At 37.8% G+C, this 64,254-nt stretch overlaps 1 protein-coding gene across 3 annotated transcripts; it reads right to left on the minus strand.

The window, feature by feature from the left end:
• Positions 1-1,260: 1,260 nt before the first annotated feature.
• On the minus strand, positions 1,261-40,809 carry HSF2 (heat shock transcription factor 2). Of its 3 annotated transcripts, XM_043439356.1 has the most exons (14): positions 40,552-40,809; positions 23,105-23,213; positions 22,812-22,939; positions 21,847-21,971; positions 19,554-19,629; positions 16,429-16,490; positions 15,416-15,503; positions 13,542-13,690; positions 12,877-13,116; positions 12,121-12,226; positions 7,975-8,028; positions 4,750-4,831; positions 4,040-4,213; positions 1,261-1,803 (listed from the first exon to the last, which is right to left on the minus strand). In XM_043439356.1, exons 1-14 carry the CDS (start codon positions 40,642-40,644, stop codon positions 1,799-1,801), a joined length of 1,491 nt encoding a protein of 496 aa, XP_043295291.1. In that variant the 5' UTR covers positions 40,645-40,809; the 3' UTR covers positions 1,261-1,798. The 3 variants fall into 3 exon arrangements, with proteins under 3 accessions (XP_043295291.1, XP_043295289.1, XP_043295290.1); XM_043439354.1 differs by lacking the exon at positions 1,261-1,803 and having other exon boundaries at positions 3,184-4,213; positions 40,552-40,808; XM_043439355.1 differs by lacking the exons at positions 1,261-1,803; positions 7,975-8,028 and having other exon boundaries at positions 3,184-4,213; positions 40,552-40,806.
• Positions 40,810-64,254: the final 23,445 nt, after the last annotated feature.

Consider the following 64,254-nt stretch of genomic DNA (forward strand, 5'->3'; position numbering starts at 1 on the left):
GCAATTTCATCTCTGGTTCCTCTAACTTTTCTAAATCTAGCTTGTACATATGGAAATGTGTGTGTATTTATAATACATATGCATTTATGTGGAATTGGCTCACCAATTACAGAGGCTGACAAATCCAAAATTGGGCTGCTTGGGGTGGTTTTGAGACTGTGTGGTAGATATTCCAGAAGTTTGGGGCTCAGTCTACTAAGTCAGAGTTAGTATCAATGAAAAATCAGGTTGATAGCATGCACCTATCCATATACTGAAAATGGCACTTAACATGATCTTCCCCAAACTCATAATCCCATCTAATTATGGGAAGAAACAAAAAGTGACCCCAAATTGAGGGACACTACAAAGTATCAAGCCAGTACTGCTTAAAACTGTCAAGGTCTAGCTTATGTGTATTGTAGTTTCTCTGAAACCCATTTCTTGAAATTTACTCTATGACCTAATCTTCAACGGATTCTCAAAGTAGTTTTACCTATGCTTGTTATTTCATGTAGGTGCTAATTCTCAAATGTAGCATTTTATGTATGTTTATCGTGAGTGTCATCTGGTCATCTTCCCAGCCTGTGGACCTTCTGTTCTCACACTTCAGCTTCTGAACTGAGTATACCGACCCTATGAAGCACACAGTGAAAGTCACTCAGTCGTGTTTGACTCTTTGTGACCCCATGGACTATACAGTCCATGGAATTCTCCAGGCCAGAATACTGGAGTGGCTAGCCGTTCCCTTCTCCAGGGGATCTTCCCAACCCAGGGATCGAACCCAGCACTGCAGGGGGATTCTTTACCAGCTGAGCTATCAGAGGAGCCGGAAGCACATAGTGAAACACCCTACAAGAACATTTATCTCTAAGTCACTAGCTCTCCTATGGGCTTACTTGTATCCCAACTGAGGCAAAGAAACTTGGAGGTGGTATGAAGATGAGGGGTACGTACCTCTAAATCATACTGTGCTGTTTTCCACAAAACACACAGAGACTTTTTGCAGTAAACACAAGTTTATGTTATTTTGAAAGGAAGCAGTTTCCAGGTCTTCAATTTCCACGTGTACATTTTCCTAAAGTGATGTGCTTGAAAAGATGTCTCAGGACAAGGTATCATCCCTTTTAACAATTACTCTTTTCACACTTGAAACAAATCAATTACTCCTCTTAATTCATCCTGAATCTTAATACCAAGGCACTTCAGATAAACTTGCTAAACACCCAAGCAGAGACAATTTTAAATACTGGTAAAAGAATGACACTTGTTTATAAAATCCTTTGCAATTCAGATGATTTACATTTCTTTCACTGAAATAAGGATGATCTAATTAAATTGCCAGCTAATAAAATTTTTTAAATACTTAAGTGAAATCTGAAGGACTTCATATTTGGTAACATGGCTAACAAAACTCCTATTTTCATCTCTTTTTTTGTATTAAAAGTTTCTTAGGACTTGATAAAAACAAATGGATGTTCTTAATATATTGATATTATAAACATATCCCCAGATAATAAAACATTTTGGGAAAAAAATCCCTGAGATCTGTTCACCCCACAAAAATGTATTTCTGATAAAATTTTAGTTTTTATGTTAACAGTTCAAAATTTAAACTATATTAGTGAACAGTGAAATCTCTTTAACAGATCAATCCCCCAAAATTCAGAGGCGGAACACAATAAAGGTGTGCTCCCCCCTCACCTGAAGTCTAAAGGAATATCCAGGATTGATGGGTGGCTCTCCTCTAAGCGCTGATCCAGGAAGCCAAGTTTCCTCCTCCTCGTGTGTATACTCAGAAGCCACATACTCCTCTGCATCAAGCTAGCAGATAAGTAAAACGTGAGGAGGGTTGCATGGGGGAAATTTTCACAGATCAGACCTGTAAGTTCTGAACACTGCTCTTCCTGATTTATTAGAATTCAGTTACATAGCTACCCTGTTTACAAAGATGGAGATAATGTAACTGCATGATAGGAGACGGTTCAGCAATCAGTTAATCCTCTCTGCCACATACCTTTATACTGTTTTGATCAACTGTGTATTTATAATTGGAGACAAACTTTAATGCTTGGAATTTTAAGGTTACAGAAAGTAATTTCAAATTTAGTTGCAGAGCAGTGCAACAGTTACTGTCAAATGTATGACTATCATGCATAATAAAAATAGTATAAACTTTTTTGGAGAAGTGGAATGGATAATGATGAACACCAAGTCTCTATGGTATTTAGATACTTTTAGATATACATTTAAAAGCACATAACTTTTTAAAAATGGCAACATTAACAGTATCCTAAATTCCTCCTGGCTACTTAAGATAAAAAAGTTTAAATGTCACCTTAAAAAGTACTAGGAGATACAAGGTTTTCAAAACTATTTTTAAAATACTTCTAGAGTTATCCTTAAAGAAGAAACTTAATCATATCCTCGTGATGAAGGGAAAAAGAAAAAGTCTGAAGTTATCTCTCCTCTCTAACTCGGCACTTTTATGCAGAACACTGTTTTGAGTTCTTGAATTTGTTCACCAAGATCCCACTGTCAGAGCCAAGTTATTTTAGGATCTGCTAAGGAAAGGTTTCTTACCCCTCTGTGCTAGGCTTTATTTGAATTTTTATATCATAGTAAGGGAAATTCCAAGATACTAAGAGTCTATAGCCAATAAGGAAAGCCATCTTTGTAATTTCTCATCAAACAGCCCTATTTAAAAAAACATTCAGATACTAGCTCACTGCTTCCAGTTCTCTGCTCGAAGGTAGAATTCTCCAGGTGATAGTTCTCTGGTCTTGCATTAAGTCTAATCCTTCTGAGCAAATGTTTCAAAGGGAAAAAAGTGATTTAACTATTTCTCTTATCTTCTCTCAAGGTGAAAATTAAAGGCACTTTGCATCCAGTGATAATGTTCGTACCTAATTTGGACAACTGGAAGCATACTTTTCTAAATTCTTTATTAGAAACATAGACAGTAAGCCAGTATAATTTTTAAACAAAGAACTTAAAACACATTAAATTTGGAGTTATTATATTTTCCTCCTTGTTGCAATACAACCGATCCTCTGAGATGAGGCACAAAGAGCTTGGTATGATTCATGTTTAGAATAATGGACAACAGACAAAGTTCACAGTTTACATCTACCTACTTCATATGAAAAGGAAAGACTGTCACATGTGGATGTCACTCCAAAGAAGACACGTAACAGACACTAGTACGCAACATTCATTATATTTATTTTACTAAATAGTATGCTTCAAAAAAACACAAAACAAACCAGAAAACTTTTACTTAAAACTAGGCCCATGAGCTGGATGGGTTGACAGCATCCCATCCCCTTCTTTCTATAATATATGCAGCTGAAACTGTTATCAGACAGCAAGCACTCAAGTATATGTTGCCTTCCTTTTGAACATGGATGAACTTCTCTGAACCAAGAGAGACAAATGAAGTTTTACAAGATACAGGCACTTTATGTTCCCAGTTTTATAAAGAAGCCATGTGAAAAATACTCAATAAAAGCAACTGGAACAGAGAAAGCTTTAGGAGTTCTACCATTAGTTATAGTGACTTACACTCAATGCAAACAAGACAGCATCAAACAAGTAAAACAAACAAACGAAAAGTTTAACTGGGGTTAATGAACATACATGTAAAAAAGAAATCCAATTTAGTATAACTGGAGAAAAATGGCCATTTGAATCCAACTTAAAGATATGCCAATAATGTGTTTTAACACATCAAATCTTTATGTACCTACGTAACTGAGTAACACCTGAAAGCTTTGCAAGAGTGTGTGGTTAGTGAGAAAAGCAAAAGGTGCTTTTGATTCCACAGTTATCAGATAAAATGAAACAAAGAAATTTACAAAAAAAAGTACCAAATGATACTTTAAAATAAATAGTTCATCATTTTGATGAATATATACACGCAGAGTCCACTTCTTGGGGATTTAGCTATCTAAAAGCGGCATGTCACTATCCAGAGGTGCAGGAGCAAGTTCACATAAATAAAACAGTGTGGCTTCACTAGCTTCAGCTTCAGTCAGTGGCTCCAGGCGAACAAGCTTACTTTGGGTTGGTTCTGGGTCCAAGCTGCTGTCCAGAAGCTCATCAACTTCTATGGGTTTATCTACAGAGGACATAACTTCTGACGATGCGGTACTCCCCTGTTCAACAGAAGAAGCAGGGTTCCCATCGAGGAATGCAAGAAGTGGAAAAGCAGTGTACTGGATAAGCTGCTTATCTATAACAAAGATAAGAAAAATGCTCTTTTACCACCAGCTTATACAGAGTTCAAGCTGAAGGTGGAAAAAAACAGAAGTAGATGTGCATATGTGCAATCATTACCCTGATATACAGTCAAACATGATACTTTGTGTCAGTAAATTTAAAAATATGTAAGTCAGAAAATGTAGTCTTGCATTCAATAATTAAGAAACGTGTAAATCTATGGCTGATTCATATCAATGTATGACAAAACCCACTGAAATGTTGTGAAGTAATTAGCCTCCAACTAATAAAAAAAAAAAAAAAAAGAAAGAAAGAAATGAGAGTTCTTTCAGTTCTTCTGAAGTTGAATAGGGGGGAAAATGACAAACTTTAAGAACTATCACCACACCAATTTCCTTTATATGCTGGAACCTTGATATGTTATGAATACAACCAAGACTAATACATATCCATGTTCAATAATTAAGCATGGCAAAACCTTCCCTTGCTCACATTAGTTTCTACACAGAAATCTTAATTTTAAAAAACAAATACTACATTTATACCTACCTGTTTTGGGTTTAAGTTTTCTTCCCTCTTCTGAAACTGGCTGAACTACATTGTTCTTGGTTTCTAATCCTTTATTCTCAGACTAAAAGAGAAAAAATAGTATAAAAATCCTTGTCTCCTATTTTTTATGTTCCTGAAAAATAGCAAAACATTTAAAATTGGTACAGTATATGAATACTGGTATGTTCTCTGAAATACATGGGAAAGGGGAGCATCAGGAGAGGTGAACTAGAGAGAGAGAGATTTGAATAGATGCAATCAAATTGGCTAAGTAAACTATTGCTGTCACCAAGTGGATGAAACAAAGAACCTGAACTAGGATGCCAGTAAGTACAAAAAAGGAAGGGCATTTCAACAGTAGAATAGACAGAATCTCTCAAGAGTAGAAGATGGTAATGAATCAAAGATGGCTAGTTTCAAATTGCTAATGAAGAGCTAATTCTTTAAACAATTTTAAACAGTTTTGACTTAAAATGTATTACACATTTCTTTTCGCTCACAAACAGAATATTTGGCATAAGTAAACATATTTACAGTAGTCCAGGATGACACGATGACATCCTTAAAACTATTTATCTCTATACTTGGAAGCCTCAAATGTGAGGTGCTATTTCTTCATTTCCTTTCTGTGGCTCTTTCAGTTCTTTTCTGTCATTTAAATTACTTCTTTTGACACTATCTTCTCTCCTTACACCTGACTGTAAGGGAATTAAATCTTTAACATTAAGTTCTTCAGTGCTCTTTTAAATGATGTTCAAACTGAGGTGCTGAGGTTCACAATTTTTCCTGAATATCTGTTAAGTCCCAGATATCTGCATGCTTGTAAATTATATATTGTATAGCAAATATACTAATTCCTATAATTTCCCTGATATCAACATAAAATTAAGCAGTACAAATTTCCAGAATTCACAGATAATAATGACTTCATGACATAATAAAAACTACTTAAACTTCTCCCCAAATTCTTCTCATTTAGCATTCACAATAAAGAAAGCACTAATGCAGTAATATTTTATGTTTCTACTTCCTATGCTAAGTCGCTTCAGTTGTGTCTGACTCTTTGCAACCCTGTGGGACTGTAGCTCGCCAGGTTCCTCTGTCAATGGGATTCTCCAGGCGAGAATACTGGAATTGGTTGCCATTTCTTCCTCCAGGGAATCTTCCTGACCCAGGGATCAAACCCAGGTTTCTTATGTCTCCTGCACTGGCAGGTGGGTTCTTGACCACTAGCACCACCTGGGAAGCCCTAAATAGGCATTTTTCAAGGATGCCACTATCGTTATTCTAATATGATAACCAGGAAAGCAAATGTGTTCCATCTCCCAGGCAAATTTTTGCTTACTCCTAGTGGCCACATAGACTGCTATACTGAGATTGCAATACTGCATACTGATTCATTAGGAAAGAGTGTTTTAATACATATCGTACAATACTTGTCACCGGCAAGGGAATGAGAGCTGATGTGTCAATTATTTAAAATTAATTGAAATTCTAAAACATGATAAAAAGTCACTCTGAATTTTAATTTTTCGACAGTATTGTAGAATACTATAGAATTTGGACTTCCCAAGTGGGTCAGTGGTAAAGAATCCACCTGCCAATGCAGAAGATACGGTTCGATCCCTGGGTCAGGAAGATTCCCTGGAGAAGGAAATGGCAACCCTCTCCAGTATTCTTGCCTGGAAAATCGCACTGACACAAGAGTGTGGTGGGCTACAGTCCATAGGGTTGCAAAGAGTCATACATGACTTAGCAACTGAACAAACAGTATTGTAGAGAGTATGCAAGGCTGCCATTTAACTGTTATTTCTGAAAGCTTTTGGGAACAAGATGATGATCCAAGAACAGAGAATGCTTTAATGTCTAACAATAAACAAACAGTATAGCACATTCACTAAATATATATGCATGATCCATGTTCACTCAACTTAAGGTGTAATGCTCAGTAATATTGTATTTATTAAAACACAATCGTTATCGTGGTCCATAGATTCTTATAATATAAACCTAGGCAAACTATAGTCCACATGCCAAATTCAGCATTCTACCTGTTTCTTAAAAAGTTTTACAGAAGCACAGCCACACTTATTCTTTTATGTATTGTCTATGGTTGATTTTGCAGAGCTGAGTAGTTGTGAAAGAGAATACCTGGCTTCCTGCAGAGCCAAAAATATTTAGTCTTCAGAGAAAAAGTATGCCAACCCCTGATATAAACCAACCAAATACTGAATATATAACCAAATTCCTAGTTCAAAAATTCACAAGTACCTTCAACTTTCAAGTTACCCAAGCTATAACTTTGAAAATGTGGTGAGGCTATCCTCACACATGGCAACAGTTAGAAAAATTCCACCTCCTCACTCTAATACCTTTTATTTATTTGATATATGTTCATTTTTTATTAAAACAAAAATAAAAATTAAATTTTGATTCTACTAAAGAATTTGTACAAATTTCAGGGGAACTGATTTCCTTTTTATTCAATGAAAAACAGGAATTATGAAATGATTTGGTATAAATACAAGATAAATGAAGTATACACCTACTCAAGACAATAAGCCATACAAAGTAACAGACTGATTTCTAAATGTCTGCTCTAATAACTTGCTATTATCCTCATCACTCACTGAAAACCAGTTCTAAAGAATCTGTAAACTCATGCTAATCCCAACTATAGTTACTATTTTTAAGAAAATAAAAACTCCCTTAAAAAAAGGCCCCAAACCCGTACTTCCCTGACTCCACTCGCCTTCCCTACGAATAGTACAAATCCCGGTGCTTTCCCTATATGCGAGTAAAATGAAGGAGCTCATTTTCAGTATGAACACCCTTAAATTTCCAACAAAAATGCTGAGATGTTATTTATAGATGGGTAAGAATGTAAAATGAAGACATTAAAACATGGAAGAAATCATATTTTAATAATTTCTTTCAGTGATATACCTAAGTATGCCAAATTTAGTCAGTTTATCTTCCAGCATGTTGAATGCTACTTTCACATTCACATTTAACAGCACAAGGCACAGAAGAACTGGGCAATGATTCACCCCATAACCAAAAGCTAATTTTTCATTTAGAATTTTATTATCTTGATTACATGTATTAGGTAAGAATATAAAATGCTTTTTGTAACTGGGAGTGATACTGCTCTCTACTTACTAGGATTTTTTTTTTTCAAATTCTTACAGCTATGGGTCCTGAGCAACATGAATTAAAACTTACTTTTGTATTATTGATGTAATCTGTGGGATTCATCTGCACAGAACTAGTGAAAAGCTGAAAGACCAAACAAGAAAGATGATAAGTTTAAAAAATATTTTAAAAAATGTAACTGTGTGTTCAAAATTTTATACAGCTATGTAGGGTGAAGAGATGTAGTTCCTGCACTAGGAAGTTTCCACATAGTAAAACAAGTTTGGAAGAGAAAAGCAAGAAAGCAGAAAGAAAAACAAAAGCAGAGCAAGCTAGCCCATGCATTAGATGTTTTAAGAATTTCTACCCTATAATAGTAATAGGGTAAATCACTTGAGACAAATGGTGGTTTTCCCACCTTCTCTCTCCTTCATTTATTTTCCTCCCTAAATGCCTTCAGCCTTAAATGGTAAGCAGAGCTGATTTCCTTGCCCTTACGATGATCCTTCACTGACTGACTACCTGCTAATTATGTGATAATTGTACAGAATCTGCTCTATGAGAATGGTTCCTAAATCACACCTCAGGTTCTGGTCAAATGGCATAACTCCATGTTGATTCTCTCACATAGCAAGGGAAGCCATAGATGCTAAGACCACTGCTCACTGCACTCCTGAGACCAGCCACTCTACAAACATAATTTTTTTTTTATGTCATAAGCTTCAAGTCATCCATTCCACAGAGATTTACTGAGCATCTAAGAAATAATTGACATCATTAAGAATACAAGATGAGACTATACCTGCTCTCCAGGAGCTTACAATCTAAAAGACAAGATAAGAACAACAACAAATAGCAACATGTGATCAGATACAATCCAGTATTATAATAATTAATGGATGGTGGGGCTCAAAAGTACTAAGGAGCTAAGAGAAAGAGAAAAGAAAACAGAGACACACAGGATGAAACAAAAATATTGATAAAACTATGTGACATGTATCAGTTCCTGGAAAATGGTTAGGACCTAGAAAGGAGAGGATGTCATAGCACTAGCAACAACAGAGAAGAAATGGTTGTGAAGTAAGTTCTACAAATGAAATGACTAGTCCAAATGACACAGAAGTTCTGACCTGAATAGTTAAGTTGTATACGTAAGGTTTTAAAAAATAAGGCAAGGCCAATGAATGGACAGGACATTCTGTCCACAGTAAGAGTCTTGGGAATGGCCTGAGTAATGAAATATACTGACTAAAGCATTTTAAGAGAATGAGCACACCAAATGGTTTGCAGGATAGAATGAAATGCAGAGGCTCCTTCACCCTCTATAGACACTCATTCCTCTCCTTTAAAGTTCCACATTCACTGTGGCCCTAAAAATATCCTCAGCTCTTCCTTTCCTTTCATTCACTTTTCCTACTTCTATACCACCTACTGATCCAGGAAGAGGCAGCAGCTCGGTTTCTTAACTATAGGTAGGTGACTATACACATCACTGCCAACCTCTACCAGTTCAGCCTGCACACGCCCTGGAGGCCTGACCAGTTCTGTGCCCACTAAGAACACATCTGAGGAGGCCCCGCAGCATAAACAGCTCTCTCCTCCTTTGCCCCAACCCCCGACACACCGACTCGGGACACCTTCATGTACTCCTAGCAGACGCGTGGTCTCAAGTAGAAAAAGGAGATCATGTACGAGGAACTGACACGGTTCAATTCCAAGGTCAAGTCTCTCCTACTGATTCCACAGTGTCACTTAGTACTGAGCTCTAGCAAGAACCATGAACTTCTCAGCATACTTATTCACACATATACTTATCTTTTCCATTTCAGAGAACAATGCAACTTATGAGTAATTTTTTTTTTTATAACAACACTACATAATTCAAGAATGAAACAATGAAGGTCTTAGATGAGAAAGGCAACAGTGGAAACAGAAAGTGGGCACGGTTTGTGAATGCTATTCTGGAAAATACACAGGACTTGGTATATGGGGAGATAAAGAAGCCAAGATAACTATGATTACTATCCTGTGTCAGTAAAGAGAAGTCTGATACCACTACAGAAAATAAAGGTAAAAGGTAGCTACTTTAGAGAATAAACAAAAGTTTGGTGTTAAACACAAAGAATTTAAGGCAAGATGTAACTGATGATCCCAAAGGCATGGAATTAGAATTCAAGTGAAGTTTACTTTAAAAAATATTAAGAGCTGGAGATACACTTTTGAGAGCAATCCTACAAGCCAAAATCCCTTGAGAGGCAAGACATAAAAAGGAAAAGGCAGAAAAAAACAGGATAAAAGACTGGGGACTTTGGGGAATATCCATAGGTGTAAGACAGCAAGAAAAAGAAAAGCTCTTAGAAGAAACAGAATGGTCAGGGACACAGGAAGAGAACAAAGAGGTCCAGTGCCTTTGAAATCAACATAGAAAGTTCTATGGAAGAAAATCACTAGTGTTAAACAATAATAGTGTCAGTTACGTATAATCTTTACAAAAGATTCCTTTATGTCGGGCATTATCCATATTTAATAGATGGGGAAACTGAGCAAGGGAGGTTAATTTTTCTAAGATTAATAACATAGCTAATAATTAACATGAGCCAAAAATGGAACCCAAATCTGTCTGATTCAAAACAAACCTTCTTCCACTAGCCCAGTGGCCTAATTTAGGGTGAAAAAAAGTTGCAGCCTATTTACAACAGGTAAACCAAGGCAGCACAGTACTTGAGTAAATACAGATATTTACAGTCAGATTTACTTGACAGATACATATCTGTCAAGATAATCCAGAACTTCAAAAGAAAATATGGAATAAAAAAAATAACAAACACAGCCACTCATTTCTACAGTTTTGGAGTATAAGGATTAGAGAAGTAGAATGGTATATGAGCAGAGCAACACATCAAAATGTTTTATAAGATGGAGATTACCTGTACCTACTGAAGGCAGTTGGGAAAGATCAAGGCTAGAGATAGAAAAATAGAGTGGCAGAGGGCAGGTCTACAAACTGGCTTTAAAGAGGAAACAGGTACTTACTTTCTAAAAACAAAGTATATGAGATTGTACAACTGATGAGAGGACTAGGGCATGGTGAATTATGGTGAATTATGCTCTGTGAATAGGAAAGAATTGACTAGATAAGATCGTGAGGACAAAAGAATTTGTTAACTGTTCCAAAGTTAAATGACCTAGTTGAAGACAGAGGATCTGTGGAGAGTTAAGAATTACAGGATTTTATTTCCTTCTATGTGATGTAAGGGACAGATACTCTAAAAGGTCTCTAAATTCAGACTGGGAACAAAGACTGTAGAATCAAGAAGGGCTGTCAAGTCACTGTTAACAACTCGAAGCAGGTCATTAGTATGGATGTTAAGTTTACTAGAGAGTAACATGGAAAAGGAATCTTCTAAGAAGGTGAAATCCATCCTGTGAGGCACTAATGATTTAGGAAGAATAACAGTCATCTGACACTGACAAGGCTTTCCAGGTGGCTCAGAGGTGCAGAATCTTCTGATGTGAGAGAAGCTGCATTTTAAGGGAAAAACATACCAAAAAAAAAACAGAAGTTTTCCAGAAAAAAACACAACACAAAATGGAAATAGAGGAGAGAACAAGATTTTTCTGAATAAGACCAGGCCACACAGGAAGCTTTAGCTAGGGGAGACAGGAGTGGTAGGAACAAGACAAAATAAAGCAAGGAAGGTGGTTAGTGCCAAAAATGATAGACAAGGCTTCAAAGTCCAGACAACACTGGAATCAAGTTTATACAGGTGCTGGTGAGGACTGGAATAGGGGAATCTTGGAACTCAAAATATAAAAAATGTTTAAATACAGCAAATATGACAACATATAGTACATCTGACTGAAAAATTAACTCCCAAATATTGAGAAGTGTCTCCATGATCTTTTCTACAAACTTCTACTAATTTCTATTCAATGACAATTTATTCTAGAGCAAAATGTAACACAGCAACAAGTCCAGACAAGACCTGGATTTAACAGTACTTTGAAAAGAGTTGATATGTTGTTACAGAGGGATTAACTGAACTTCTACTCAGAGACAAATAGTGACCACCCTCCTTCACTGTCCTGAAACCATCTGTCCATTCTAACAAAACCATTTAAAATAAATGAAATGCAAAAACAGTGTAGAATTCAAGAAAATGATGCACTGATTTATAAATAATATTCACATATACACAAACTGATAGTACAACAAAGAATATTTAAAGTACCTACATCAACCAGGAGATCTGGGTCTATGCTAAACTGTCTTCCTGACAGCATGGCTTGGAAGTCCTCTAAACTGCAATCAATACTGTCAAGATAATCCAACAGTTCAACCCTAAGGAAAAAAGATATTAAAAAAAAAAATTAGATATAGGTTTCCTGGCTTTTATGTTTATAATCACACTGCAAACTTGCTAGGCAAAATATTCCTAGCAACTACTGAATCCTTACCAATTCTTAACCTTAAAAGATCCTATTCAGAACTTAGGATTCAAAAATTCAGTTATTTGAGAACATACAGCCTTTATATAAAACATTAGTTTTTAAAGGAAAAAATTCTGCAATAACATAGTCTGATTTATCTTTTTCCTCTGTATTATAAATTATAAAATGTTTCACCTCTTATTACCGGTCTTTGCTACTAACTTATTTTCTTATATTATAAGTAAGCTCTTTAATGGAGATTGTGTTATTCCATAGTCCTGACAAAAACACAAATACACAAAAACACACACACTTTTAAGACATTAAAAAACAAGTATTTCATTAAATAAATCTAATGAAATGACAAGAAAATCCCAACACTGATCTTGGAATAATCAAAGCTTTCTCAAACTAACATTTGCAGAGGTCAGTCCTGACCAAAATAGAAAGGTTGACTACCTGGGTTCATAATCTGAAAGTAAAATCATTCAAAGAGAAAAAGAACATGTGAAGTAAAAAAGAATGCAAATAAATTTAAATGGCATCCAGATGAGCACTCACTTTCCTAGGAGATTGATGTTATCATTTAGAATGGAATCCATCATGGTCACGGGGTCTTCTGTGGTCAGGCTAGATGGGCCGTTGAGCTGGACAGCACTAGACATGAGGGGGCTGGAGCCATCACTGCCTGAACTCAGGGAGTCTCCAGCCGGTTCACTCTGATCTCCACTTTGGATGACAGGTGCATATTCATCTTCATTGTCATCTTCAACAATGACAATATCAGGGTACTGGCTACAGCTAGATTAGCAATGTGAGAAATAAGCGATTACATTTTCAGACTAATTCAATAAATTCACCCTATCCAGTCACTCTCCAGGGAAACTACCCCCCGCCCCCCGCAAAGCACCTGACAAAAGGTCTAATTTTCTTGTGTGTGTAGTTTAAGGACAAAAATTGATACTTCATACAATTTAAGAGTACAAAGAATAATCAATTAAAGGTCTTAAACACCAAACCTTAAAAATCAGAGTTAATTCTCATTACTTTTTGCTGAGAGTCTTTTCACTGGAAGGAGGGAGGTACTTGGTTGAATAATTTGGCTTAATTTTTCAGTTCAACAATTAAAATATGGGTGAGATATTAGTTTATCAAAGAATAAAGTAGTTTTAAATTTAGATCTGTTAAGAAAAGTATTATTTACATAAATGTCACAATCTCCTTACTTGGAGGGATCAGATATAACATCCTCATTAGTTTCTGGAATAACTGGGATATTTTCTTCATCTGCATTATCATCAGTAACGTCATAAATAATGATATCATCTGAAATCCGCTCCCTTGACTTTAAACCTTCAGTCCTACTGTGTGGAACCTAAAAAAATCAGGTAGAAAATATATCAGAAAACAAATTGTTTTGACTACCAAAGAACATATCATTTTAAAAATGGTAATTGGGCTTTGAGATACAACGGTAAGCAAAACATATCTTCTCTGCCCTTATGGGACTTAGACACTGAATTGGTATTAGAAGTACCAATTCACAAAGGTATAAGGTATTATTATCTGCATGCTACTTAACTATTTCTTTCATTGTAAGGGACTGTAAGATGACATACCTCATAATGTTTCTAAGAAAAGACCTTCAAATTTTAAAGTATTTCTTATACCCAAAGAGTTAAAAAGCTTAGGACTTCAGAAATCTCAAGCATAACCAGATGGCCACTGGGCTGGTGGGGATTATTTCATCTTCAGCTACTCTTGTTATACACGTTTTATTCTGACTCATGAGATGGTTTCTTTAACAGGGAAAAAAAAAAAACCACTTCAACTATCCTATAGCTAGATGTCAGTTTGGCTTTTTGGCAATGATTTTTTTTTTTTTTAATTCAGCTACAGATATATTCAGACCATAGGTACATTAATAAAAAAGCATTCAATTCTTCAGAGCAAACTTAAGTAATTATTATAATGCAAATTTCTATCAATTTCAACACTAGATAACATAGAGGCATAAGATATAAATCAAATTAAATTATGAAATCTTCATCCATTTACATGAATCTTCAATCCTAAAAACAGGTATCATTGATTATTTAGAAATGCTGGGAAGAGGAACCAGATGTTTGGGTGACTCTAACTTGCCTGAGAACAAAAATCTCAACACCCTAATAATAAATCTAAAACAGTATTCAGAATTCTAAGACTTTAAAGTTACAATGATAATCAGATATTAGTAAGCCTGGATTCAACTAATCTTCCACTGGGTATAAGTTTGACAATTTATCCAGAGAGCTTGTAATAAAAATGGAAGTAAACAAAAATATTTTTTGCAGTTGCTATACTCAAGCAGTCTAGTCTGTGTACATTTATAGTAAAAGCTAGAAAAAACTTAAAATAACCAATGGACAAGTACATAATTGCCTTATCATAATATTCAATTAATCCCACAGAGTAGTTAAGATGAACTAAATCTCTATGTTTAATAAATCGCAAAAGACCAAGTAAAAAAAGCCACACTGCAAATGGATATGTACAAAATAATTTTAGACATATACAGGCTTTCCTTGGTGGCTCAGATGGTAAAGAATATACCTGCAACTACAATGCAGGAGACTCGGGTTTGGTCCCTGGGTCAGGAAGAACTCCTGGAGAAGGAAATGGCAATGTACTCCAGTATTCTTGTCTGGGACAGAAGATCCTGGAGAGCTACAGCCCATTGGGTCCCAAGAGTCGGACACAACTGAGCAGACTTTCACAACAGAGGTATACAAAGTAATACCAAATACTGTTCATGTATTCACACATCAAATAGTCATGGGAATAATAAATACTAATTCAAGATAGTGATTTATCGCTGGATGAGAGGCGAGAGTGAGAGGGAAAGAAAAACTAACTTGGAAATAGGCAACTGAGACAACTATGTGTAATAGTTTATTTCTTAAAATAATCTAAATTAAATAATAAAAACTGGCATGATTTTTAAAAGCTGGAGGATGAGCAGTTAATATTATTCAGTAAACTTTTTTAAATGCATGAAATACAGCTGTATAAAATTTAGTTTGAGATAATAAACAGAAAACAGAATTTGAAAAATTACTTTATGATGGTGATTATCAGCTGGTTCTTTTACTATGTGCTGAAACAAATTCTTCTTTTGGGCCCCATTAGTGTTCAGAAGTAGAGGCCTGAAAAATCAGAGGATATATATGAAGTTTGGTGAAGCAAATATACAAGGAGTTTAAGTTGCTTCTAATAATTTACCCATATATAAATACACTCACTTTAACAATGAATAAAAAATTTCAGTAAGGGTCAAAGAAACTCTTAAAAAAGATTACATCTTAGAAATAGAAACTGGGGGATAAGTGTGTCTAGGACTTTTATTTCTCCATTCTTCTGTATTATCTGTTATAATAAACATAATAAATTACTCTCCCCAAATACACTTCATTGTGACTGAACTATGTAACTCTTTACGGTACTTACATAGTTTTAAAAAAAAAAAAAAAAAAGGTAGTATCACAAAGAATTAGTAGAAGCAGAGTTATTTTCACAGCATAAGCTGTAAGGATAAACAAGGTCTGCTAAAATCCTCAGCCTTACAAGACCATCTTTTTAATCTTTTTCTCCTTCTCCTATTCCTTTGCCCACTGTTTTTTTAAAGTGTGACAAAGGTAGTTATTCACATTTATGGGTAATACAACCCACAGTCAATACACAGATTTTTAAAGACCCTTATGAATGGATTAAACATGAGATAAAAATTTAAACAAGTAAAAATTTTTTGTTTTCTTCAGCATATATCCTCTTTTAACAGTTTCTCATGAGGCCTTCTAATGCCACAATAATTTGCTACTGTAAATGAAAAACAAATTCTTTATCAACCATATGTATGTAAAATGACCATTCAGCCTATCCTATCTCTCAAAAACAGCAAGATGACAATGGTAGAAACAATACCACTCTTGAAATGTTGAAAGAGAATAAAGAAGGAGGGACCGTTCATCTGGGACAACAGGCATATTAAGCAAATGAAGGCCTCTCATGATTAAACTCTAACATGTTTGGTTGTCTATAGGTAGGTCAAAATGAATTATCATAAAAACTTACCTTTTACGTTTTAAACTCACAAGTTGGTTATTCTGAACCAATGTAACAATAAACTGGACAATCTAAAAGGAAAATACAGGAAATATTCCATCATAGATTCCTAATTCTTCCAAATACAAGTCTTATAAAATTAATTCAGGTACTATATGTCCTCTATTCTTAGTCACATAAGCTTTCACATTTAATAACACTTTAAATTTGGATGCATCTTATAATGATACTTAAAAAAACATACCAACTTCCAGGCAGAATAACCTGTGATAAAGTTGCTGCTACTTAAGACACAGAGGTACCTAGGACATCCATCTTCCCATATATCTATATCTAGCTTCCTCCCCTGCCATCCACCTATTTATCTATCCAATATTCAGTTCAATTATTTCTTATACTGGGTAACACAATTAGAAACAAAAGAGATTGCCAACTCTCTCAGATCATAATGTTTTCAAGTTATAAAAGTTATTGGCTAATTCTAGAAAATTACTGAGACACTGAACATCTGTCAAAGCTTCCAGATGACAATCAGGAAGCTGATTTTCAGTATCATTAAATTTAGAAAAAACTATTAAACAGATCCAGACATGCAATCAATTCTTTATATTTTACGATGGTTTTTCTTAAAATATGGTCCATGGACCAGCAGCATTGCCCTAGGTGCCTTTTAGACATTCAAATTCTCTACCCCACTCCAGAAATGCTCTAAAATTCTGCGAATAGGGTCCAGTGATGTGTACTGCTCACTAGCAAGAGCTCCAGGTGATACTGATGCAAATGTGCCAATCACTGGTTCAGGGTACGCCTTGAAACTGCACTGCCTAAAGGAGTTAAAGAAGTCAACTATGAAAACCAGTATATCACTGAGATGCTATGAATAAAGGCCAAGTGACTGACAACTATCTAGAATCTTTGCAGAAGAGTTCCTTGTACAAGCTTATAAAATATAACTACATGATTAAAGAGAACTGACAACTGAAAATACATAATGTATAGCTTTAATATTGAACACTCTCCCCCAAATGAGGCTACTAAATGGCTTGCCTTACAATCAATATTAACTTTTCCACAGAGAAAATACAAATGTTTTAATTGAAGAGTTAGACGGCATTAGTCTATGATGCTTTCGAACTGTGGTGTCTACAGATAGGTCAAAATGAATGTTTATTGGAAGGACTGATGCTGAAGCAAAAGCTCCAATACTCTGGCCACCTGATGTGAAGAGCAGACTCAGTGGAAAGGCTCTGAAGCTGGGAAAGATTGAAGGCAGGAGGAGAAGGGGGCGACAGGATGAGATGGTTGGATGGCATCACCGACTCAATGGACACGAACCTGGGCAAATTCTGGGAGACGGTGAGGCACAGGGGGACCTGGCATGATGTCCCCCTGGCGTGGGGGTCACCAAGAATGGGACATGACTTAGTGACTAAATGACAACAGAGTCTACGCAAAGGAGGTTAGCCACTAAATTTACTTGTTTAAAAGGAAATGCTGACAGCTGATGAAAAGACAACAATTAACCTTAACGATACGTATGAAACAGTTTAATTATTTTTGTTAATTTATAAAAAACTGTTAGGGAAAATTCTAAAAACATTAGTTAGCGGAATTTATAAGAACATGAAACGCTGGCTAAATTTCTCGTGAAATTTGTTGTAAACTTCAGCTCTCTTTTGACACTTTGGCACTATGTTGTACAGAGTCTGTTTCCAGAAGAAGATGAGGCATTTAACATTTATATCACTGGACTTCTGTACCTGACAAGTTGTCTAACAGATACCTCCAATATATTATTCCAGTTAATCCAAGGCCAAAGAGTAAATGGCAGAGTTAGAAACAAACTCCAGGAATAGGGAAAAAATTATCAGCAATCTATCATGCATTAGGGAAACTTCCTAACCCCACTAAAACACATAGGTTCAAACTCAAATTTGAGGAGATAGAATGCTCACTTTCATAAAAAACTGAAATATTAAGTATTTTACCAACTAGCCTTGCTTTGAAGGAAAAAAACAACAAAAAATTATGAAGTATTAAGAGTTAACATTTAACCAAAACATTGTTTTGTATTGTGTATCTGAAAAAGATACAGATTTTTTTAAAATAAAGCACAGGTTAAGATACAGCTATCATTTAAAACTAGGTATTCCTAAATAGGGCTTCAAGTTGGAATCAACTATGGAAATTTTAAAAATACAAGTACTTGGACTAAACAATAAAAACTGAATCTTACATTCAACCTTCCCTTGTAAACTTGTTTTTAAAATTAATCAGTGTATCTATTTTGACTACAGGCCAAAGGGTGCAGCTACCATTCATCTCTGTATTCTAAACCTCTCCACTACATCCAGATCCTTTCAGTCATACTCCTATTTTTAGCTAATGGCCTCCCAGTAGGAACAAACTGAAGCTCTCCCACCCTCCCTCCCCCCATAAAACCTGTTGCTTAAACTTGAGAGTACAGTTTACTCATGAGCAAAAAATAGATGCCTTAATTACTTTTATGTTTCACCTCTTATTAACGTATGAAAGCTGATATGAGAAGATTAAATCACAAGGACACAATGCAGCAAGGAGATTTTCAGTTCCCCCAGTAATTTTCAGCTCAGATACTAAAATTTAGGATTTATAGTACACCACTACCTTAACTGCTTTTCTGCACAGGCTAATAATGACATACTTTGATAACTAATTTTTTTGTTCAGCTGCTTTGAAAATATTAGTCATTTATCTTTCATGGTCATATCTTTGCCTTTTAGAGTAAAATAACAGTAAAACAAAATTAAAAAATTTGACTCAGTATAAATGTCTTTTACATATGTTAAAAAATTAGTACTGTATTAATTATGCTCCTAAGAATGAAGTATATTAAAGTTGTTTTATCAGTGAAAAGATCTTACTAAAAGCTAAAGAAACATTAGCTGGAAGTATAGTATGATTATATTAAGCTAATGAGAAATTTTTTTATTAAAAAGAGTATGTAACACTTGGCTTGATTTCATAGTTTTACTTCTGTGTACCCAATATACATAAGAAACTAAGATCAATCACTGACTATTCAACAGAGGTTTTTTGAGGGTCACAAATGGTACTCATTAAATGCAGATTATAGTCATAGAGAAAAAACTCACCTTTCGAATAACTTGTTGCTGTTGTGCATGTTTTGCTCGTAATTCAGACACCTCCTTCCAAAGGGACTCATTCTCACTGTTTCATTTATCAAAAATAAAAATTTTAAAAATTCAGTCAGAAAAGCCAGATCTCAACATCTTTAATTAAGAACACCAGAGACATAAACTAGTTTTTACTACATATGTTTGTGAGAGTAGGAAAATTTTGGTTCAGTTACACAGAATGGCAACTAACCTTGACACAACTGCAGAATCTTTACTTCGTAACAGTAGTACCCTGTACTCATGGCAATACATATATTCAAAAACTAAGACACACACCTACATGCATACAATAGTAGGCCATTTACTCCTCTGACAATCTGGTTCATTATTTCTTATTTAAAAAATTAACTTTTCAATATGGTTACCATGTGAATTCAGGACTTGTGCTTAGGAAACAATTCTTAAAAGGAAGTGACATTTACTCAACACTTGTTATGCCAGGCACTATTCTAAACATTTTATGTGTATTACTTAAACTTTTCTAAAATCTGTCAAGAAAAGAATTCTCTCTCTTTTAGAGAGGAGACTGAGACTCAGCTAACTGAGAAGACTGACTCAAGGTCACACAGACACGGTTGGGTAAGTGCTGATGTAGGACTACAGACTATCGAGACTAGAAAACAGTCTAAAGATCTGTCTCAAATACAATCATATAAATGTTTGGGTTTTTTAAAGTATTAAAAAATGTTTCTTGTTTTAAGGCATACCCAAATACATGACAGGGGCTTTTCAGATGGCACTGTGGTAAAGCATTTGCCTGCGATCCAGGAGACGCAAGAGACAGAGGTTCAATCCCTGGGTCGGGAAGATCCCCGGGAGAAGGAAATGGCAACCCACTCCAGTATTCTTGCTTGGAAAATCCCATGGACAGAGGAGCCTGGTGCGCTACATCCCATGGGGTTGCAAAGTGTCAGATACAAGCAAGCACACACACACACAAATACATGACAAACCAATTACATGTCCAGTAGCAACAGCTTTATTTTTTCCCTCACTCATCGTCTATGAAAACTGCAATTATTAAATGTTAGTAGCAATGATAATTTTGAGTAAGACGTGAAAGAATTCATCTATTAAATGCTTTAATTTTTGCTCTTTTGTTAACTTCCACAAAAGCTATCTTCCTCAATCCAAACTATTACAAAAGATACTGAATTTAAATATAGAAGTACAGAAAATAATATTTTAATACTTACTGAATAATAACTGTACTTTCTCTGACTCAGAAATATAAATATACTGTCATTTGCCTACTAGAGATAAGTAGGAGAATGGTTACCACGAAGATTTACAGGATAAATTTGGAATCCCACGCCTTAAAAGCTAAACCTGAGATTCAAGGAACTGGGTCAAAGGACACTTCAGTAGACACAAGATACACACAGTAAACCAACACAAGAGTTTAAATAAAACAAGCAGAATGAGTAAGCTTAAAATTAATGCTTATTCACAAAGGGACTCAAAGTTCAAGTTTACTCTCAATGAAAATACTTGAGTTAAGAATAGCTAAAGTAATGACCTATGTTACAAATGGGAAAGACAATACATAAAATAATGGCTCTTTAAGATCTCCGTGCCTATTTACATTCAGAAGGGTTCTAGCCACTTATTAAGAACAGAAATATAGGTCTACTTTATATACAAGTTGTTAATGTGGCGTTAGAATAATGGTGCCAAAAATTCCAGTTTAAAAAAAAAAAAAATTTTTTTCTGTAGAGAAAAAGTATGACTATGGCCTTCTCAAGTCTATGTAAAGTATCAAGTAGGCCAAGTCTCTTGTGACCTTTTCCCCCTATTTTTTGTGTCCTACTTTTTCCTAAAAGATAGGCCACATAGAAAATGTCTTAAGAAATTTCTATAGAAGAAAGGACGGGTGACATATGTAGTTTTTACAGCTTGTGGTCCTCACATGTGTGTGAACAAATGAAAGTCAACTTAAAGATAATCATAATTTCTTACACCAACTTTAATGATCTATTATTTCATCAGTAAGACTGTGCATCAAATTGTTTTGATTGCCCAAGTTTATATATATTCTTTTCACCTCCATCATGAAAACATAATATTGGGGTAAAGTCTATGGCTACCAACAAAAATAGAGGGAATTAATACTTAAAAAAAAATGGTTTTTGATCTTGGCTTCAACAACATAATCTAGTTACCTAAAGCACCAACCTCTAAACTTCCAAACACACACACACTCAAACACCAACCCCTGTTATGATGATTATATTTGGAAATACTTTACCTTTTTAATTCAGAAAGCCTGGACTCAATTGTTTCTTGCTTTATTTGAACCTTTTGAGCACTACTTATAATTTTTGTTAAATCTTCCTGACGAATTTTATTTTCTTCTGGTTTTGAAGATGAAACCTTTCAAAAAGTAAATGTAGGAAATTAAACAAATACTAAACACTGTGGCTATAACTCAAAGTCTTCTTGTTATAAAAGGTTTTGTAGCCTGTCAAGAAGGTAAGATCCAGTTCCAAAAGCCCAGGAGAAGAACAGCATTCATGGCTCACAGAGAGGATGAAGAATAATCTATTTATTTATTTTCAATGTGGAAAAGTTTCCATGAACAGAAGCAACTTAAGGGCTTTTTTTTAATTTCCTTCTGCTAAATTTCCTGTAATTCCCCCAAGCCTCTTTATTATCACATTCCACTTTTAATTAAATTTATGCAGAATAGCTGCACACTAAGGCCATGTTCTTTCATGGTTCACTACCCTTTTATCCCCACCTCCCTTTGTGGATTTAGTCAAAATATCTCATTTCAGCAAAAGATATACATTCAAAAATGTTGTTATTAAATATCTACTATATATAAGGGACTTAACTTTGGGCACAGGCTATTCAGCAGTCAATTACAGAAAAAGGCCTTCTAAGCAGCTGTCTTTCTAGTAGGAGCTTATGTTTTTTAAGCTAAATTATAAGGAGTGAGCCATCACAATACAGTTGACTCCTTATCCTAAGTCAGAATGTAAACATTTCCTTCCCTCTAAAAAAGTATTTAAAGACTGAGCCCTGTACAGCTGAACACAGAGGAAAAATAAGAAAATACACAGAAGGCATAATTAAAGCATTATTAGTCTAAATTGTCCCCAACAAAATCTGTGTATTTCAGTACATTTTTACTTTCAACAAATGAAATACATCTTGACCAAGTATACTACATGTTAATGCCCTAATTAAATCATGTTAACAATAACTCACCTTCCTTTTAATGTTCTCCAGTAAGTCATCCTGGCCTTGTTTGAAGTAAGGATGTTGAAATTCAACAGGACCATCTCGTTCCTGCTTCACAATTCCAGAATCAATATGTACTACTTTACGAAAACCATCTGAAATACATTGAAAATTCAGGTAAGTTAAATAGACAAAAGTAAAAAACTTAAAAATTAATGGTGCGTCTATGAATATATTTTCCTTTATCATCCTAATGGGAGGAAAATGGTTTAATCAGTGACTGATGACAGTACTCCAATTAAACCGTTGTTCTTACTTACACATATTCAGTTGCCTCACAAAGCTTGCCATGTTATTGTGCTTGAAGTATTTGGGAAGAATTTCTTTTGCAAATCTTTGTTCATCCAAAACCAGAAAACTCTGGCCATTCTGAAAAAAATTGAAAGTATCAGTGTTATGATCCTCCAAAAGTAGCTGACACATATGAACCTCAAAAACTTTTCAGTCCTTCCGTAACACCTCAGACCATCATTTTGTTCCTGTTAATAGCAATAGAAACATAATGAAATTAAGTTCCAAATTTCAATTAAGCTCCAAACTGCAATTAAGCATTTTGATGTCAATCTCAAAAGTTTAGAAGTATATCTCAAAACAAAAAATGCATCAGACTCTATGGCTAAATATTAAAAAGACTTCCTTCATCTACACAAAAACAAAAAGAAATACATTATGTAGCCAGTATAATTACTTAACACTGTTTTAAAGTCAATGGAGTTAAGACAAAAATGAGATAAAATTTGAAAAAAAGCCATATTTTATCAATTAAACATAATTATATCTTTGTAAAATCAAATGAAAAACCACAGGAGAATTCAGCAGGATATCTGGCTACTAATTAATACATTAACAACAAAAGGGTCAGAGAGAAATTACAGAAACAGTACCATTTACCTTTGTATCAAAAAGAATGAAACATCAAGGAATGAATCTATCTAAGGAAACAAAAAACCTGTACTCCAAAAGCTGTAAGACAATGATGAAAGAAATCAAAGATGACACAAACAAATGAAAAGATATACCATGTTCTTGGATTCAAACTATCAATACTGTCAAAATGACAATAGGACCCAAGGCAATCTACAGATTCAATGCAATCCCTATCTAATCACCAATGGTGTTATTCACAGAATCAAAACAAAATCTTAAAATTTATATGGAGACACTGAAGACCCCAAACAGCCAAAGCAACACTGAGAAAGAAAAACGGAGCTGGAAGAAATCAGACTCCCTGATTTCAGGCCATATTACAAAGCTACAGTCATCAAAACAACATGGTACTGTAACAAAAACAGAAATATAGATCAACGGACAAAATAAAAACTCCAGAAATAAACCCATGAACCTATAGTCAATTAATCTACAACACAAGAAGCAAGATTATACAGTGGAAAAAGACAGTTTCTTCAATGGTGCTGGAAAAACTGGACAGCTACATGTAAAAAAATGAAACAAACATTCTTTAATATCATACACAAAAATAAATTCAAAATGGGTTGAAGACACAAATATAAGGCTGGATACTATAAAACTCTTTGACATAAATCAGAACAATATATTTTTTGAGCCCTCTCCTAGAGTAATGGAAATATTAAGTTGATGAAAAAGCTAACTGCGGTTTCATACTATGAATTTTAAATCATTATAACTAGATTCAAACACATCTTTAATCAAAATATTAACCATTACAACATTACAATCAACACATTTTTGCCAACAAGAGATAAGTTTATTCCTGCAGCATAAAAAACCATGCTTCACAACTGGCATTTTCTGCCTCCTGCTGGCTGTGGGAGCGTTTTCCCAGCAAAAAGTTGTTGCGATGCTTGAGGAAGCAGTAGTCAGTTGGCAAGAGGTCAGGTAGATATGAAGGATGAGGCAAAACTTCATAGCCCAATTTGTTCAACTTTTGAAGTGCTGGTTGTGCGATGTGTGGTCAGGCGCTGTCCTGGAGAAGACCTGGGCTCATTCTGTTAACCAATGCCAGCTGCAGGTATTGCAGTGTTCCGTGAATCGCATCAATTTGCTGAGCACACTTCTCAGATATAATGGTTTCGCCAGGATCCAAAAAGCTGTCGTGGATTAGATGGGCAGCAAACCACCAAACAGTAACCATGATCTTTTTTAGGGGCAAGTTTGGCTTTGGGAAGGACTTTGGAGCTTCTCCTCAGTCCAACCACTGAGCTGGTCATCACTGGTTGTTGTATAAAAACCACCTTTTGCTGCACCTCATAATCCGATTGAGAAATGGTTCATTGTTGTTGCTTAGGATGAAAGACAACAATACTTTAAAATGATTATTTTTTTGATTTGTGGTCAGCTCATGAAGCACACACTTATTGAGCTTTCTCACCGTTCCAATTTGCTTCAAATGCCGAACGACCACACAGATGACTGATGTGGAGTTCTTTGACAATTGCTTGTGTAGCTGTAAAGAGGATCAGCTTTGATGATGGCTCTCAATTGGTCACTGTCAACTTCCAATGGTCAGCCACTATGCTCCTCACCTTCAAAGCTCTCGTCTCCTTTACAAAAGTTCTTGAACCACCACTGCACTGTATATGTGTGTGTGTGTTAGTTTCTTAGCCGTGTCCTACTCTTTGCAACCCCACAGACTGCAGCCCACCAGGCCCCTCCATCCATGGGATTCTCCAGGCAAGAACACTGGAGTGGGTTGCCATTTCCTTCTCCAAAAGGAAATATAGAAAGAAAGTGAAGTCGCTCAGTCGTGTCTGACCCTTTGCGACCCCATGGACTGCAGCCTACCAGGCTCCCCCATCCATGGAATTTTCCAGGCAAGAGTACTGGAGTGGATTGCCATTTCCTTTGTTAGCAGTTCCTAGGCCAAATGTGTTGTTGATGTTGCGAGCTGTCTCTGCTGCTTTATGACCCATTTTGAACTGGAATAGAAAAATTGCTCAAATTTGTTTTTTGTCTAACATCATTTCTAGAGCCTAAAATAAATATAAAATAAACAGCAAGTAAATTCACTGCAGCACTATTTACAACAGCGAAGATATGGAAACAACCTAATGTCCATAACAAACGAATGGATAAAGATGTGGCACCTATATAAAATGGCTACTATTCAGCCATTAAAACAATGAAATAACACCATTTGCAGCAACATGGATGGACTTGGAGACTACTATACTAAGTCAGACAAGGCAAGATAAATACTATATGATACCACTTATATGTGGAATCTAAAAAAAAAAAAATGGTACAATGAACTTACTTTTAAAACAGAAGCAAACTCACAGACTTAAGAGAATGAATTTACGGTTATGGGGTAAGGGGGGTACAGACTGGAATTTGGGGATTGACATGTACACACTACTATATTTAAAACAGATAACCAACAAGAACTTACTGTATAGTGCAGGGAACTATACTCAATATTATATAACAATCTAAATGGGAAAAAAATCTGAAGAAGAATGCATGTGTGTGCTTAGTCGCTCAGTCGTGTCCAAGTCTTTGAAACCCCATGGACTGTAGCCCACCAGGCTCCTCTGTCCATGGCATTCTCCAAGCAAGAACACTGGAGTGGGTTGCCATTCCCTTCTCCAGAGGCTCTTCCCCACCCAGGGATCAAATGTGGGTCTTTATGCACTGCAGGCAGATCTTTACCATCTGAGTCAATGTAACAACCTAAATGGGAAAAAAATCTGAACAATAAATACGTGTATGACTGAATCACTTTCTGTACACCTGAAACTAACAGGACATTGTTAATCAACTATGTTCTAATTTAAAATAAAAATTAAAAAAAATAAAATCACTAGTATTTTTCTATATAAAAATAAACAATTTGAAACTTCCTCCTCAATAACCAAAAACAGTATGGTACTGGCATAAAGACAGACTGACCAATGAAATATAATAAAGAGCCTAGAAATAAACCCTCATATATACAGCCCAAGAATTTCTGACAAGGGTGCCAAGATAATTCAACAGAGAAAGAACAGCCTTTTCAATAAACAACATCGGTAAAACTAGGTCCTCACATGCAAAACAATGAAGTTGACTCCTCACCTCATACCACATATAAAAATCAACTCAAACCAGATCAAAGGCTTAAACATGACAGCTAAAACTACACAAATCTTAAGAAAAAACACAAGAGAACACAAGAGGAAAAGCTTCATGACAATGTATCTGGCAATAATTTCTTAGGTAACACCAAAGCACAGGCAACAAAAGCAAAAACAGACAAATGGGGCTATTTCAAACTTACAAACTTCTATGTAAAGAACACTATTAAGAGAGTGAAAGGACAACCCACAAAATCAGAAAAACAATTTGCAAATCATATATCTGACAAGGGATTAATATCCTTAACAATTATTTAAAAAAAAAAAAAACTCCTATAACTCAACAACAAAAAATAAACTACCTGATTAGGAATGGGCAAGGACTTGAATGGGCTTCCCTGGTGGCTCAGTGGTAAAGAATCCACCTGCCAATGCAAGAGACTTGGGTTTGATCCTTGAGTCAGAAAGACCCCCTGGAGAAGGAAATGGCAATCCACTCCAGTACTTCTGCCTGGGAAATCCCATGAATCAGAAGAGCCTGGTGGGCTATAGCCCATGGACATGATGAGTTGGACACGACTTAGCCGCTAAACAACAACAACAAATGACTTGAATAGACACTGTTTCCAAAAAATATATACAAATGGCCAATAAACAAATGAGAAGATGCCTGGTATCACTAATCATCAGGGAAATAAAAACCAAAGCCACAATGAAATGCCATTTCACTCATTAGAATGGCTCTTTAAAAAAAAAATACAAAAACCTAGAAAATAATTGTTGGTGAGGATGTGGAGAAACCAGAACCCTTGTGTACTTCTAGTGGGAATATAAAATAGTGCAGCTACTGTGGAAAACAGTATGGTGGTTCCTCAAAAAATTAAACATTTTTGTTGGTATTGGTAATGACCAATATATCCAAAAGAATTAAAAGCAGGGATTCAAAAAAAGTACTTGTACACATATGTTCATAGTAGCATTATTCACAATGGTCAAAAGGTGGAAGAAACCCAAAACGTCCACTGAGAGACGAACAGATTAAGAAAATGTGGTACACACATACATACAGTGGACTATTATCCATCTTTAAAAAGGAAGGACATGTGCCACAATGTGAATGAACCTTGAAGACATTATGCTGAATTAAACTGGTCACAAGATGACAAACACTGTATCATTCCAGTTACCTGAGGTATCTGGAGTATTCAATTTCATAGAGACAGAAGGAAGAATGGTTACCAAGGGCTAACAAGGAGGGTACTGGAAATTATTATCCAATGAGTACAAAGTTTCAGTCTGGGAAAATGAAAAACATTTTCGAGATGGATGGTAGTGATGATCACATAACCAGTGAATGAACTTAATGCCACTGAGCTGTAGATTTAAAAATGGTTAAAATGGTTACAAATGATAAAAATGGTTAATTTCAAACTAAAATGGAATAAAGATTCCAATAGTATAAAAATTCAAGTATTCAAAAATAAATTTTAAAAATACACAAGATTGGGACTTCCATGGTGGTCCAGTGGATAGGAATTCACCTTGAAATTCAGGGGATGGATCCCAAGACAGGGAACTAAGATCCCACATGCCGAGGAGCAACTAAGCCTGCATGTGTCAGCTACTGGGCCCTCATGCCACAACTACAGAATCTGTGTACCACAAAGAGAGATCCCACAAGCTGCAACTAAGACCTAACACAGCCAAATAAATAAAAACTTCAAAAACAAAACAGGACCTTTAAGAAAAAATTACAGAGGTTCAAATAGTGTTATAAAGATGTCAAGTCTCCTTAAGTTGAGCAATACATTAAATTGTCTCAATTAAAAAAAAAAGTTTTGGAGACAAGATGAAGAGTTGCTAACATGACCAAATACTAGGCACTAAAGTTCATTTCATAAAGATAATTATGTAACAAATAGGCAAGAAAACACTGAAAACAATAGAGAGAGATGTTAACTCTATCCTACACAGATAACAGAATTATAGTGTTTTCAAAATTTGATACTAAAGTTGGAATAGCTGAATGGACAGACTAGAGAGAACAGAAGCAGCAACAAATCCATCTGAGAATTTGATAAGTAATAATTAAGGGCAGCATTCAAACCAGGAGGAAAAATTAGGAGAAAAAGGATTAGTTAATAAACTTTCCATTTGGAAGGAAAAAAATAGAGGCTCACTGATAACTGGAATCCACCTCACTTTTTATAACCAAGCTTCTGAAAGCACCATTAAAAACAAACAAACAAACAAAAAAACCAGAAGTCCTAAAGGTAAAAATTAAAAAATTTATTCACAGAGACTTCCAGCTGCCTACCCTATGTTCAGATTTCTCTTTTCTTATTTTTAAAACTAAAACTGTATATATTTAAGGTGTACATGAGTGGGCTTCCCTGGTGGCTCAATGGTAAAGAATCCACCTGCCAATGCAGGAGACATGGGTTCAGTCCCTGGGTTAGGAAGATCCCCTGAAGTAGGAAATGGCAACCAACTCCAGTACATCTTACCTGGAGAATCCCATGGACAGAGGAGCCTGGCGGGCTACAGTCCGTGGGATAGCAGAAGAGTCAGGCATGATTTAACAACTAAACAACAAGGTGTATATGATGATTTGACATATATTCTCACACATGGTGAAATAACTATTACAGTCAAGCTAATTCACCAACCTAAAAAGCTTTTCCTAGCATGCACTAATTATCAGGGAAATGCAAATCAAAACCACAGTGAGGTATTACCCTATACTTCTCAGGATTTTGCTGTTGTTGTTCAGTCAGTCAGTCATGTCCAACTCTTTGCAACCGCATGGACTGCAGCACGCCAGGCCTCCCTGTCCATCACCATCTCCTAGAGTTTGCTCAAACTCATGTTCATTGAGTTGGTGACGCCATACAACCATCTCATCTTCTGTCGCCCACTTATCCTCCTGCCCTCAATCTTTCTCAGCAGCAGGGTCTTTTCCAATGAGTTGCCTCTTCACATCAGATGGTCAAACTAGCAGAGCTTCAGCATCAGCCCTTCCAATGAATATTCAGGGTTGATTTCCTTTAGGACTAACTGGTTTGATCTCCTTGCAGTCCAAGGGACTCTCCAGTCTTCTCCAGCACCACAGTCTGAAGGCATCAATTCTTCGGTGCTCAGCCTTTTTCACTGTCCAGCATGCACATCCGTACATGACTACTGGAAAAACCACAGCTTTCACTATACAGACCTTTGAAAGCAAAGTAATACCTCTGCTTTTAAATATGCTGTCTATGTTTGTCATTGTTTTTCTTCCATGGAGCAAGCGTCTTTTAATTTCAAGGCTGCAGTCACCATCCACAGTGATTTTGGAGTCCAAGAAAATAAAGTCTGTCACTGTTTCCATTGTTTCCCCATCTATTTGCCATGAAGCAATGGGACCAGATGTCATGGTCTTCATTTTTTGAATGTTGAGTTTTAAGCCAGCTTTTTCACTCTCCTCTTTCACCTTCATCAACAGGTTCTTTAATTCCTCTCTGCTTTCTGCCATAAAGGTGGTATCATTTGCATATCTGAGGTTATTGATATTTCTCTCCACAATCTTGATTCTAGCTTGTGCTTCATCCAGCCTGGCATTTCACAGGACGTACTCTGCATATATGTTAAATAAGCAAGGTGACAACATACAGCCTTGATGTACTCCTTTCTCAATTTGGAACCAGTCCATTGTTTCATGTCCAGTTGTAACTGTTGTTTCTTGACCTGCATACAGGTTTCTCAGGAGGCAGGTCAGGTGGTCTGGTATGCCCATCTCTAAGAATTTTCCACAGTTTGTTCTGATCTACCCTTGTCAGGATGGCTACTACTAAAAAAAGGTTTTTTTTTAAGAAAATAACAAGTGTTGGTGAGAAATGTAGAGAAAACAGAGCCCTTGTGCACTGTTGGTGGGAATGTAAATTGCTAATGTCATTATGGAAAATGGTACTATATATTTTATAGTACCAGAACTATCATATGATCCAGGGGCCCTCTTCTGAGTATACACCCAAAGGAAATGAAATCAATATGTTTAAGAGATATGTGTGCTCCTGTGTTCACTGCAGCATTATTCACAATAACTTCACAAAAACAACCTAAGTGTCTGTCAAAGGAAGAATGGATAAACTGTAATATATATACATATATATATTACACATATGCATATTTTATCCAGAATGAAACTGCTCAGTCTTAAAAAATGAAAGCAATCCTGCCACTTGCAACAACACGGATGATGCTCCAATTTCATACTAACAGCACAGTTTTGTGTCATGCTACAACTACATCTCTCAGTCCTTCTTACATCAGTTCAGTCAGTCAGTTCAGCTGCTCAGTCGTGTCCGACTCTTTGTGACTCCATGAATCGCAGCACGCCAGGCCTCCCTGTCCATCACCAACTCCCGGAGTTCACTCAAACCCATGCCCATCAAGTCGGTGATGCCATCCAGCCATCTCATCCTCTGTCATCCCCTTCTCCTCCTGCCCCCAATCCCTAACCCTTCTTACATATAGAGGTGCAAATAACATATCTGGCAAATACAATATAAGCAAGGGAAGAAGGTAGAATCTCATACATAATAGAATGTACAACAAAACAAATAATGATTTTCACTTAATAGACCAGCAAAAATTTAAGTTTAGCAATAACCACTGTTATTAGCAAGTAGCTATCAAAATTTAAAAGTGCATACATCTTTCTCTATCTTAAAAGGACTTTCTCTCTACCTTTGACTTCTTACCCACCCCATCTGTCTTTTTATTCACTACATAAAAACTTCCTTCTCCAATTCAGGACCATCTACTTACTCTCACTAAAAACTGCCTTCAGTTTTTCTCAGTTTACTGAAACTGTTTCTGCTAAAATGTCAAACATCAAGTTCAATACCCTCTTTTCAGTTCTCAACTTCCCACACCTCTCTGTAGCATTTCATTTGGCACTACAGACACTCCCCTCCTTAAATGCTCTGCTCTTATGGCTTTCAAACTATACATCGGGTCTCCTTTCTCTCATATTTCATTTGTCTTCCACCTATCAAGAGGAAGTTTGTTTTTTAGGTTTCTATCCTTTATCATGATACCTTTATACTCTTTCTTAGGCAATCTCAGCCACACTAAACACACTAGTGTATCTAATTACTAACCTTATTACATATAATAATTATCAATCTATGCCTCTGCCCCGAACCATATCAAATTTCCCCCTTGAATTATCAATCGCTAACATTTATACACCATGTTTTTTAACTTACTGAGTTACAGAACTCAATGTTCCTTAATATTGAGATAATGTTCTCAACCTATTGTCTATTTCAAACCTATCATCCTACTCCCCCAACATCAACTTTTTTCCTGTGTTTTCCATCCTGGCATGCCCTGTGCCCTCTAAGTTACCCAATTAATTTTGTTATCAATACCAATATGGTAAATTAAAAACCCTCAATTCTAACAGCTAATAATTTAAAGAACAAAACTGTCATATCCAGATGCTTATGGATGTACACTTACAGAATCCAAATCAGTAAAACGATTAGCTCACTGGTTTATTATCAATATACAAATGTTACTTGTATTTCTAATTACCAGCAATAGTTCAATTTATTTTAAATAAATTGAACATAAAATACCTATATTTTATTTTTAGCTTTATTTAGATATAACTCCGGGAGTTTGTCATGGACAGGGAGGCCTGGCGTGCTGCGATTCATGGGGTCGCAAAGAGTCGGACATGGCTGAGCGACTGAACTGAACTGATTTAGATATATTATAAATGATATTATGGAATATCTATTATATATTATTATGTTATATGTTATCTATACCTATTAATACATATAATTATATATTATAAAATATCTATATTTTATTTTATTGAGTGTAAAATATCTATATAGAGTATAAAATATCTATAAAGTCTAACAAAGATGTACAAGACCTAACTGCAATAAACATAAAACTTTATTCAGCAATAAATGAATTTAGAAATATGCCCTGTTCATGGGACTACTCAATATCATAAACATATCTGTTATTCATACTCTGATCTATACTTCTCAGTATAATTTCAATTAAAACTCCTAATAGATTTTTTTTAATAGAACATGATTTTAAAACATATATAGAAGAGAAAGAGTAGTCAAGACACTCCTAAGACTAGGTTGCCCTCCCAAAAGCAAGACTTTTTATAGAGCTACAGTAAATAAGACATATGACATGGGAAAAAGGATAAATTATCCAATGAAACAAAATAGAGAACCTAGACCCCAAAAACACAATTTATCTACATATAATTTTGCTTATAAGACAGGTAGCAACACAAATCACTAGAGGAAGAAGAAACTACTCAATAAGGGGGTTAAAACTACTAAATATTTATGTGGAAAACAATGAAATGGATCAAACAAAAATCAATTCCAGGTGAATTAAAGATTTAGGTACAAAATGCAAACCTTTAAAACTTTCAAAAGAAAAAAAAAAGAGAGATGGAAAAGTATCTCTCTCTCTTTGGGGCAAGTAAGCAAAAACATCCTGAAAAAATGAAAACTGTGAACCACAAAAAGGCAGATATATCATACTAAAATTAAGAACTTATCAAAATAAAGGAAAAAAAAAAAAAGACAAGCCACAACCAGGAGAAGGCATAAGCAACACATACATTCAAAAAATACACAGAATTACAAGAAATTTCTACAAATAATAACAGATAAACCAACCAATAGAAAAATGGTCAAACATTTCATACAACAGGAAACACAGATGGCCAATAAATATGAAAAGATGTTTGAACACATTATCAGGGAAATATAACCTCACTGAAATAATATTCTATACTCACTAGATAGGTAAAAATTCAGAAAAATGAGAACACCAAGTTTTGAAGAGACAAATTAATGGAAAATCTCATGCATGGCTCATAGGAGTACAAGATGATTTGACTTTGGAAAATAATTTGATCTTGAAGTTGAACATTTCATATCTTATTTTCCATAAATTCCACTCTTCAAACTACCTTAGAGAAATGTTTGCTTATGTACACCATAAGAGATATATAAGACTATTCATAACAGCATTTGAAATTGTTGATCATCTCTTTCTTGAAACTATTTTCTTCCATTAACTGATATGACCTCACTCCCTTGTGTTTCCTCCTTTCTTACCATTCCTTCTCAATCTCTTTTGCTGTTTTGTTTTTTTGTCTTTATACTCTCTAAATATTGGAATACCCTATCTTTCAGGTCCTTCGATCTTCATTTGTCTTGCTGGATGATCTCATCCAGTCCCATGGCTTTACCATCCGCATGCTCCAAACTCCACCTGGAATTGCCAGTTTTATACGAAGTCATTCATGTTGTTCTCCTTTCCAGCACCGCAGTTCCCTACCTACTCTGAAATAAGGTGTGACCATATGACTGAGTATGTTCAGTAAAATGCAAGCATAACAGAACTCTCTTAAAGTAATACTAGAAATCTATTTGTAATCTCAAAGTTAACGTGGCCAAAAAGAATCCCACTTGTACTTCTCCGAATCTTTCCACATCTCAGCAAATGGTACCATCATCTATCCTTTGCTCAGACTACATATATGAGTCATTCTAATTCTTTTCTATCCCTCAACTCCAGACAAATTTATCAGTAAGTTCTGTGACTTTGCTTTCAACGTAGACATTATATCCAAAAGTTTCTCACCACCTCCACTGATATTATCCTAGTCTCAGCCACACTATTTTTGATACCAAAGTGGAAAACTATGTCTTCTACCTAGTTCCCTCATTTCCAATCTCCTTACCATGCCCTAAGGCCCTATACCATCTGCTTCTGCCTACCTCTCTGACCTCTCTCTCGTATCTAAAGATAATCCAACCACATGTGCCTTCTGCAATTGTATGAACACGTCATGCCCAAGGTCTTTACATTTGCCATTCCCTTTTGTCTATCTGGCCTATCTTTTCTAATCATTCAGTTCTCTGCTCAAATGTCACCTCCCCCAAAGAGGCTTTCCTCATCACTCTATTTAAAATATAATAAATTCCAGTCATTTTACAGATTAGTCATGAATTTACTGCTCCAAATTCATTCTTTAGTGTCTGCTCTGCAAATACGGAGCTGAGTCTTACGTATCTTTATTTTTTGTGAAGATGTTAAGCTTTGTCATAGAAGATACTAGACAGATATTACAAGAGGAAGGGGCTTCCCCTCCTGGTTCCAGTGTGAACTTAGCATGTTCCTGCTGTGTAGGTTCTCCAGCACATAGCTCTCATAGTGCATGGGCGGTGGAAGCACCCTAAGGCCAGCTTCCCCCAGCACTCCCTTTCCTTCAGGAGGCTTCAAATTGTAACTCTGGCCAGACATCTCCCCATGAACACCTTTCTTCGGTACTCTAGAGCATAGACAGATAAGCATATTCTTAAAGGTTTAGATAATAAATATTTTAGGCTTGCATGTCATAAAGTCAGAACTCTGCCCCTGTAACAAGAAAGCAACTACAGTCAGTAAGTAAATCCAGGGAGCTTGGCTGTATTCCAAATAAACTTTACTTATAAAACAGATGGTTGGCTCACAGACCATAATCTGCCAACCCCTGCCCTAAAAGGCATATTTCCCACAAGCTCTGAAGGATGGATTTTTAGTAAGTTCCATGAGTGTGGTATCAGTGACTTCTCTGTAATTCAGTGAGATATCGTACGGAGATAGTCTCTCTCCGACAAGGTCTCAGAATTTGGGGGGAAGGGCTCTTGCTTGGGCACTGGATCTTAAGCCTATCAGTGATGGTTGCTTCTTAAAACTACTATTCTTATATTCTTGAGAGTTTTCTTTAGTCTAATTCTCTTGATATAGTTAGTTAATCCTATTAAACTTTCCTCTGTTCAAAATACTTGTGACTTCTGTCTCCTAATTAAACTGATAACATTCGCCTTCCACTGCTTTATTTCGTTACTTATCACTAACTGAAATCATATTATTATAATATCTGTGTTTGCTTACTTTTTAATTATCAGTGTCCTTCATTAAAATGAAAGCTCCATAAAGACTGCTAGTTTTTTTTCACTACTGAATGAATTCGTACTACCTAGGCACACTGTCTTGTCATAACAGATTCACAACTACTACTTGGGAGTGACTGAATGATGAGTCTTTGGTCACAGTGGACCAAATTATATTTTTATAATTTCAACTCTTGGATTATATATAACAAATGAAAAGATGAATGCCTCTAGTTTATATCTGCTTTCTCTCTCAAACATACACAACCCTAACTCACTCATATTGTTCTGTGTCTCTGTTTATGGTATTCCTTCAGTCTCTACTTCAAAATTAGTAAATAAGCTCTTTGAATGCAAAAATTCCACCTTACAGCTGTTTAAACTTGTGAAGTTTAAGCAATGTAACACAGAACTCTCCTGATACATTTTACAAGGTACAAAAAGCCACTACTACTCAGAAGGGTGGGAAGGATGGTAGCCTCTCTTTAGGCCTTACCTAAAGTTTCCAAAGAGTACTAACAACTGTTTCTGCTAAGATTGGTACTCTTGGTTAAAAACGTCCAAAATACTTTTAATAATAATACTTCAGTCCCATTATTCTAAAACAGTTTTCAAAACAGAAATTGGTATTATTTTTCAAACAACCAGTCTATAATTTCTTAATGTTTACCAATCATTCCTTGTGAGTTTCTAGCTCATTCTCTTGCATGCATGCATGCTAAGTTGCTTCAGTTGTGTCCGACTCTTTGGGATCCTATGGGCTGCAGCCTGCCAGGCTCCTCTGACAAGGGGTTCTCCAGTCAAGAATGCTGGAGTGGGCTGCCAAGCCCTTCTCCAAGGGATCTTCCTGACCCCAGGGATTGAACTCTTGTCTCTTTTGTCTCCTGCATTGGCAGGTGAGTTCTTCACCACTAGCATCACCTTGGAAGTCCCATTCTCTCTTACGTATACAATAAAAAAGCACTTGCCAATGAATCGGTCAACTTTTCAAAAGGCTCATCTAAAGTGGATTTAACCTCTATTCTGCCATATTTATGGCCTTTCTTGTTTTCACTGGAGAATACTGTAATAATACAATGTTTGCTAGGAAGTTCAAAACAATACCATAACACTGGTAAATCTAAGGATCTATTATTCAAATTCATCTGAAACAAGTAGGAGACACTGGACAAATTTTAGTTTTGCTTCATTTCCCTCCTATTTCCTTGATTTGTTTCTGCTGACTTGAGATGGATAGGGAAACAGAAACTGCCACAGGGCACAAAAAGGTGAAACAAATGAGTAAGAAGTCTGGTGGAAATCACTTCTTGGTATTCTCAAGCAACCTGAAGAACTGAGACAAAGCTAACAACACTGGGAAAACAACGACCTCCAGTTCTTTCCTTTTCTAATACTGCTTCACTTCAACACACACTGAGTATCATGTATCAGTAACAGTAAATGCTGTTCCTCACTATCAATGGCAAGAACTTCCATTCAACTTCCACAACCTCTTGTCCCTGAATATCAAGTTTCCCCAGTTGCTACCAAGCTAAACCTGTGCTTTCTGTTTAGGGCTCTGTCACATTTAAAACAGTTTTAATTTGTCCGACAGCACTATCTCTGTCCTTGATTCTGATAACAGACTTCCTATCAGAGCCAAAATAGCTACATAAAACTTTGAAGTTATAGGCAATGTAAAAACAAACAAAAAAGAAAGGAAAGAGAAATATCAATGAGGAACCTTGGGGGATGTACAATTTCTACTGAGTCTATAACAGTATAATTTTGATTGGTGAGAATATTGATTTTTTTAATAAATGACATGAATGGGGATATTTCATTTTTGTTATATTATAAATTTCAATGAAAATTAAAGCTATGTAAGTCTTCAGGAATATTAAGCCAAACTTTTCAAACTGCAGTTGCTAAGAGTTTTCTCCCCTTGCCTTATACTCAAGCTACAGGAGTAAATTATTTTCCACAAGTGAAAACAATTGCATAAAAGACTGCCTGGTTTCCAAAACATCTGCTATTTCTAAAAAGTCTTAATATGATTTTCACTCAGATAGTATAAATGCTAAATTACCTCAACAGAAGTCCAGCAAAACAAGTTTGAAGGAAACCAGAAACAACCATAAATAGCAACTTTTAAAAGATGAGAGTAAATTATTTTGGTTTTTCCATCTAGCATCATTGTTCAATTCAAGTTTTACCTTTCATTGTTAATACTGTTTTTGGAAAAATCTGTGGGAGTGTAAGACAGCTTTCCTACGCTTAGCCCTAGACAACATTAATCCAGAATTGTCCACTGACTTGTGGAAGTAACATTTTGATATAAGACTAAATATTCTAACAATTTGTATTACATGCAGTGCTATTGATGGAAAATGATCTGGGAGATCAGAAATCTATATTAGAACCCTACCTCCAATAATGGTTGGCTTTGTATTTACAGATAAATAATCTAACCTGCCTAAGTCTCAATCCTCATCTATATAATGATGAGACTAAACCAGATAATCTTTTAGAATTCTTTTCAAGCATAATTCTACCTTTATCTTTCCTACCACTTCCACTACATAGTCCATGGATTTCACTGTTTCATCAAACACTAAGTACCTACTGTGTCCCTTGACACAGATACTGTTCCCTTCCCTCACTGAATTTGTTTTAATTGTCCCACCATGTATTAGAAAATGAGTAGCTAAAAAAGAAGCTTAGACTTAATGGAAAAAATAAGAATGATTTTTAAGTGGCTTATTTATTTGGCTTAGAATTCATAAAATGATGCTTTTATGGATTAGTATGAAATTCTACCTGGGGCTTCCCAAGTGGAGTAGTGGTAAAGAATCTGCCTGCCAATGCAGGAGACGTGGATTTGATCTCTGGGTTGAATCAGGAAGATCCCATGGAGTAGGAAATGGCAACCCGATTCAGAATCCTTGCTTGGAAAATTCCAAAGGACAGAGGAGCCTGAAGGGCTGCAGTCCATGGGGTCACAAACAGTCGGACATGACTGAGCAACTGAGTACCAGCAGCATTAAACTCCACACATTTGATACTGCCCCCCCAAAAAAACTATTAAAACATTTCTGACCTATGCCAATCTATTAGACCTGCCACTGACCTAATACGCCTTAATTAAGACCAATTACAAATATATTTAGGTACCATTTCTTGGCAATAAAAACAAGGCACATCCAAGACAAATAGGTGTGATAAAGTCAGCCGGGAGTGGGCAGACTCTCAGTTCAATCTCTTACATGCACAAAGCTGAGTAACAACAGTCGGTGCTGATCCATCCTTGTCAACTTTTAATCCTTATGACTGATGAAAAGCATGAGACATGTTTATTTTTAAGTGTATACTGGCGGCTGGCTTCCTTATTTTCACCCCTTCTTTTTACAATTGCACAGAATTCATCAAATGTTTTATATACAACATCCAGTTCCTGATATTGACCTTGAGGAAAATTAGGTCCTAGAGAGAGATAAAGAAAATGAACAAATGACAGCAATATAAGGCAGAATATGGTATATTGAGTAGCCAAACTCAATATACTGTCCTCTGTCAAGATGAAAGTAAATAATAAAACTGAAAATAGAGGAAAGAAATAAAGAAGGGAGCAAAAGGTAAGATAACATTTACTCAGCACCTAACAGGTGTCAGGCACTGTGCAGGTAGTTTTCACTTACTCTTTTCCAGACCTCTAAAACAAGATAATATCCAAAATAGATGAGTATCTACCATAAGAGAACTCCACTCCCCTTCACAAAATGATTCCATAGCTTAATATTCTAACGCAAACGCTCTGTTTATGTAATAATCATTCTAATTAGAATCAGTATGTGGAACTAGAGGGGGGTCTTGGAGTAACCAGGTAAACCATTCATCAGACACTTGGGCCAGGTGAGATAAGAAGCCTGTTTAGTGGCAGAACTGGGATCAAATCAATTAACAAGGCATCTATATACTACACTGCCGGCAACTGTTTAGTGAAATTTAGTGATTCGTTTTTGCTCTTCACTATGTTACTCAGCACCTGTCTATTCGCACTTTCATTAAAATAATCATTAAAAAATCCTTTGACACAAATGGCTCAGAATCGTCAAAGAACAATGTGTCATTTTCTATAACACAGTGTTTTTTAAACCTACTGATAAGCAATGCCGTCCCCACAATGATCTCAGATGCGAGGCGGGCTGTGTGTCGGTTTTCAGGGACGAGAATCAGGTCGCGGAGGTGAAGACTGCCTCGCAGAAACCCCGCGTCGAGGATCCCGGCCGGGTTGCCCGGCCCCCAGCGAGCCGCAACCCCGAGCCGGGCGGGAGGACGGAGGATGAGTGTGCAGTAACGTGGCTCCCGCGCCCTGGGCTCGTCGGCCGCCCTGGCTCTGCCGGGTCGGTTCCGAACGCCGCCCGGGCCGGACCGTTACGGGGTCTCCCAGGCCGCGGAGCCCCGCGCGGGCCGCCCCTCCCCCACCGCGGCCTGAGCCCGCGGCGCCGGCCGGGACCCCCGCGGCTCCCCGCGCGAACAATACCGGGGTCCCCCGCGAGGCCGCGCGCCGAGGCCCGCGCCACCCTGCCGCCCCCGCGCCGCGGGCCCTCGCAGAGGGCGTCGAGCCGCAGGCCGCGAGAGACAGCCCCGCGGGAGAGAGCGAGAGAGGAGGACGTTAGTCAGGGGGTTCGGAGGCCGCGGTGCCGTCACCCTTACCTGACTCCAGGTGATAAACTCGTTGGTGTGAGTTTCCTCTACAAGCGTCCACAGCTTGCTGAGGAAAGCCGGCACGTTCGAACTCTGCTTCATTGTTAACGAGGCTCAGGAATTCCAAATTCTACACCCAAACGCGGCGGTAGCGGCGGTAGCGGCGGAGGCGGCGGCGGCGGCGGCGGCGGCGGCGGCGGCGGCAGCTGCTCCCCGAGAACGCCCACAACGCAGGCGCAGCAGCGCCCGGGCCCCGCCCCCTCCCCGGCCCCGCCAGGCGCGCTGTGAGGCGGGGTGGCCGGGCAGCCGCACGTGACGGACAAGTCTCCAGTTCGGCCCGTGCGCACTGGTCCCGCGCGGGTGCCGTTCCCGGCCAATGCCAGGGGCCGACCGCACAACAGAGAAACGCGATTGGATGCTGCCGGCGGGGAGGGGTGGGAGCAAAAGGGGGGCGCTGCCCTCTCATTCGCCTTTTATATGCGAGCTCTCGCCTTAGCGGACCTTGGGCTTGAGGGATTGTGTTTGGTTGTTTCACGTGGGAGCATCTTCGGGTGATTGGGCTATGGCTGGAAGGCTCCAGAAAGTCCTCAGGAGCCTTTGAGTCATAAGTTTGGTAGGCAAGGTTGTAGGCTGCGCTAGTCAGGCAGGAGGAAGTGTAATAATTCACGTGGGGAAAAAAACAGCTTTCAAGCATGACTTGCTAGGCCCCAAATTGAAACTGTCTTAAAAATAATGACCCTTTTCCCTTAAATTCTCATCAGGAAAAAAAATATTCCTTTAAAATACGTTTATCAAAAATAGGAATTTAAATTACATACTCTTTACTGAGCATGTACTGCAGTGATCCAAGAACTGTAATAGGCAACTTACATGTTTAATTCAATAGACACAGAATGCCCAGTATGTGCCCAACGTGAAAAGAAATAGTATCATTTATTCTCTTTTAATCATTTAAAATAATTGTTCCTGTAGGTACTTTACAGATACGTTCTTAAAACAATTGTTCCTGTATGTCCTTTACAGATTTGGTATGGTGGAAAAAATATTAGGCAAGGAGTCAGCATATTAGTTTAGACCCAGTTTCAGGGACACACTAGTGGATATTTAATTACACTGGTAGTGTGTGTAATTTAGGCAATCTCTTACTCTGTTCCAGTCTTTCCCTTATCCTCACTGGGAATAAAACTCTCTTTTCACCCCTGTAAGGGAACATCGATAACATAATAGGTGTGAAAATATTTTGAAAATATAAAGGATTGTACAGAGTTTTTAAAATTTTTTTTTATAAAAGTCAGAATGTGAATATAAGAATGTACAAACAAGTTGGAGATAATGAACATTGTATAAGTAATTCAATGTAGAATTGATTTTCTTCCTGGATACATGTAATTTAATACAAGAAAAAAATAAAATACATATAATTTCCAACAAGCATATATTTATTGAAACTTGTTTTTGTGTTTAGCAACTATCTGTTTGCTAAAACAAAATCAGATGTGTGGAGGGAGATATCCAATAAATGAAATCATATTTTATAAGCATTTATAAAAGGGAACTTTCTAGGTGGCATCATCAGTAAAGAACCTGCCTGCCAATGCAGGAGACATAACTGATGCGGATTTGATCCCTGGATTGGGAGGATCCCTGGAGGAGGGAATGGCAACCCACTCCAGTATCCTTGCCAGGAGAATGCCAGGCACAGGCTCGTGTCCATAGGTAGCAAAGAGTGACTGAAGCAACTTATCACAGCACGTATATGCCCAGGGATTTGCATATATCAGTTAGTCCTCACAACAACCCAGTGCAGTAGGTCTTATTATCCCATTTTTCCAATGAAGATTCTGAGACTCAAAAGCAAATTTACCTGTATCACAGCTAGTGAACAATAGAGGGTATTTACACCCAGGCTTTATAGAGTTCCAAATCCCATGTTTTTTCCATTGTACGATGATGACACCATCTCACTACTCAAGATGTTTATATTCTGATGTAAGAAACAAGAGGAAAAAAAAAAAGAAAAAGAAACAAGAGGAACACAGTGATCATCATTAATATTTTAAAAAGAGCTACATTTGTAATAAAACCAGTAATGACAAGTTTAGAAAGACGGAGTTGAGTGAGTTTAAGGTCATAAGGGAAGACTTCTCAGAGGATGGGGACCGTAAATTGGGTCTTGAAGTACAAATGCATTGGGCCTGCTAAAAAGAAGACAACACAGAGAAGATGGGAAGCCAAAGAGCAGGGTCTGTTTGTGGAGATGGACAGCACAGGAGGTAGTGTCTGAGTAGGAAATGTGGCCTTCTTTCATGGCACTGTACATTTCCATTTGAAAACAAAACAAAACGGTGTGGTTAGACACAAGCAAAGACTCCTCTTTGGGTGTTCCACCTGTGTAGTTGTAGGCCTATGCTTAGTAGGACCCCATACTTCACTTAATGCTCCTCCTGTCACCATCTTGAAATTCTTAGGTTTTGAACAAAGGACCCTGCATTTTCATGTTGCATTGGGCCTCTCAAGTTACGTTAACTCCTCTGCCTCCAATATATTACACTTAATAGACCAGTGGTTCTCAAACTTAAGCATGTATCCAAATCACTTGGAAGTGGGAGATTGTCAATAGAGCAAATAATCAAGTGTCACTTATAATGTTCATGAGGCCTGCTAAGGGATTAAGTTATTAGCCAGGTAATGTGATGAGAGCACCAGGAAATAGATAATGTGTCTAAAATCAAATGTCTGGAGTTTGAATGGAAACTGTGTATTTTATAGTTTGAAACATACCTGCTTTTTTCTTTTATACCAATGTGCCTCATACTTTAGCCTACATCAAAATCACTGAGGGCATCTGATAAAAAAATGACTGCCTCTTCTCTTGTTCCCCCACTCTATTCCACACCTTCCTTGGCTCAGTAGATCTGGAGTTCAGGGTAAGAATCTGTATTTCTAACAAGTTCCTAGGTAATGCATATGGTGTTGGCCTTGGGACCACAGTTTGAGAACCAGTGTTATAGTGGAAAAATAAGTAAGCTGACTTTCCCTTGCTAATATTACAGACTTATTGCTGTTCACCCTTCACGTCAACAAAATCCCGACTTTCCAGGAATAGTTTTAACTAATATGTTTTCTTTTTCTATGAACATAATCCTTAATATTTATTGTAATTAATAAACTGAAAACTTTAAGTACTAATTAGAAATATTTGGGGGAAAAGAAAATCATTAATGGCTTATTTTCACTTAAATATAAAACTGAGAAGAGAAGAAAACCAAACCACAATTATTAGACTCCTACAACATCCCACAGATAGCAGAAGAAACATATTTGAACCAGTGTCAACAGTTTTGAGATGTTTAAATATTAGAGGATATAAATGGAACTTTCTTAAAATGAATCGCCTCCTGTAGGCTAAAAATTAGAGAAGTTGGAAAATTCCCAAGGTTCATTTGCAACCTGGAGTGTAAGATTTAGAAGATATAGAATAACATCAGAAAATATGAATGACCCAGGCCTTTGCCTAAGAAATAGAAAAACATATTGTGGTAAGCTTTTATGCTTCAATGTATTTGATTCAAATTGTAAAAATTCTATCTAATTCATTATAGAAAACTAGTTGGAGTCAGCAGTGCAACCAGAACTAGCTTGCAATTGTTTTCGAGAAAAGCAAGACAGAAGCCAAAGGTAAACTGCACATAAGTTTCCATCTACGTTCCTGTCTGAAATTGTTTATTTTTTATCAATTTTGAAATGGCCTATGGGCCCTAAACAAATCACTCGACACCTCTAAGTCTTAGATTCTTACAAATAAAATGTGAGTAAAAATACCTGTTATACTTACCTCACAGGGTGGTTTTGTGAATCAGATAAATTGCTTCTTCCTCTAGTCCACCCTCATCTTTCTAAGACACAAATCTAAAAACGTCACTTCTGACTTAAAACTGTTCTGTGGCTTCTTATAATTTTCAGAATAAATCCAAATCCCCTGAGAAGGCATCAAATGACCTTCTGTGATCTGGTGTCACCTACCATTCCAGTCATGATCTACCAGTCTTACCCTTAACCACACCCAGTTCTTGTAATTACCTTACTGAGCACATGCTTTCACACCTCCACGTATTGGGTTGGTCAAGAAGTTCATCCGAATTTTTCTGTAACATCTTATGGAAAAACCCAAATGAACTTCTTGGCCAACCCAATATTTCCATGAGCTGTCGCCTCGGTGTGGAGAGTCCTTCTTCTTCCCTATTATTCCTAACCTTCAAGGTCAAGTACAATTCCACAGAGAAGTTGCCTTTCTCAGTCAAACTCTCCCTAATTACATCATATCGTAGTTATTTATTTACATGTACTTTTGTCATACTAAACTAGGAAACATTTCCAACATAAAGACTAAAAGATTACATTCATTCTCATCTACAATGGCTATCACAGAGCTGGTACACATAAGACTCTCAGCAAGTATTTGTTGGATTAATCAATGAATGCATCAGCAGATGAGTGCTAACCCTCCTTTTAATCTTCCATGACCACCAAATTTGAATGACTTGTTCCTCTGCTGTGCCCACATAGCATGAGGAGCTTGATCTTCACAGTATCTATTTCCCAGCAACCCTTGCTAGCTTGACAGATTGTGCTTACATTGTTCAGTCTTGTATCTTTAGTAGTAAACACGGTGCTATAATACAGGAACAGCTCAATAAATATGTTAATGAATAATTTTTATTTCTGATACCTTTTACATAAAATATACTCTACCCAATAATAAGGAAACACCCTACAACTTAGTAGGGCTCAGTCTGTACAAATTTTTAGTTTTTAGGAGAAGAGAATGAAGAGAAGAGGAGCTTAAGGATAGCTCAACTGAAAGGCATGTGATTAGGGAGCAATTAGTGGAGTAAATATCAGAATCTTGGAAATGCCAGAACTAAATGGAATGTCATAGAGTCCCAGGCTTCAGGTCATCTGTCTTTGAAACAAGCAAACCTTTGGTGATAATGGCAAAATGCTTAAAGACCCTTTAATAGGTTTTTGAATAAGTACAGGGCCAGCACACTATGAAAGTTAATTTCTTAAAATTTTCAAGAAGGTCAGAGAAGAGGCTTCTTTTTTTTTTTCCTAGGACTTCAACTTGAATGTAAAAGGGACTGGCTGGAGGAGTTTTTTAAGTCGGAGATGTGTTAGTACCAGCCTTGTGTTGGCGCCACTCCACATGAAACTTCCATTGTATGCCACCTATGATAGAATCTAACCAGTCACCCAACAACAGTGACAAACTGGTCCAGATTTGCCCAGGACTTTACCATTTAAGTACTGCAAATCCTATGCCCCAGGTACTACTTCACCCCCAGGCACCTGGATGGTGGGTCACCCTAACTCCAGCTTCTTCAAGCTACTGATGTTGTACAGGAAGCAGGGAGTCGTCAGACTAAACCAGGTGACTTGTATAGCAGCTAGTGTGTGCTGTGCGCTAAGTCACTTCAGTAGGGTCTGACTCTGTGGGATCTTATGGACAGTAGCCTGCCAGGCTCTTCTATCCATGTGATTCTCCAGGCAAAAGTACAGGAATGGGTTGCCATGCCCTCCTCCAGGGATCTTCCCCACACAAGGATTGAACCTGCATCTCTGACATCTCCTGAACGGCCGGGCAGGTTCTTCCCACCTGGGAAGCCCATATAGCAGCTAGCACAAATCAAAGATCTGCAGCTTTAATGCATTTCTTAGCCTTTCTGGATGCAAGGTACTCTTTCACCAGAACCCCAATAGGTAGCTGATAAATAGAAGGAATATATGAACCCCACAAGCCAATATCCTGGTGGAGGCCCCAAACCATGCTGAAAGATGGTGATAAGAAGGAGAATATAAAAGGACTACAAGCATTAGAAAAAATATAGTAGACTGGGACACGGCCTATGACTCAGGTCTTCCACTAAGGTTCTAGTTTCCGTTCACCTGAGACTGGTTTTGCTCCCAGTGAAAGTGATAGCCAGGATAGAAGGTGTTTGGACTTCATCTTTCTAAATACTGTGTGTGTTAGTCACTCAGTCATGTTCTACTCCTTGTGACCCCATGGACTGTGGCCCACCAGGCTTCTCTGTCCACGGAATTCTCCAGGTGAGAATCCTGGAGTCGGTTGCCATTTCCTCCTCCAAGGGATCCTCCCAACCCAGGGATTGAACCCAGGTCTCCTGCATTGCAGGCAGATATATAGTGTGGTTTTCTTCAAATAGTAAGATTTTATTCATTTTAGACAGTGGGGTTTTATTCATTTTATTCAAATCATTTGATGGTGGGGATCTGAGCCCCCTCAATGATTAAATGAGTTAGGTTTTATGGCTTGTGGGGGCTTCCCTAGTAACTCATCTGGTAAAGAATCCACCTGCAATGCAGGAGACCCTGGTTCAATTCCTGGGTTGAAAAATCCCCTGGAGAAGAGATAAGCTACCCATTTCAGTATCCTTGGGCTTCCCTGGTGGCTCAGATGGTAAAGAATCCGCCTGTAATGCAGGAGATCTGGCTTCCATCCCTGGGTTGGGAAGGTCCCCTGGAGGAAGGCATGGCAACCCACTCCAGTATTCTTGCCTGGAGAATCCCCATGGACAGAGGAGCCTGGCGGGCTACAGTCCACGGGGTCGCAAAGAGTCGGACACGACTGAGTGACTAAGCACAGACGTATGGCTTGTGTACAGAAATGTACCCATACCTTGAACATAAGATTGAATGGGAGAAATCAATTTCAGTGAGGAGGTAGCCACTGTCAGAGATGTGTGTGGTGATTTGAAAGGTGCGTAGGAAGAGGTAGCAAATGTTTGTTATCTGTTTAATTTGAAGCTGAGTACTATGAGCAGCACTGAGGGACCAACTGGAAAGGGAAATGTCCTTTCTAGTCTCTGGGCTCCCAGTGCAGGTTCCGAACAGCAGAGATCAAACTGAGGCCTGTTAGGATGGAGTTGAATCAAGCTGGAATCAAGATTGCCGGGAGAAATATCAAGAATCTCAGATATGCAGTTGATACTGCCCTTATGGCAGAAAGCAAAGAACTAAAGAGCCTGTTGATGAAAGTGAAAGAGGAGAGTGAAAAAGTTGGCTTAAAACTCAACATTCAGAAAGCTAAGATCATGGCATCTGGTCTCATCACTTCATGGCAAATAGATGGGGAAACAGTGGAAACAGTGGCAGACTATTTGGGGGGGGGGCTCCAAAATCACTGTAGATGGTGAGTGCAGCCATGAAATTAAAAGACACTTGCTCCTTGGAAGAAAAGTTATGACCAACCTAAACAGCTTATTAGAAAGCAGAGACATTACTTTGTCAACAAAGGTCCATCTAGTCAAGGCTGTGGTTTTTCCAGTAGTCATGTATGGGTCTCACACCCATACATGACTACTGGAAAAGTGAGAATTGGACTATAAAGAAAGCTGAGTGCCAAAGAATTGATGCTTCTGAACTGTGGTGTTGGAGAAGACTCTTGAGAGTCCCTTGGACTGCAAGGAAATCCAACCAGTCCATCCTAAAGGAAATCAGTCCTGAACTTCGGCCACCTGATGGGAAGAACTGACTCATTTGAAAAGACCCTGATGCTGGGAAACCTTGAAGGTGGGAGGAGAAGGGGGCGACAGAGGATGAGATGGTTGGATGGCATCACCGACTCAATGGACATGAGTTTGAGTAAACTCCGGGAGTTGGTGATGAACAGGGAGGCCTGGCATGCTGCAGTCCATGGGTTGCAAAGAGTTGGACACGGCTGAGACTGAACTGAACCGAACTGAGGATAGAGTTGAATGACTTCTGACCTTTCAGAGAAAAGTTTTGTTTTGTTTGAATGCAGGATCACATTAAAGAGCTGCTAATTAGTGGCAGAATTCATGACTAGAATGTCCTTATATATGGTGATTGTTACACTTGCTATAATTTACTTTAAAATACTGCTGTTTGAACAATGATATATAGAATGATAGTTTGGTGTAATTTACAACCTAAGGGCAGATAGTTAACATTTGAATTACCCTAATTAGGTATGCAGACTTCAGGGGTGGTTAGTTAGCACTTGAAAGATTAAGCAAAGCCCACTCTCCAAAGGCTTTATCCTAATTTTATTTTTTAAAAAAATTAACCAACACCAGAAGTTTTGTTAATTAGAAAAATGGATGTGGAAATGATTTTTCCTCGGTGAAATGACAACTTTAGGATATGTGTATCGACTAGAAACAGAAAGCCAGTAGGCTCTGTGCCTTAAATTATACTGGGCAACAAAGTATAGTAAGCCAGTAACCTCTGCCCTTGTGTAGGGGCTCTAACCTTAGGGCTCTCCTAAATCCTCTATTCGGAGTACTTTTCAGACTTGTTCAGAATATTCCGGGAGCCTAGATCAAAAGTAAAAGGAGAGGCCCACATACATATTTTAAAACCTTTGAAGATCACAAATCAAATTAACAAACTGTAAAACCAAGGTAGAATTCTTCCTACCTTGACAAATATAGCTTCATAATGACATTTGAAGGATAATTGTAAAACTATAGTTTTATAAAGTCACTAAGTTGGCAAAACATCCAAAAGACCAAATTTCGTTATTAATGTCTGGTGACTGTTGAATAGGAAGTGTTTTAGATGACTAATAAAATAAAAGTATATATAATTCATAAATCCTTATGTGTTTATTGTATGAACTTTCTTTCTTGCCTTTATTTCAGAAGAATCATTAGGTTGTTATCAAGATTTTTACATAATGTGTGTTCTAACAATAATGATGAAAGGATTAAAAAATGTAATTGTATTCCAAGCATGATTGCATTTAAAATCCAAATTTGAACATATTTTATGAAATGTATTTTTTTATGAATGTATTCTTAAGTAAATGTAAAAGATTTGAAATTAAGGTTATGTTAATGTTTTTAAGTTACAAAATATTACGAGTTATGTAATCAAATTTTAAACGCTTCTACCTTTGACTATTGTGAATAATGTTGCTATGAACATTGCTATAGAAACATAGTTTTATGCATTTTGCTTTTCTTGCTTGACAACACAGGGTGGAAATTCTTTCGTCATCTGGCATAGTTGTAATTTATTTCTTTTAATGACTCCGTGGTATCTGTGATACGTGTGCAACACAATATATTCAGCCATTCTGTTACTGGTGGGCATCTGTTTTGTTTCAAGGCTTTTATCTATTTATTCACTCTGGAAGCTGCTGCTGCTGGAAAAAAAAAAAAAAACCTTAAACATAAGTTTTTAAATACTCGTGCTTTTATTTCTCTGGATTAGTGAGTTCAGATATCCATGTAAAATTTGCATGGCAAATCTGTACGTCCTATTATTGTACTGGCATAGAAAAAGAAAGTCCTGCTGATTAAAAAGCCCCACATCTAAGCTGACAGAATGCTATTGTATACGTACGCAATGCTATGACGCTCCTAGCAACCAGAAAGATCAACACCATGTTTCTATGGCAATAAGCAAATGTTTAAGCTTGACAGAGAATACTCTAATATGTGGTGTTCAGGGAAGTTTTGACTATTAGGCAGAAATTAAAGGAGATACCTTTGTTCTAAGATATTTGCATAATATATTAATGCAAAGCCAGGAAAATGTAGATTTATTACATGTGATTTTGTGAGCATGGGTAGCTGAAGATACATTCCATGTTGCAACTGGTCCTGTTTAGTTCTGGTTTATTTTTCACTAGATTAAATTTACAATTGGTAATTATCTCCTCCAGTCCAACTCAGCTATGCAAAAAGAGTAAAGAAAAAGAATTAATGTTTACAGAGATGTTTATTGAATTTGAGGGCTTTTCTGGTAGCTCAGATGGTAAAGAATCTGCCTACAATGCAGGAAACCCGGGTTTGATCTCTGGATGGGGAAGAGCCCCTGGAGAAGGGCACGACAACCCACTCCAGTATTCTTGCCTGGAAAACCCCATGGACAAAGGAGCCTGGCAGGCTACAGTCCATGGGGTCACAAATAGTCGAACACCACTGAGCGACTAACGCTTTCACTTTTTTTCACTTATTGAATTTGAGACCCAAAGAGGTGTGATCATATTCTGACAGATTCACAACCAGTATGACACCTATTTAGTGTTTTGATTCATATAACTTTTTCACTTTGAAGCTGATGTTTTTCCACCACTTTGCTTAGGATCTACCCTTTGAGAACTCTACAGAAATCCAATACAGAAATACCAAGCTTGGTATCCCACGTCTCCTATCTGTTGTGCCGGGATTGAAATTCACCAATAGTCTTATGACTTGTATTCTAATTCCCATGTTAGGCCAGAGCCCTGCCTTGGCTACCCATCCACTTACCTGGGCTGCTGCCTTAGTCCCTAGCCAGGATGACCTCAGATCGGCTTAGACCCTCGGTGGATAATTATTGGGACTAGTATAATAAGTAAAAGAAATTTCTGCTTTTTCCATGATGACTGCTTTGATGCTTTCTGAAAATATCAAAATCTGCAAAAGCAAACAAACAAACAAACAAACCCCAAACACAACCGAAATCATGTTTTGATTCTCCTGTTTTGCCTAGTGCTCAGTTAGGTAACTGATGCATTTTGAGTTTTGCTTCAACCAGATAGATGATTCAGATCTTGCTACTAGGTGTTAGAGGCTGGATTGTGTCCCCTACCTCCCCAGATTTCTCTGTTGAAATTCTAATTATCAGGACATCAGAAAGTGACTGTTGGGAGGCAGGGCACTAAAAGAGCTAATTAATGAGGTCAGATGGATGGACCCTGATCCAGTATAACTGGTATCCTTATAAGAAGAGGAGATTAGGACACAGACAACACACTGACCAAGGCATGATGATGCGAGGATATAATAAGAAGGTGACCATCTGCAACCCAAGGAGAGAGACCTTGGAAGAAACCGAAACAGCCAACACATTGATCTTGGACTTCTAGCTTCCAGAAGAATGAGAAAATAAACTTCTGTTGTTGAAGATAACTATTTTGTGACAGTTGGGTTATTATTAAACCTTTATTTATTAATCTTATTATTAATAAATATTTCTTTATGGCAGTTTTAGCAGGCTATAGCTTAGGTGAGCATTACAGCAGCCCAGCTACTCCCTGGGTTCCCTTTCTTGGGCAACAGTACTGGCCCCAGTAAGGAAGAAGTTCACTCTGCCCACTGAACACTGAGATGGACCTGCTGGCCATCCACTTCCATCAGGTCTGCAGCCAGCTCCCTCTCCTCCTTTGGTTCTATCTATTCACTCTTCCTCCTCGTGTACTGTTATTGCTGGAAGCCCTGCTTCTGAGAGTGCTAATCTGTTTTCTGTGGAAGTCTGTGACCTTCAACTACACCAAAACCTGAGCTCTCCCCAAAAGTCCAACCACTTACATCAAAGCAACTTTAATCAAAATATTTACTAACCTAGTTGATTTATAATGATTGGACAAACTGATAAACACATTTTCAGTTCAGTTCAGTTGTTCAGTCGTGTCCGACTCTTTGAGACCCCATGGACTGCAGCACGCCAGGCCTCCCTGTCCATCACCAACTCCCGGAGTTTACTCAAACTCATGTCCATTGAGTTGGTGATGCCACCCAACCATCTCATCCTCTGTTGTCCCCTTCTCCTCCTGCCTACAATCTTTCCCAGTATCAGGGTCTTTTCAAATGAGTCAGTTCTTTGCATCAGGTGGCCAAGGTATTGGAGTTTCAGCTTCAGCATCAGTCCTTCCAATGAACACCCAGGACTGATCTCCTTTAGGATGGACTGGTTGGCTCTCCTTGCAGTCCAAGGGACTCTCAAGAGTCTTCTCCAACACCACAGTTCAAAAGCATCAATTCTTCAGCTCTCAGCTTTCTTTCTAGTCCAACTCTCACATCCATACCTGGCTAATGGAAAAACCATAGCTTTGACTAGACGGACCTTTGTGGGCAAAGTGATGTCTCTGCTTTTTAATATGCTGTCTAGGTTGGTCATAAGTTTTCTTTCAAGGAGCAAGTGTCTTAATTTCATGGCTGCAATCACCATCTGCAGTGATTTTGGAGCCACCCAAAATAAAGTCAGCCACTGTTTCCACTGTTTCCCCATCTATTTGCCATGAAGTGATGGGACCAGATGCCATGATCTTAACTTTCTGAATGTTGAGTTTTAAGCCAACTTTTCACTCTCCTCTTTCACTTTCATCAAGAGCCTCTTTAGTTCTTTGCTTTCTGCCATAAGGGTGGTGTCATCTGCATATCTGAGGTTATTGATATTTCTCCCAGCAATCTTGATTCCAGGTTGTGCTTCATTCGGCCTAGTGCTTCTCATGATGTACTCTACATATCAGTTAAATAAGCAGGGTGACAATATACAGCCCTGATGTACTCCTTTCCCGATTTGGAACCTGTCTGTTGTTCCATGCCCAGTTCTAACTGTTGCTTCTTGACCTGCATACAGATTTCTTAGGAGGCAGGTCAGGTGCTCTGGTCAATGGCTATAAATATTTTCATTTTAATAACCAAAGGCTTATGGTGACATATTAAGGCATTGTTCTAAGCCTAGGTGAATAGAAAATTATTTCTTGATATTAAAATTAAAATTTACTCTGTGATATTTGTCATGAGCTTGAAAAAGTTTAATGAATAAGCAGTACTTGATATATAAAAAGAAAAAACTTTATTAACCCTACTCCAAGTTATCAAAGAAATGATCCCCTAACAGGGTCAATAAAAAGTTTAGGTTGACCTTTAAAAATCAAAGAACTTTACTGTTATTATTTGTTCCCTCAATAAACATGTGTCTAAGATTTTCCACACCATCTGTAAAGAAAAAACATTTGTTTCATCTTTGAAAAATTTCAGTGTAATGATTTGAGGCTACAATAAATCTACAGAGTTCTAATATTTTATATTAGTTAATTTTTGACATTTGATAATTCTTGCTAAATTTCCTTGGATAACTCTAGAAATATGCATTTTGATTTTTATTCTCCCTTTATTTGTATTTCCATAATCATTTTGCCTGTGTAATATAAATGTTTAGTCCAAAAAATTATTTCAATTCATCTTACTTCTATTAATGGAAGATGCTATAGAAGAGCACGTATTTGACGTTTGGTAGACATGGATTTGAACCCCAGCTTTGTCATTATTAATGACAGTGTGACTGTCTGAGCCTCCCTCACAAAATCTCATAAGGTTGTTGTGAAAATGTCAATTAAATAATGAATTCATTGTGGATAGATACCTAACAGTAAATATCTGACAAATGTTCCGGGATACTGTCAAGTAACCCTGAGACAGCTATTTATTTGAGAAATTCTCAGCTTTCTTCAGAGCTTATTTATAATTTCAGTTTCCACAAATGTGCAGACTTACATGTCATACTAGTCACTTACTTCTTTTTTATTATTTTATTTTTTTTTTTTTAGTCACTTACTTCTAAGACATGGACTACATTGATTAGTTTAGCTGATGTTTCTTCCAGTGTTTCACAAGTATCCTCAATTACGTTAGTTTCATGGACAACTGAGGCAAGTATACAATACTTTGTGGGATGTGCCAAAAGGAATATGTGATCCAATGAAGGTACAAAATGAAAACACATAATTAAGAGAATAAATATTAACTAAATATCACTGTCTAGCAGTATAGTGAAATTAAAAGTCAAAATGGGTTGGATTAGAAAAAGCTTCATGGAAACAGTGTAGAGTGCCATTTGAATTGGCCTCAATTAACCCTTAAATTCTTCACAACTCAGATAATCATGATGGTGTGATCACTCACCTAGAGCCAGACATCCTGGAATGAGAAGTCAAGTGGGCCTTAGAAAGCATCACTATGAACAAAGCTAGTGGATGTCATGGAATGCCAGTTGAGCTATTTCAAATCCTAAAAGATGATGCTATGAAAGTGCTGCACTCAATATGTCAGCAAATTTGGAAAACTCAGCAGTGGCCACAGGACTGAAAAAGGTCAGTTTCCATTCCAATCCCAAAGAAAGGCAATGCCAAAGAATGTTCAAACTACTACACAATTGCACTCATCTCACACGCTAGTAAAGTAATGCTCAAAATTCTCCAAGCCAGGCTTCAGTAATATGTGAACCGTGAACTTCCAGATGTTCAAGCTGGTTTTAGAAAAGGCAGAGGAACCAGAGATCAAATTGCCAACATCCGTTGGATCATCAAAAAAGCAAGAGAGTTCCAGAAAAACATCTATTTCTGCTTTATTGACATGCCAAAACCTTTAACTGTGTGGATCACAATAAGCTGTGGAAAATCCTGAAAGAGATGGGAATACCAGACCACCTGACCTGCCTCTTGAGAAACCTATATACAGGTCAGGAAGCAACAGTTAGAACTGGACATGGAACAACAGACTGGTTGCAAATAGGAAAAGGAGTACGTCAAGGCTGTATATTGTCACCCTGCCTATTTAACTTATATGCAGAGTACATCATGAGAAACGCTGGGCTGGAAGAAGCACGAGCTGGAATCAAGATTGCTGGGAGAAATATCAATAACCTCAGATATGCAGATGACACCACCCTTATGGAAGAAAACGAAGAAGAACTAAAGAGCCTCTTGATGAAAGTGAAAGAGGAGAGTGAAAAAGTTGGCTTAAAGCTCAACATTCAGAAAACTTAGATCATGGCATCTGGTCCCATCACTTCATGGGAAATAGATGAGGAACCAGTGGAAACAGTGTCAGACACTATTTTTTTGGGCTCCAAAATCACTGCAGATGGTGATTGCAGCCATGAAATTAAAAGACGCTTACTCCTTGGAAGGAAAGTTATGACTAACCTAGACAGCATATTAAAAAGCAGAGACAATACTTTGCCAACAAAGGTCCATCTAGTCAAGGCTATGGTTTTTCCAGTGGTCATGTATGGATGTGAGAGTTGGACTGTGAAGAAAGCTGAGTGCCAAAGAATTGATGCTTTTGAACCGTGGTGTTGGAGAAGACTCTTGAGAGTCCCTTGGACTGCAAGGAAATCCAACCAGTCCATCCTAAAGGAGATCAGTCCTGGGTGTTCATTGGAAGGACTGATGCTGAAGCTGAAACTCCAGTACTTTGGCCACCTGATGCAAAGTGTTGACTCACTGGAAAAGACCCTGATGCTGGGAGGGATTGGGGGCAGGAGGAGAAGGGGATGACAGAGGATGAGATGGCTGGATGGCATCACCCACTTGATGGACATGAGTTTGAGTGGACTCCTGGAGTTGGTGATGGACAGGGAGGCCTGGCATGCTGAGATTCTTGGGGCTGCAAAGAGTTGGACACGACTGAGTGACTGAACTGAACTGAACTGAACTAACTTCCCACCAGCAAGATGGTAGGAGGGGCAAATCACATTTAGAATCAAACTCCATACCTGCCAGAGACACTCAGAGGGCTTAAACAAAGGTTGTGCACACCAGGACCCAGAGATCCCACAAAGACTGAGACAGAACTGTGTTTGAGTATCTCCTGTGGAGGTACAGGGCAGCAGTGGACTGCCGCAGGGGCAGGGGCTCTGGGTGCAGCAGACCTGGGTGTGGCATAAGTTCTCTTGGAGGAGGTCGCCATTAACCCACCATAGAGCCGCCAGGACTCACACAGGACTGGGGAGACGGACTCTTGGAGGGCACAAACAGAACCTTGTGTGCACCAGGACCCAGAAGAAAGGGAGCAGTGACCCCACAAGACACTGAGCCAGACTTGCCCGGGAGTGTCCAGGAGTCTCCAGCAGAGGCGTGGGTCGGCAGTGGCCTGCTGCAGAGTTGGGGACACTGAGTATAGCAATGCGTGCTTGGGACCTTTTGAAGGAGGTCCCCGTTATCCTCAACCTCCACCATAGTTTGGCCTCAGGTTAAATAACAGGGAGGGAACACAGCCCTGCCCTTCAACAGAAAATTGGATTAAAGATTTACTGAGCATGGCCTTGCCTATCAGAACAAGATCCAGTTTCTCCCTCAGTCAGTCTCTCCCATCAGGAAGCTTCATGAGCCTCTTATCCTTCTCCATCAGGGGGCAGTTCAGTTCAGTTCACTCAGTCATGTCCGACTCTTTGTACCCCATGAACCGCAGCATGCCAGGCCTCCCTGTCCATCACCAACCCCTGGAGTTCACCCAAACCCATGTCCATTGAGTCGGTGATGCCATCCTACCATCTCATCCTCTGTCGTCCCCTTCTTCTCCCGCCCTCAGTCTTTCCCAGCATCAGGGTCTTTTCCAATGAGCCAGATCTTTGCATCAGGTGGCCAAACTATTGGAGTTTCAGGTTCAACATCAGTCCTTCCAATGAATATTCAGGACTGATTTCCTTTAGGATGGACAGGGTGGATCTCCTTGTGGTCCTAGGGACTCTCAAGAGTCTTCTCCAACACCACAGTTCAAATGCATTAATTCTTCTGTGCTCAGCTTTCTTTATAGTCCAACCCTCACATCCATACATGATCAGAGGGCAGGCAGACTGAAAACCACAATCACAGAAAACTAACTAATCTGATCACATGGACCACAGCCTTGTCTAACTCAATGAAACTATGAACCATGTCCTGTAGGGCCACCCAAGACAGACGTTTCATGGTGGAAAGTTCTGACAAAATGTGGTCCACTGGGAAGGGAATGGCAAACCACTTCAGTATTCTTGCCTTGAGAACCCCATGAAGAGGACAAAAGAGCAAAAAGATAGGACACTGAAAGACGAACTCCCCAGGTCAGTAGGTGCTCAATATGCCACTGGAGATCAATGGGGAAATAACTCCAGGATGAAGAGAAGGAGCCAAAGCAACAACCACACCCAGTTGTGGATGGGACTGGTGATGGAAGTAAAGCCTGATGCTGTAAAAAGCGATATTGCATAGGAACCTGGAATGTTAGGTCCATCAATCAAGGCAAATTGGAAGTGGTCAAACAGGAGATAGCAAGAGTGAGCATCAATCTTTTAGGAATCAGTGAACTAAAATGGACTGAAATGGGTGAATTTAATTCAAATGACCATTATATCTACTACTGTAGGCAGGAATCCCCCAGAAGAAATGGAGTAGCCCTAATAGTCAACAAGAGTCCAAAATGCAGTACTTGGATGCAATCTCAAAAATGACAGAATGATCTCTGTTCATTTCCAAGGCAAACCATTCAATATCACAGTAATCCAAGTCTACGCCCTGACCAGTAATGCTGAAGAAACAGAAGTTGAATGGTTCTGTGAAGACCTACAAGACCTTCTAGAACTAACACCCAGAAGAGACATCCTTTTCATTATAGGGGACTGGAAAAAATAGGAAGTCAAGAAATACCTGCAGTAACAAGTAAATGTGGCCTTGGAGTACAGAATAAAGCAGGGCAAAGGCTAATAGAGTTTTGCCAAGAGAACACATTGGTCATAGCAAACACCCTCTTCCAACAACACAAGAGAAGACTCTACACATGGACATCAACAGATGGCCAACACTGAAATCAGATTGATTATATTCTTTGCAGCCAAAGATGGAGAAGCTCTACACAGTCAGCAAAAACAAGACCTGGAGCTGACTGTGGCTCAGATCATGAACTCCTTATTGCCAAATTCAGACTTACACTGAAGAAAGTAGGGAAAACCCCTAGACCATTCAGGTGTGACCTAAATCAAATCCCTAACGATTATACAGTGAAAGTGACAAATAGATTCAAGGGATTAGATCTGATAGACAGAGTGCCTAAAAAACTATGGACAGAGGTTTGTGACATTGTACAGGAGGCAGTGATCAAGACCACCCCCAAGAAAAAGAAATGCAAAAAGGAAAAACGGTTGTCTGAGGAAGCCTTACAAATAGCTGTGAAAAGAAGAGAAGTGAAAGGCAAAGGAGAAAAGGAGAGCTATATTCATTTGAATGCAGAGTTCCAAAGAATAGCAAGGAGAGATAAGAAAGCCTCCCTCAAAAAAAAAAAAAAAAAAAAAAAAAAAAAAGAAAGCCTCCCTCAGTGATCAATGTAAAAAAAATAGAGGAAAACAATAGAATGGGAAAGACTAGAGATTTCTTCAAGAAAATCAGATATACCAAGGGACCATTTCATGCAAAGATGGACTCAATAAAGGACAGAAATGGTATGGACTTAACAGAAGTAGAAGATACTAAGAAGAGGTGGCAAGAATACACAGAAGAACTATACAAAAAAAGATCTTTGTGACCCAGACAATCACGATGGTGTGATCACTCACCTAGAGCCAGACATCCTGGAATGAGAAGTCAAGTCACTGGGAAGCAAAGTCAAGAAGTCAAGTCACTGGAAGCATCACTGGGAACAAAGCTATTGGAGGTGATGGAATTCCAGTTGAGCTATTTCAAATCCTAAAAGATGATGCTGTGAAAGGGCTGCACTCAATATGCCAGCAAATTTGGAAAACTCAGCAGGGGCCACAGGACTGGAAAAGATCAGTTTTCATTCCAATTCCAAAGAAAGGCAATGCCAAAGAATGCTCAAACTACTACACAATCACACTCATCTCACATGCTAGCAAAGTAATGCTCAAAATTCTCCAAGCCAGGCTGCAACAGTATGTGAACCGTGAACATCCAGATGTTCAAGCTGGGTTTAGGAATGGCAGAGGAACCAGAGATCAAATTGCCAACATCAGCTGGATCATCGAAAAAGCAAGAGAGTTCCAAAAAAACATCTACTTCTGCTTTGTTGATTATACCAAAGCCTTTGACTGTGTGGATCACAACAAACTGTGTAAAATTCTTCAAGAGATGGGACTACCAGACCACCCTACCTGCCTCCTGAGAAATTTGTATGGAGGTCAAGAAGCAACGGTTAGAACTGGACATGGAACAACAGACTGGTTCCAAATTGGGAAAGGAGTACGTCAAGGCTATATATTGTCACCCTGCTATTGACTTATATGCAGAATACATCATGAGAAACGCTGGGCCAGATGAAGCACAAGCTGGAATCAAGATTGCTGAGAGAAACATCAATAACATCAGATATGCGGACAACACCACCGTTACGGCAGAAAGCGAAGAACTAAAGGGCCTCTTGATGAAAATGAAAAAGGAGAGTGAAAAAGTTGCATTAAAACTCAACATTCACAAAACTAAGATCATGGCATCCAGTCCCATTACTTCATGGCAAACAGATAGGGAAGCAATGGAAACAGTGACAGACTTTATTTTCGGGAGGCTCCAAAATCACTGTAGACGGTTACTGCAGCCATGAAATTAAGACACTTTCTCCTTGAAAAAAAGTTATGACCAACCTAGATAGCATATTAAAAAGCAGAGACATTACTTTGCCCACAAAGGTCCATCCAGTCAGAGCTATGGTTTTTCCAGTGGTCATGTATGGATGTGAGAGTTGGACTAGAAAGAAAGCTGAGAGCCGAAGAATTGATGCTTTTGAACTGTGGTGTTGGAGAAGACTCTTGAGAGTCCCTTGGACTGCAAGGAGAGCCAACCAGTCCATCCTAAAGGAGATCAGTCCTGGGTGTTCATTGGAAGGACTGATGCTGAAGCTGAAACTCCAATACTTTGGCCACCTCATGCGAAGAGTTGACTCATTTGAAAAGACCTTGATGCTGGGAAAAATTGTAGGCAGGAGGAGAAGGGGACAACAGAGGATGAGATGGTTGGATGGCATCACCGACTCAATGGACATGAGTTTGAATAAACTTTGAGAGTTGATGATGAACAGGGAGGCCTGGCATCCTGCAGTCATTGGACTTGCAAAGAGTCGGACCTGGCTGAGTGACTGAACTGAACTAAACTTCCCAACAGGGTTGCAAGACTTCATCTGAGGATTCCAGACTCTGCACTTATTGATGACACGATGACTGTCATTGAGGCGGTGAGAAATTTGCAAGTGGTGCTTGCAAAATATTTTTAAAAAGAAATTGACAAAATATTTTCCTAATTATATTTTACCAAGAAATAATATTTGGCAAAAACGCGCTTCATTAAAAGTAGTTCGAATGTCTCATACTATTTTTCTGAATAAAGAAATCTCTCGATTATTTCCATCAGTAGGCATTATCCGCCCTCACAGCGTTTTGCCTATGCATGCCTGCCAAGAGTTCCAGCGTGGTTCAGCCGTGGTGGTGAGATACTGCACTCACCGACACTCACAGGCTCGCCTGTGCCCTTGGCTCCCTCTGCTGTTCACAATGCGTTACTGCTGAGACCGGGAAATGAACCCGTTAGTTTTTCTCAGTTAAAAAAAAAAAAAAAAAAAAAAAAAATATATATATATAGCCTAAAAAAACTACTTGTAAGAAAAATTTGTCTATTAAAGAAAGCTGAATCTCATTTTCAAAAGCCCCAAATGATGTTTAAGATGATTAATTTCCTAAATTCCACAATCACAGCACTAGAATTGCCCATTCTTAAAAAAACTACATCTCTGAATATAGTGCTTCAGAGTTGTGTTCCCTAGGATCAGATTTTTCTCCCCTTGGTTAGTATCAGTTTTATATTAACTAGTGGCAAAACATGAATACATAGCAAATGATTCTATTTGTAGGTAAAGTGTCTAGATGATGTTAAAAGCACATGTTTTCTCTGAATATTTTAATGACTCACAGAGTTTTATAATACTCTTAAAGTGTGGTTACTTAAGCACTTTTAAAAGGCTATTTTCTTAAATTTTAAAAGTGTGGTCATTTCTGAGATCCCAAGAAACCATTCCAGAATTATAATATAGAATAAATCGCATTTATAATAGGTATTACAATAACTATGTTATAGAGATGGATACATGTTAATTTCTGAAATAACTATTTCCATGGTCACCAATCCACTGAGTATTAAATAATCCCAAGAGGAATAAGTAAGCACCATAAGACAGGCCATTAACATTCTAAAACGGAGGCAGGGCCACCAGTAGAGAGGGAACAAAGACAATGAAAGAGAAAAAGGTGTGGGTAGGTGGCATGGGGGGTTGGGGTGGGGAGGAATGAAAGGAAATGAAGGGAAAAAAGAAAGGAACAATCGATGTACATAGCAAGGAGGAATAGAGCACCCAAACATTTTTACATGGAGATCATACATAGAAGGATGAGAATTTGGGTTAGTCGCCCTCATGTTGATCCTTTAATCCAATTTGACTTTATAGAGATCTTTACTACTGTTATAGCACATCTTAAAAATTCATCATGTAAATCTAAATTTGGTGCCTCTAAGCTTTGGAATTAACCTTAATCAATGGTAAATCATGATTTTGAAAGTTATTATAAACAAGTACTTTTTCTGTTATCAGAGCAATACTTATTCTTTTTTAAAGAATTAAAATAATATGAAGGGTAAGTAATGCAAATTAAGAGCCCTGTGACTCTCTTCCACATATCACCAATATTACTCATCAAGAGGCCTCAAATATACATACACACATTTGTATGTGGTGCTTACAATATATTAGGCTATACAGTTCTTTCTGTAGTCACATGTTAAGATCCATGGATTCAGTCAATCCTAGATCCAAAATATTCAGAGAAAATTCCAAAAATCTCCAAAAAACAAAACTTGAATTTGTTATGCACATTTAACTATTCACATGGCCTTCACATTGTATCAGCTATTTTAGGTAATCTAGAGTTGAGTTAAAGTGTACGTGAGGATGAGGTAGGTTATATGCAAAAATCACATTATTTTTACATAAGGGACTTGGGGATCCACAGATTTTGGTACCTGAGGAGGCTATAGAACTAATACCTTGAAGACACCAAGGAATGATAAGAGATTTATGTGTATTAACTCATTTAATCTTTACAATAATCACCTCACAATAGTATGTACTATTATTGTTCTTATTTTACGGATGAGGAAACAGGTATAGTGGTTGTTTTAGCTCTCGCAAAGTTAATACATCTTCTCTAAGATATGTCTAAAGTCTGCTTATATATTTATCCATCTTATTCTTTATTGACTTCTTGTTATGATACATTAGGATTTAGCTCGTTTTTAGCAGGCTTTCCAGTATTCCCCTGCTTCTCAATATATTTTTATCAAAAAAGTCTAATTTACTGTGTTGTATTTAGTTTGTGTGCATGCATGCTAAGTCACGTCAGTTGTGTCTGACTCTTTGCGACCCTTTGGACTGTAGCCCGCCAGGCTCCTCTGTCCATGGGATTCTCTAAGCAAGAATACTGGAATAGGTTGCCATGCCCTCCTCCAGGGGATCTTCCCAACCCAGGGATCGAACCTGTATCTCTTACATCTTCTGCATTGGCAGGCGGGTTCTGCCCTAATGCCACCTGGGAAGGTCTTAGTTTTGTTAGGCAGTATGATTTTTTACTACCTTGATTTCTTGTTTGTCTAACCATATAGAGTATTTGCAAGGTATATACCGAGTATCTTTTGACTCCTCTCAGTAAACATGAACAGTAGCCCTGATGTCTTTCAGTTTTTCTACTTTCTCTTCCACCTTCACTTTTTGATACTGAACTTACATTTTTTCCAAGGTTCACACCCCTTACTTTCTACTCTATAACCACAGTATTTCCCTACTTTGTCCATAAGTTGATTCTAAAATAGAAAAGTCAGTAGACAATGTTATTAATGATTGTGTAAAATATAAATATTATTGACTCAAGAGTCAAGAAGTGCCTTATATTTAGATTGCCTTTTACACTTGTTTCCTTCTTGTAGAGTTTCTAGTTGATTATGTTTTTTTCCCCTGAATCATTTGCCTTTATTACATTTTACATTCTGTTCAAACTGCCCATCATGTTTTCTATGATACGGTGGGCTTTTTTCCCCCACCAGATTCTCCTGGTTGGAGATGTCCATCATCCTCCTGGCCTAGCCCATGTGAGTTGCTGTTCTGGTGTCCCACTGTTACCTTGCGGTTTACTGTCATTGCCCTTCTGAGTAGGAGCTGCTCTTCGGGGGCATTTTACCTTTTCTTGGCTTATCCCTTCTTTTTCTTGATGTATACCCTAAAAAGAATTTCGTCAGAAAGCACCATGGTGGCTAACCTTTCTGATTGCATACATGTCAAAGTATTTTTATTCCTGCCCTCCCATATCATGGATGATTTTGCTGTATATAGGCTTCTAGGTGGAAAATCATTTTCCCTCAGAATTTTAAACATTCGTCCACTGTTTTCTATTATCTAGTACGGCTGATAATATTGATGACTGTCTGTGTTTTGTTCCTTTTTTAAGGAACTTATTTTTATTTCCACACCGGGAGTTTTAAGTATATTCTCTTCATTTATGGTTTTGAGGTTTTAAAATGAAATGTCTGAATGTCTTCCTTTTAGCCGTTGAGCCAGACACATTATGGGCTTTGTCACTCTGTTGTGTCCGACTCTTTGCTACCCCATGGACTGTAGCCCTCCAGGCTCCTCTGTCCATGGGGATTCAGACAAGAATACTGAAGTGAATTGCCACGCCCTCCTCCAGGGGATCTTCCCAACCAGTGATTGAATCCAGGTCTCCTGCATTGGAGGAAGATTCTTTACTATTTGAGGCACCAGGGAAGCCCTATTATGGGGTATTTCATTCTGCAGACTTTCACTGAGATACTTTAGCTGTAGGAGATTTCTTCTAGGATGATTGTTAGTATTTATTATTATGATCATATCTCTTCTATGATCTCTGTTCTTTCTAATGCTGGGCATTTGGGAATAATTATCTGTTTTGTTTTATATTTTTTGATATTTTGTCTTTTAGTTCTACTACACTGGGAGAATTTTAGTATCTGTATTTTAATTTGACATATATTGTAACACATTTGTTTTCTGATATTTGAGTTTTAATAGCATCCTGTCCTTGCTTTTTATTTGTTAAAAATACAACAGATATGGT

The sequence above is a fragment of the Cervus canadensis genome, chromosome 20 (assembly GCF_019320065.1).
Source record: "Cervus canadensis isolate Bull #8, Minnesota chromosome 20, ASM1932006v1, whole genome shotgun sequence".
Taxonomy (NCBI): domain Eukaryota; kingdom Metazoa; phylum Chordata; class Mammalia; order Artiodactyla; family Cervidae; genus Cervus; species Cervus canadensis.

Excerpts from the sequence above, each read along its gene's own strand:
- HSF2 (XM_043439354.1), bottom strand. The coding sequence starts at position 40,644 with ATGAAGCAGAGTTCGAACGTGCCGGCTTTCCTCAGCAAGCTGTGGACG. Across the intron at positions 15,504-16,428 it reads GTGAGTTTAAAACGTAAAAG|GCCTCTACTTCTGAACACTA; the intron begins GTAAGTTTTTAT and ends CTGATTTTTCAG. Across the intron at positions 4,214-4,749 it reads AAAACTTAAACCCAAAACAG|ATAAGCAGCTTATCCAGTAC; the intron begins GTAGGTATAAAT and ends TCTTTGTTATAG.